At 38.7% G+C, this 72,089-nt stretch overlaps 1 protein-coding gene across 1 annotated transcript; it reads left to right on the top strand.

Annotated features, from left to right (window-relative positions):
* Positions 1-24,381: 24,381 nt before the first annotated feature.
* Positions 24,382-64,204, top strand: lrrc4ca (leucine rich repeat containing 4C, genome duplicate a). Its single transcript, XM_037254909.1, has 4 exons — positions 24,382-24,751; positions 25,132-25,548; positions 53,253-53,327; positions 58,243-64,204. The coding sequence occupies exon 4, from the start codon at positions 58,306-58,308 to the stop codon at positions 60,235-60,237; it is 1,932 nt and encodes a 643-aa protein (XP_037110804.1). The 5' UTR covers positions 24,382-24,751; positions 25,132-25,548; positions 53,253-53,327; positions 58,243-58,305; the 3' UTR covers positions 60,238-64,204.
* The last annotated feature ends 7,885 nt before the right edge of the window (positions 64,205-72,089 follow it).

Here is a 72,089-nt window from a genome sequence, read left to right as displayed (position 1 = left end):
CCATGCACTTCAATCAATCATTTCAACCACTTAAAATGTGGGCGTTCCCTAAAAAATCTGGCCCTGTGCCCCTGGCGGTGGCATTCTCCCATTAATTTAGGCACTAATCTTCCTCATTCCAGAGAAAGGAGCATGGTCTTGAGCAGGTATTTTCAAATTGATCAGAATTTAGATATTTATCTTCTCTGAGTATTGTTGGTCAGCGACTTTAGCTTTCTATGCTTTGCTTCTGAATGTTGTTCTGTTAGGTGTTGTGTCTTTACTTGTTTGAACCTCATTGAGTTGCCTTGTGTTTGAAATGTGCTATATAAATCTAGTTGCCTTGTCTTGTCTTGAAATGGCGGTCCACTGTCCGGGTTTGGACCAAGGTCAATTGCTGTTAAACACAGATAAAGTACCAGTGCCCACCGTCGTGTACCCTTGTTTTCTTTCACGTCAACCTCCGTCACACACAGTGTCCACAGGTATTTTATTTTATATGTTGGTATTTATTTTATATTTATTTTACATGTGACTGGTTGTTCGTTTCTGTATGTACCCTGCGACTGCCTAGCGACCAGTTCAGGGTGTAGTCTGCCTCTCGCCCAATGTCAGCTGGGATAGGCTCCAGCACCCTGCGGCCCCGTATATGGTAAGCCGTGTTGAAAATGAATAGATAAATGAAATGGGTAGGACTAGTGATACGGTGAATGTCATAGCAAATAACATTTTGCTCACAGATTAATACTCTCACAGAGTATATACTTAGACCAGTTTTTGCTTCATCCTTTACTTCTCAGATGAAAATAAACAATGTAATGCTATTAGGAAAAATTGCTGACTGAGTGAAAAGGAAACAAAATAAAACCTTGGGGGACTGAAAACTCTAAGACTAACTTCCACTCTCCCCAGCCCCATTTCTCTTTCAGTTAAAAACAAGCCAAAGGGAGATGGTACGAAAAGTTGCTTCTGTTGAATGCACTATGCCTTTATTGCTTCCAGTAACTCTGTCTCTGTAAGTCAGTCACACTGACTTCAACCCTAATGGAGAAAACAAAAGTCGAGCAAAAATGGTAGTGGGTAGATGGAGGTTGAGAGTTGATGAGCACTGGATCCTTGACTGGTTTGAATGAAGGAGGGATGAGAGGTGTATGGATGTCGTATAAGGCAACTAACTGTACGGCAGGACTAAGTAGCTGCAAAAGACATGTTAAAATATAATCTAGTATTGACCCGTCTTCTCTGAACAAAGGATGCTAACAATCTTCCATCTAGTCTATTAAGCCTGTCCATAAGTAAGAAGACCCACATTTTTGGAGCAAGTTACCATGGAGACAGATGCCCTGTTATGACTTGTCACACTCATTCTGGCCTGCTGTTAGACAGTCACATTTGTTTTGCTTAGCCTGTGCTTATCAAGCAAACCTTCTTCATTTACCATCTTGATGAGCCACATTACTATCTACACATTTGAATCTGTCTTTATAAGGCTTATGTATATTTTTTGTGGGTATAATGTTAAATTCCATTCAATGAAATTAAGTGCCACAGGTAGATGCCTACGGGGAAGTGGCTCACAGGACCTTTCCCGGTCGGTCAATGCAAAATGTTCACATGGGATCAGTTTCACTTTGCTCGTTGCCACCTAACACCCCTAGAAACATAGCAGTAAGAAAGTACGTGGTGGGTGGATTCATCCAATATTTATAATATTGATACTATTACTACATAATTAGCTGCGAGTTGTGGCTAATATAGATACTTGGTTGTTTGTATTTAAAAAAAAAAAAAAAAATCACACAAAAAAATCCCAAGTTTCATTGCATGCCATTTGTACTCAAGCATCTTAAGTGTTCAGTTTCATTTGTGATCCAGGGTGTACAGGAGGTCTCTCCCATTGACATTTTTGTTCTTAATGGTGCTACTGTGTCAAGGGGGCTTTACAGATAGCCACATTAACATTGTTTATGAGATCATCAATAGCATCAACATTAGAAGAAAAGTATCCAAGAACTGTGGGTAATATTTTAGACAGCATAGTATTAGTGCAAGCATTAATATAACAGCTGCTACAGAGTTGTTGTGCTTGGATCGATGGCAGTGGGCCAAGACCTCACATTTTGAGAAGGAGTGGCCAAATATAACGGTGGAATACCATTACCATAAAATTGGAGGCTGTGATGTGATTGTTGGTCCCATGATTACGGGTTGTTTGAAGTATGTATTACATGCATGTAGCCAAAAGTATATATTTTTTGTCTGAAATGCAGTGGAAGGCTCAGGTGTTGAGTTCATACGAACATTAAAATCCTTCATGCTTAACATACAGTATTACTGTATGTGTATGGCTTACCATATCAGCAACAAATTGAAAGAACTACTCTAAAAAGCCAATGGGGGCCACAGTGGCAGTACATCACTGCAAGGTAATAAATTGGCAGTGGTGTGGGATTGTATAACGCCAACCTCAAATGATTTGAAGTCATCTTTGAATCTGGTACTATTGTTTAGATTAAATTCAGAGATGAGAGTAATGCAACCACCGTCATGAAATAAGTGTACATGTGCCCTCACACAGTACTGTACACTAGCTGCATACACAGTCTGTGACAGAGGCCTGTGGAAGAAAAAAAACAAAAAAAACGACACTGACAACACACGTATTTTAATTTTATTTCTAGCAATTGAACTTTGAATTGACTTTGTCTGCATCTGAACCGGGGTCTGCCATTTGACATAGTGGTAGATCATGTAAATAACCTCACCTTGTTGGGTTGGTGACGTAATGCCCAAAAAGTCCTGAAATGAGAGCTGTTGGAAGAAAGTTGTTACCAACCGCCAATCGTTGAATGGTTTAGTCTATCTGCGATCACTTACAGTTGGATTTGACAGCCATCAAGGACTTTTCCAATGCTACAGTCATTCTTAAAGATAGTGGGGACATGCCAGTATGTACTCGTGTCTACTTCAAAAACATACATGCATTAAGGTCCTTGTCAACCCCATTTTGAGATAAGCTGCCATGGTCTCCTAATACGTCTCACCTTGCGAGTTAAGCTCGACTGCAATTCTGAAGCAAGCCAAAATCCTAATTAAAAAGGTATGGCTTGAGTGATGAAAACTGTTCATAAGGTCTCCACTCCTCTGGAGTAAATTTCCAAGCAGTCTCCAAGAGAAAGCTAGCAAAATTAGTTAAGACCCCGGGCCATGTGAGAAGAGAGCAGAGTCATAAAAACATGAACAAGTGGACTCAAAACAGCTTCCTTATGACAATGGCCTTCATAATTACAAACATGGAGGCTTTTTAGGGAATGGTAAAATACTATGGAATACCTCTTCATTAATCATAATTTAAATTGCATTAACCTGTTTTACCGACCTATAATTGTATATTTGAAAATCTTAAATTTATGTTTGTTTATTGATAAAACACACCTTGATTCTACCATTCCTTATATGTAACGCCAACCACTATGGCCATGCAAATGGTAACACTAAGTCAAGGGGGGAAAACACACTTCATAACCTTCCTGGCTGGACTCTACTTACTATCTGAACGTATATTCACACAACTTAGAGGAAACCAGGTGTCAGTTTGCAGGAAAGAATGTTAAGTTGTGGGTATGCTGCCAACACAAATACCCTTGCAGAGTTACTGTGGTCATTGGATCTTTTAAAGTGTATATTGATGATGCATGTTAGTCAAGTCAACAATTCTCTGGCTAAGACACCATTTGATGCTCCCTGACCCGGAATGAGAAAAAGGAAGTTAATTTATTCTTTTCCAGTATTTTCACTCTTGTAATCATGTGTTGACTACTTTAATGAATGCAAAACGTTGACCTCCACTCTTTAATTACTGGCCAATCCATCGGCAAAACTCACATGGCTGATTGGAGCAATGTACTAAATGGCATTTAGCTACCGTATGTGACTTAATTGATTGCAACTGTCGCACAATTTTGCAAGACATTCAATAAACAATCACATAAGCATAGGTTTTAATCTTTACGTTGCGACCCCTTTTGCCTGATTAATGCCTTCATCATGGTTTGCTGACACACCAGGTTACATTTAATCATTTGCTGCACGGACCATTTCACAATTCACCATATTTAATCCTTCTTCATTGAAGGTTTTGATGCAATTTACATGGTTAGTTATGTTTTTTTCATGCCAACAATAATACGACATGTATTTACAACATCTTGCTGCACGGTACGGCTATGTGTTCAGGTTTATGTGTGTCATGAAAACCTTGGTTGTGACCATTTATGTTAGTTAGCGTGATGTCACAATTCATCTGACCATGAAAAGTGTTGAAGCATCTACTTAACCTAGCATAAAGACTGTTACACTTGAACCTGGCACAGGGGCACATAGGTGATTTTGACAGCGATAGTGTACTGGCTGGGTTGGAATTGAGGCTGCAGAGAATGAGATGCCACCAGCAGATTTACACGCCTCCACTGGCTCACCGCACATCATTAAAACCAGAGGCCGCATGGAGTGGCTTCATCTCTGTCCCAGCCCACACAGGCTACACTGGGCCCCACACACTGATTTATTTCAGCTGTCTTTCACAACGGCAGTGAGAGCACGATAGAGAGAGCGAGAGAGAGTGAGAGAGAGAGAGAGCGAGAGAGAGGGAGAGAGAGGGAGAGAGAGAAATATATTCAATTTATTGAGTGAGGAAATAGGAAATAGACGAGTTTAATAGACGAGTTTAACTCATGAATTTCATTTCGGGTGGAAACAGCACTTTCATATGATGTTTGGTATTGACTTTGATAATTCATTGACTTGTAAATGAACCCAAACATGGAGAAAAATGCAAAAAATAATCAAATGAGGATCCTAACAAATTATATTTATGAAGAACACCATTAGGTAAGCAATATTTAGACTGTTAAGATAGCACTTCTTATCTAATGCTCTTAGTCTGGAAGACAAGGTGCACCATTTCCAGTAACGGAAATTGCAGACTTAGCGTTCATACTATTGATGATTTTTCACCAATGGACATGACATAAAGTAATTACACATACTGGTAACACTAACGCTGACAATGAAGTGAACTTGTTTCTTGTTACTAAATTGACACACATAGCCTAACGACATTTATAATCGGGTACAAACACACTACCAGCTGAGTCAATTTTTATTAGTTATCACATAACTGTCAGGGGGTCAAATTATCCCATAGCAAATATTTAATTCTAGCAGCGGACCAAGCTAATTGTAGCTCAGTGCTGTTACTTAGATTTAACTGATTGAGCTCATTTAGCATCTTGGATGGAATGCAGTAGCAAGAACAGCCAGGTAGCAGCTACTGGCCAGCTGGCAAAGCTTTTGAGGCAAGGCATGTGGTTTCTGATGAATGAAAGTTATGGTTTTTTTTGCAGGCAATAAAGCCAAAGACCCTAAAAAGAAAATTCTGACTTTCTTCATACTTGGAAAGATGTATACAAAAAAAGTAGAGTGTAGTAAATACATAAAGAACAACACTGTGATAAGGAAGAGAGAGATTTTATTTTATTTCATTTGTATTATATTTCTTCAATTTGACTTTAAATAAATGAGAGTTGCTGCACTAGCTGCATCTATTGTGTATGCTTAACTGTAACCCATTAACTGTATTTCTCAAGGTAATGTAAAATGTGTTTGAAACGATATTTAATTGTTTTTGCATCAGATGCAGTTGGGTTATTTTCAGAGTTTAAAAATGTATAACTGGTATAGGGTATTATAAACCTTTTGGAGGAGGTCTCTACTATTTACATAATTTGCTATTCACAGCAGCGTTTTGAGTCCTGATCGTCCAAAATAACAAGGGTTGACTGTATTGTTGTTGTCATGACAACTTTTATTTGCTTCTTCTTCACAATTGTTTATAAGTAACAGGAGTAAGCAATGCCCAGACTGACTTGTTTCTGATGACCCCAGGATTGCTGCGAGATATAGTTGCATGACCTGCGATGACCTCTGGTATCCTCTCAGTTGCACATACCTGAAATACCTCAACAGAGAAGCATTTGGGAATCATTCAAAATAAACAAGCCAAATCACCTGGCTCCTCTGGATTTGGAATCCCTCTACTTTGAGTAATTGATCGATGATAAACGTGAGCCCAGCCACCCTACGAAGGAAGCTCATTTAAGCAGCTGAACTTCTCATACCCTAAAAATTGTGACTAAATTACTGAGGATCCATCAGACAGTTTAAATTAATCATCCTTCAAGGTTTGCCAAACTAAGACTGAGGCCCGGCACAGCTCACTCATGACTGCTGGACGACATATCTGCTTACACACTAAAATTGTGTAAATTCAATACATTTTCCTACGGTGTACATCTGTTAAGCTGGGCAACAAGAAATCATGAATTAACATTATATTTGGATGTAGTGCAAACAAACATTAGAAATAACTTAAAACTGTAAAACACACTCTCTCCTGTTGAATTGAATTTGAATGGCTGAGGTGCTGACACAGGCCTCCTAATATGCTTGTTTGTTTGTACTATCTGATCAAAGAGAGACGAGTCAGCATGAGTCTGAGAAAATCTTTGAAAGGCTGGCCCCACTTTACTGGTTGCAATGTTCAACTCATTTCCCTTTCTGCTCATTGCTTTCTCTGGCCCACACACTGCCGATGCCAGCATTTGTATTTCTGTAGTATCTTTTTTCATCGAGGATAAATTATTAGGATAACATTTTGAACGTCTGTGAAATGCTCACCAAGATAATGTACAGTAATTTATAATGTGTTGTAGTTTGAAGGCCAGCATTAACGCTCACAAATGTGGGTTTCCTGCTGGGGATTGTTTATTGTCTTGTCAACACTTCCCATCTTGTACTTGTTCAGCAAGGCTAACCACAGTTCTGCTGTTTCTACACTGACTGTGCATACAGCTGACAAATGACTTTTTTCCCCATCGGACTTCTTGTGACATTTTGTACTAGGTAATATTACTCACAGGAAAGTTTCCTCTACAGTCTCAGCTATTTAACCAGCCCTTTTGGCCCTTACTTTCTTTTTCACTTCATCGCATCACAGTACTGATTGGAGACTAGTGTTTATGTTAAATTTCAAATGACTGAAGCATTTCATTAGGTACTGAACAAAATGTGCATGCAGTGGGAATAACAATAAAACACGTGTACAAACAAAACTCACTCTTTGTCACATGAATTGTCATTAGTGAGGCTATGCAGTCGCAAGTTCGATCTCTCCATCCATTTCCTATACTGCTTGTCCGGTTCAGGGTTGCAGGAAGCTGGAGCCTATTCCAGATGACTTCAGGCAAAAGGCAGACAAGACTATATCTTGGATTAGTTGCCTGTCAGTCACAACTGGAATGAAAACAGACAAGAATTCACACTCGCCTTCACACTCGTCATACTCCACTGACAAGGAACTGAAAGTTTTTACAGATATATCTGCATGGATTTTGTACTGTACCTCTGCAAAACGATCATCTGAAAGTATCAATTTTTGTTTTTTTTACACTTTACTAATATATATATATTTTTTTTTTAACGTGGACTTTGGGGTCTAAAATTTGGGAATTGCGTTAACCCCAAAAGTGCATTGTACAGTAAAGTTTTGCTTTTTTTAGACATACATGTTTTTCAGCAGCCGAAGAGTCCTTTGTTACGTTAATTTAGGCCAGGCATGCTGTTGGGCAGCCGAAGGGGTCCGTTTGCTTCGGACACATCGAAGTCTGTTAACATTTTATTAAAAGAGAAGAAAAAGGCAGATGTCAATATCAGGCAGGCTGAATATGTTATTTTGATGCCTTGTGAATTGGATGGAAGAGAGAATAAAGCAGACACTTATTCTACTACTGTGTCCAGCCACACCCTTTGACTTATAAGTGACTCTGTGGATGAGGTGCTTCTGCGAACTTCCCCCTTTCTGAAACAAAAACAATCTTAGCTATCGTAACAGTTGTATTATATTTTGTATTCATGATTATATTCATTCTGTGGTGAGTAAAACATGTTTTTTCAAGACTTCGTTGCTTCCAACCTATCCACCCATGCATAGAAGAATTGTATCAGCTCCAGCTGTCTCACTCCTGTACACTTCTCTACACAGACACTCCGACAGGCCCCTTCAGCATTAATTACTTTGGTCATTAATCAGACCAGCACATAGCTGTTTTATCCCCCCCTAATTCAGTTTTCTGGAATGGGGCAACAATGTTAACTGGATTTGATTGGACACTGGTATGATGCAGCACACGGAACCATCTTAAGGTAATGAGTGGTAGTCACAATGTTTTTTCAGCTAAGAACTTTTGGATTTTTCACAGCACTAAAATGAAAGTCCTCACCGCAATAAAATTATTGTACTTGCAATAATTTTATGGAGGATTCAAGGAAACAATAGATGGTTAAGGGTAATTCTTAAAGTGAACCCAAACCCAACATGTCTAAACTGTTATTTAAAATATATATATATATATACGTATATATATTCTTTACTATCTGTTGATATGATTAAATCTACAAAGTGTTTACAGAAAGAATAAAAATGAAACATTGCCTCTGCATCTGTCTACATGCTTATAGGGGCAGACATTTTTAGGTTTTTCACTGGTGCAAGAGTGCAACTTTGCAAAAATGCATTCACCAATTCTGTCTTATAATCCAACTTTATTTACAAATAAAACATACAGCGCTACTAAATAGTTTGCATCGAATGCAACATTGTTATTGCTGTCAGGCAGAATCCTCGCATCTCCAAAATCACTACTTTTCACAAATGAAAAAAATGCCCTCTTGCTTGAGTCACCACACGTGGTTCAATTTGGCATTCTACCCTAAACGATTGCCATCATACACATTGCACACTACCATTGTCACAACACCATCCCAAAATCATGTTAAATCACTATTTTAAAACACAACACAATTGCTCATTTATTATGCTGATTGATTAAAATGGTGAAATACGGCACAAGCTGTGTACATCAGTCTAAGCTCACACTGGCTTGACGTCTTCCTCCTTAACAGTTGTTTTCGTCTTGGCGCTGTGAGTGATGTAACATGAAACGATGAACTGAACAGGCTCTCTCATTAGTGGAAATCAATCTGCAGCACTAACCTTTGTGGCTGACAGGGTTTCTCAATCCATTGTTAACAAAACTAACTTACTCAGACTTTCTAATGTACGTAACTCTTTTTACTTCTTATTGTCTTAAAAAAAAAACACATCCAGACAGAAGAGATGGGGTATTAAAACACTTCTCAGAAAGTGGAGAGTCAATTGTTTACTATTTTTAACATTTTAAATTGGTTAGTAATGCAGAAAAATAACAGATGGTGTGGGGACAGACCAATAGTGCAGCACCTGCAAAACCAATCACTCTCTGCAATCTGTTAGCATAAACAGTTCGAGGACATCACTGTGGCACCAGACAATGCTTTTCTTTCAATCTGCAGCTTCCACCCAACATGCTGCCACCCTTAGGTTGATTAGCTATTTTTGTTTAATTCTTATTCCAAAAATGCAACATTAATTAGAAAACCATGCTTTTGACTGGTTCCACCATATACAATGTCTTTATGATTGAGAATTATAATTGATTTCCTCTTTAAATTCCTATGAAAGACTTCATCTGAAGTGTTTTTATATTGAAGCTCTGAAATTGACAGCAAATATCTATCTCAGCTACCAAACAGAACGGCAACTCCCTCCGGCCACTTCCAATGCAGTAGTTTCATCTTATTTTGTCTGTTTGTGAGATTAGAATTTACATTGCCGTAGTATGTCTTTTTTCTGTTCAAGTTCATCTTGTGTAAAAGCCCTTCAGCCAGTTACATTTTACAGCAATGGACCAAATCCATTTGGTGAATTAGGACTAAACAAAAACATCCAGTGGGTTGGAAAGAAGAACTCACCAACCTTGGAGTACATGTGATACGGGTATTGAAACCACTGTGCTTTATCAATTTCTGCTTTTGTTATGTTTTGAACAAAAATACGTATATAGAAATAACTGTCAGTGTCGCAATTATGGGGAGGCACCCCCAAAATGAGTTATTATAATCCTCAAATGTGTACTCAAACAAACAGTTATTGACAGGGTACTATAGGCAATGGTCATCCAAATATGGGCGCAGTCCGAGGCTTATCTGCGGCCTACAGTTACTAAAAAAGACTGCAGCAGTTGGAATTTGGGCAATAAATGTCACAATGCACAATGAGTAATTTAACGATCAGTAAAGACCCGCCCAAGAGCAGTGAGTCAAAGCAGATGAAAAATAAGATATCACTATTGTCATGCAAAACATAACCACTTAACCTCGTAAATAAGATGGATCTTTGTTCCAACTCATTGTTCTGGACACTAATTGTATATCTGGCTGACCTTGACAGTTGAGACTGGGATCAGATGAGTTCCCCACAAGAGTAAAAGATTCATAGTGGACCAGATGCCTGTCTCGCTCCCGGAAGAGAGTGATCCAATTTGGATGTCACAAACCTCAAAGATCAGAACTTGCAGTGAACAGGAAATAACAGAACACTGAGAAATACTGGTCAGGTAACAGCATTGTAGCATTTGGTGATACGTGATTTGATAACAGCATTATAATCCATTACGGCGCTGGATCTGGGTACTAAGTGCACTGATGTTGAGGTGAAAAGGATGAGGGACCTGAATGGCTTCGATCTTGTTAAAAGGTACAAGATTAAAGCAGCTTGGGAATGCAAAATGATGCTCTTATTGAGACAGTCATTGAAATAAGAAGCTATGATGATGTGGGAATGGATGATACCTAAATGCATTACAAAATGGAAGACAGCAAACCAACAAACTGAGCAAAGCAGCTTGATTTGGTAGTGCGCATGCTCCAGTAAAAAGCATTGTGACAACTTAAGATCCCAAAAAATACTTCAGTAATACTACAGTTGAGTGACACCCATTGGAATGTGTGTATACATGGTGGTAGTTTTAAAGCTGTGATACAAAATCAAAATGCTGTAATTATATTCAAACAAATTATTACAAATGAGTCTTAATTTAATGTCAAAAGGAAAGACGCGTAAGTTGAAATCTATGTAAACAATTTAATAAGCGAAGGGACATTAGATGAATTAATTTGAAATTAGTCAGACACAGCACTGTGCTGATTCATTCAACTCCTGAATGCCTATCTTAGTTGCTTTATATTTCTTAATTTTGGAAGGTTGCAGTTTCACTTTAAATGGTATAGGAAAATAAAAAAATACAGAGCGGAACAATCAGCCAAACCCACATGCACGCCGCCACTGAGCTTAAAATTTAAAGCAATGACAAATAAATAGTACTACAATTGACAATACACTGAAAAGGAGTCTGTTAGATTTACATTAAAAAAGTATAGACAATGCACGCATTAAAAATATTTGGGTTTGTCTAAAAAAAAAAAAAACAGAAGTCGGTGTATGGGCGTGCCTCAGTGTTAAAGTGGTTGACTTCCAACCCAGAGGTTTAGTGTTCAATCCAAGTGTCCTTTAGCAAGGCACTGAACCCCCAGTTGCTCCTGATGGCATGTCATTAATAGGTGAATGAGGAAGCATTGTGAAGTGCTTTGAGTACCTAAGGTAAAAAGCGCTATACAAGTGCAGCCCATTTACTATTGGGGCACCAATATGGTGCCAATGGTGCCATATTTGCTAGGGCCAGCACAAGATTGTGTTTCCAAAGACTGTTCGAGACCTCATCATTTTATTTGAGGTTTATTTTCGTGTTTTATTTAATCTAAACTGAATCAAACGACAGCACAACTTGTTTGCGAGTGGACTAATACCTTACTTTTCAAGTGATTTCTGTCTGCTTGTTTGATGTACACCAGGGTTGAAACTTGACACTTGTTCAAACTGAATACCACAGTTACAGAAAGTTGTAGTCGTAGTAGGAGGGGAGGCGGAGGAGTATTATGACCTTGAATATACTTAGTATTTGTGTGTATACAAAAATAACCTGTTTGTTCTGATTGTTTTCTGTCCTGTCTATTGTATCACTTTGAAGGATTGGTCATGTTTCATCCAAATCTGCAATTGCAAACAAGCACTCATTACAATTACAGTAGCCTCATCTCACTGTAATGAAATACACAAAATGTTTTACTTTTCACTTTACCTAGCATTCTATTTTTCCATTTTGCTAGAAGTAATTATTAATCACCTCCACTCTACTGGCTCCTGTAAGTGATATCTTGATCCATATTACACATTTTAATGCTTCACTTCAGGCATGGGACATAAGTGTGACAATGAAGCAGATTACTTTGGGGAAAATCTATTGTTTAAATAAATTGCAGCAGCTCAAATGAGTTTTGTCCGGTTTTCATTGGGTCAAATATGGAATTGCTTAACTAGACGAAAACAACCCAAATGTCACGACAAACACAACAGCAATACATCACACCCCCACACCTCAAGGAGAGACATTGTGTTCACCATTCAGGGGTCAACATTTCCACGAGTATGCAGACATGCATTTTGTTATAGTTTGAATTTTACTGAAGACACAGCTTAATTTTTCTAAAATACATTTGGCGCGTAATAACACGTTTATTTGATAATTAATAAATAGCTATAACATTCTTTCTTTTGTAAAGATAACCGGCACAGGGACTGATGTGAACAAAATAATGAGAAAAAAAGGATAGTACACCAACCTGAGAACCGCTGACAATTTATTACAAACATTTACAATCTTTACATTGAATTAAAATTTGTTCCATTAATTGAATTTCTCTTCCTTCAACATCCAGTGCATAGATGTGGATGTTAGATTTTTTTTTTTTTGTCTATTCAGATTTTAATCTGTACAAGCACACAAATCCAATTTATCTGTCCAGTGCTTTCTGAATGAGTCGTGCTGGCAGACATGACTTAAACTACTATACCAACAGAGTTCAAATTTGAAACCGTTATTCATGACTTCTGTTGCATGATGCTGCCAGTGTGTGTGACACGCCGTCCACTGCTGTCAACATGTCTTTTTTGTTTGTTTGTTTCTGTCATTTTTATGAACAAAGTCAACGGGAGGCAAAAGTACAATGGCCAAATGCTGCTGGATATTGGTTTCTCGGACAAGATTTCTGCTGAGTTTAACCATGATGGACATATGAACCCCTTCCACTCGCTCCTGTCAAACATCCCAGCAATCTTCGCTGTGCACCAGTCCGGGCCCCTTGAAGAAAGTATCACAGATTCCAGAGTAAACACACAAGCCTGCTGCTAAGGCTGAAGATCAGGTTGAAAGGTGTCATTAAATCTCTTACGAAGCAAATGGAAGCATTTTGTGTAATGGGTCATGGTGTCCTGATTCTTTTGCCAAATAACATCCAATTAGCAAACACGGTTTTGGTTCGTGTCACCACGACATGCTGTATCAATTTTTGTTTACTGCACGAATGTGCCCTGACAGACTTACTTAATATTTCGTAAGCCAAATTTAAGAGCTCAAATTGCAAATGGAAAAAACATCAATAACGGAAATCCATTTAGCATCTCTGGTGAGAAAATAAGATGGCCTTACAGTTTCTGCTGTTAACATCACCAGCGACTGTGACTAAAAAAGAACATCATTGTACCTCATATGTGATTATATATTCAATATTTCTATGCTTGTAAGTCAAAATAGAATTAAACACTTTTAAGTTTCAAAGCTGAGGAGCTCCTACAGGCAACATTGAGTGTGTCATTATGATTGGGTTAACTTGATTTTGAGTTTTAATTATATGTTTTATTATGTTAATATTCAGTATATTAACTACTTTATATAAAGTTTAATAACCTTATTTTTTCAATAGAGACTGCGCAGTATGCCAGAGTGTAAACTTGACCTGGAAGAGACAGCGATGAATGACACTACAACAGAAGCCTCCTGTGACAGATCGATGGCAGAATGTGACTTTTGTCAGTGTAGGCGTACTGAAATCAACCGGCAGTTGGAAGAGAACTGAACCCTGAAGTGTGAGCTTGAGCAGAGGAAAATGGATGAGTTCTTGAAGTATGACCCTGTTAAAATGAAATACTACATTGGATATCTATGTGTGTGTGTGCGCGTGTGTGTGCGTGTGGCATAGTATACAGTCATAACAGATTTTTTTGGGGACAATTTAAAACCCTGGTCAGCCATCCACGACAATCATTGCCTGCCGTGTTTACTCGTCTCCTTGCATCATATTGTTGTTGTCATGCTCGTGCCATTTTGTCCCTGATGGCCAGAAACATGTTTGTTGTGGCCGCCGGAAACAGAATGTAAACAGCATTGGACCGTCGGATGAGCCACTGTGGGGCATTCATTTGGCAATGACAAAATAAGTAATGACAACTATTTAGCCCTGTGTAGTAAATTAAGAATAAGAAAAGTGGGTTTTAATAGATTTAGTTGATATCCATATTCTGTCAGCCCTCTGACATTCAACTGATACAGTACAGTATATGTAGGCTGGTTTCATTTTTTCTTCTTCAAAACTTGGTTTTCTTTTATTCTCAACCATTCTCGCGTTCAACATCTAATTTTAGTAACATATTTGGACTGTTCAATCAATTAAAGGACAAAAAAGCTAACTTTTTTAAATGTTAATGGTATTTTATTGCGATGAGGGGAGGGAGAGTTCATTGTTTCCAAAGACCTTTTTGGAATGACTTTTTGGAAGGAAAATGAAATTCATATTTTAATGCACAATCAACATTCAATGCCAGTTTGAAATGTTTACTTAGTTTGAGTTTGAATTAAACATATCTAAAATCCTGGCAGGCACAATTTGCTCTTTGCAAAGATGAGATTAAATGTATCTTCATAATTCATGGTTTCTATTCTGTCATCTTGCCATAATGTGTTGATATACTCAACTTTTGTAGGGGTAAAAACACGGGACATTTCAACTGCAGGATAAACCTTTGCCATTAAAATAAAACAAACTCTGAACACTTTTTGATCCATGAAGCGTTACACATACAAATGTGGTAAATACTATATACACAAACCACTGAAGTGTAGATCAGAGCCATCAAAACGATGCACTTGGGGTGGAAATGCTTCCCCTGATGTACCCCCACCATACACTAACTTAAAGCTTGCAGCTTTTCATCCATTCATGAAAAGGTAACTGTTGGCGTGGAGCCTGCAAGCATCAAAGTAACATTGTTTTGATTTGTCTTCAGTCTGATATGTTTGAACACTTACTGAAATGTCTGTTGAGACACATAAACCGATTATTGTGATTGTTTCAAAAACTGCAATTTTGACATTTTTGACTGGATGTAAACATGGTCAATGGTAGCGTTGATTGGAATGACACCAATGTGTGCCAAGCATAAAAATGTGTCCCGGTGTGTGCCGAGCATAAAAACGTGTACTGCTTGTTAAGTGTCACAAAAAATAGAAGTTCACCAAATGATCAGAAATAACGAACAAAAAATTACCAAGTTTTTAAATACCATATTGTGATGGCATTAAAGTTGCATAATTATGAGCCATACGGGGATTCTTTTATATGCAACAAACAATGAAGACACTTTTTCCACAGGACTACAACCCAATGACTTTGATTAATCATTCTCATTGGAATTATGTCACATGTCCTTTATTCGCTCTTTTTGTGTGCAGACAGAACAGATGGTATTTGGGACTAACGTGTTCTCATTAGGGGTTCCAAAATCTAAATATCTGAAAGGGAAAATGAGAAAAAGGAGGAAGCAGGGTAACATTTATTTTGGCATGGATCTGCTCTCTGACCTTCTGTCCAGTTTGCTTGTTGATGGGCAGCAACAAAGATAGAGCAGTGGGAAATTCTGACTGTTGCCAAAGAAGAATGCTCCTGGAATGATCTGAAGTCACTGACTTGTGGCTTTCATCTTTTTTGACAAAAGAAAAATGTCAACACTACCCATTTGGGTATGCAGTTCATGTAAATTCATAATAATGACATCTGCCTTTCATGCTTTAAAGTAACGGGCAACTCCAATTGTGGAATGTATTCTTTTACTGCATTTCTCTGGGAGTTGACTGCTAAGATGTCTCTTATTGTCTTAAAACGTTTTGACCTCGCGGAGGAAGCGTTTTTAGTGTCAGTCAAAGAGATTCACTTGAACAGTATGGAGCACCACATCAGGACCTTTTCTGTCATTCCAAATGCCTATTGAACTTTATATTAAACTTTAGTCAGCCAGTAAAGGCAATGTAACTGATACTATAATGTTAGACTTTAATTTAGGCATAATGGGAACGTCAAAAATTATTGCCACAAGCTTAAGTCAAACCTTTAGCGCATTAAAAATGCTGACCAGAAATCATGCCTGCAGACAACAACCATGATAGTAATAATAATAGTAGTTACAGTATTTTCCGGACTATAAGTCGCTCCGGAGTACAAGTCACATAAAATGTGCGTAAACCTCAGCTCTAGCGATTCGATTAATTTCCGTGACCAATTTAAAAGCGTTAGATAATAAGAAGTCGGACTATTTGATCTTTATGACTGCTTTATTACAGTGTAACGGATAGCTAGCATCATGTTTGATTTGGAAAGGGGGATGTTTGAACCTCATCCACACAGTCACTCACAAATCAAAGAGCGTGGCCGGACACAGTAGTAGAATAAGTGGCTGCTTTGTTCTCTCTTCCATCCAATTCACAAAACATCAAAATGAATTACTCAGTCTGCCTGATATTGTCATCTGCGTTTTGCTTCTCCTTTGATAAAATGTCAATAGACTTCGATGTGTGTGGAGTAAACGGACCCCTTCGGCTTCCCAACAACATTCCTGACCTAAATTAACGTTAACAAAGGACAGAGGTGCCTAAAAACATGCTTTTCTTAAATAAAAAACAAGACTTTCTCTACAACGTGCTTTTGGGGTTCACACGATTCCCAAATTCTGGACCCCAAAGACCACGTAAAATCGAGATTTAGGTGTATTGTGCTTTTTGTTTTTGATTAATGTTGGGGGATTAACATACATGGCAACAAGGAAATATGATGACTTTCTTGATTTGACTCAAAAATTACAGATCAGAAGACTGAGTCCTCAGTTGGCAATAGCTAAATATTTACTTAATTATCAGAAGCGCCAACATCAAAATTAACAAATCGGCTTGCTTTGTAGATTTGTCACCAAAGCAAGCCTTTAATCAAACCAAATTTCCCGAGTGCTTAAACGCCTAATCTTAATCATGTTTTCTTCATAATGGGATTTTGTTTGGATGATACAGATAGATTTGGATATAATGATTTGGCTGTATAAAGAACAATTTATTTAATCTGGAATGTGTGAGGATAATGGAGTATACACACAGAAAAATATTGCACCTACAAAGGAAGGACAGTGCCCAGATTCAAACCTCCAACCTTGGAACTGTGAGGGTGTGCTAATTATTTCACTACTGTAACACCTTCAACACAGTGATAAACAAATGTATATCTAATGACAAGTGACACATTTTAACAAGTTATGAACAAATCTGGAAACAAGCATAAGAACTGCTACATTCCAGGAAAACACCCTGATGGATGGATGGATGGATGGATGGATGGATGGATGGATGGATGGATGGATGGATGGATGGATGGATGGATGGATGGATGGATGGATGGATGGATGGATGGACGGACGGACGAATGGATGGATGACTTCTGGTCATAAAAATAAGTGCAGAAACGAAAGATGTGTTTATATTGTTGGTGAATATAACAAAAAGCGTTTTGACAGGAAACAATCTTCTGCTGGGGTACACAGGATGTTTGCTCAAATGTGACGTTAGATAGATAGAACGTTTGAAAATCACCCACCTCTGTCACGCAGTTGAGCATTTGACAATGCTCACTGAGCAATCCACAACTGCCCTTTGAACATGGTGGCAGCATCTCATTTCAAACTCTGTAGTCACCAAGCCAACATCGCCAAAGAGAAAAAGCATTTAAAAGCTCCATTGGTTGGTTCATTATATTGTTGGTTTAAAGTATTCATATAATATGTATTATTACTTTAAGATCAGGGGATGTTTGAGAATAATTGTCAATAATTGTCCATTTTTGCACATGTTGAATGCACTGAATGTTGTCAGCCACCTTAATGTTGTACAGAGGCCGAGATCTACTGGAGTCAAATTCCTTGTTTGGCATGCTCAAACTTGGCAAATAAAATATTGATTGATTGATTGATTGATTGATTGATTGATTGATTGATTGATTACTGACTTAAACCAAAGTCCTAAAGTAATGGAAAACTCATGAGAATCATCTGTAACAGTAATCTTTTTGTACTAATCATTTTAGATAGGACTGCTGATATTGTGGAGCTTTTTTTTTTATCTTAGATGATTTAGGCTCTTGTTCAGCTCTCAAAAGCCCCCCACTTTCACTCATGACTGAGATAAGTGATTTCACAGGTTTACTGAGGCACTGGCAGATTTAAAAAAAAAAAAAACATTCTGTGAAAAAACGCCCTTACAAAACCTGTTTTGTTGACTTACATTTTGTCGGCAAAATAATTTCGATGCTAAAGCGCTTAAGTACATACCTTTTGATCTGAAACTTGTTGGTTTACTGTGCAAGCCTTTTTTTCTAATCAAATTGCTCTCTAAACTTTGAATGTAATCTTAATATCAGAATGGTAAATGGTCAAAATGACTGTTTCATATTTGATACGTAGATATATTTTAATATGGGTAGACTATATTTCCATGTAAACATGGCTAATGATTGCATGAACATATATTCCGAATTTGTTGCGGAAGAAAATACTTCTTTTTGGGAAAGTGCGACAGGTATCAAACTAAAAATAACTGCAAAAACAATAACAAGAAAAAAAACAATGAAGTTAATTAGTTCAAACATTAATCTTTTCTTTGTACTGAATTCAAATGAATATATGAAAAATATTTGAAAACCATTGTATTCAGTTTTTATCCAGTATGTTGTAAACAACTTTCAGACTTTTTTGAAATGGGGGTTTGTTTGTATCTCCCACCCCTAGTACTTTAAAAGAGCAATGGCTTTCTGACGATGAGACAAAACCCTTTATTTAGCAATAGGAAGAAACCTCTAAGCAAATGGAAAAAAATAATAGGGACGGCATAGTGGTCGACTGGTGAGCAGGCCCGCCTCACAGTGCAGAGGTTGCGTGCTCTATTTTGGCTCTGGGCTTCCTGTGCACAGTATGCATGTTTTCTCAGTCCGTGGGTTTCCTGCGGGCACTCCGGTTTCCTCCCACATGCATGGTAAGCCTATTGACCCCTCCAAATTGCCTGTAGATGTGAGTGTGAATGTTTGTTTTTCTATGTGTGCCCTGCGATTCGCTGACGACCAGTTCAGGGTGTCCCCTGCCTACTGCCCGAACTCATCTGGGACAGAACCAGCACGCCCGCAACCCTAGTGAGAAAAAGTGGTTCAGAAAATGGATGATAATAATAAAGCCAGTATATACAAAACACAAGAGTGTAGATTTGTAAGATAAATTGCGTTTCAGCATTTCCTTTACTGACATTGGGGGACAAAATATAATTCCAAAGGTTCCTGTACAAGTTGACCTAGTAAGAAGAAAAGTGGTTTGTGAATGTGCAAAAACTGTGCTGTAGTCTGCAGGTACATTTGCTGTTTTAAAAAGGTCTCCGAAAAGTCACCGTTCAATGTATCAGACATCATGAAAATAATTTTTAAAAAAACGTCTCAGGGTCCATGACACCAAGAGCCATGATGTTTATGATGAAATAGCAGGCAAGACCTTTGTCTCTTAATGGTCTCAAATATTTTCCTGTACTTCTAACCAGGCTGTGTGTGTGTGTGTGTCTTATGTAATTTTTGCCTGTCCTACAAGAATTAAAATTTTATTAATCCAGAGATATTATTTTGTTGTATATTCTTTTTATATTAATTTGCATATATGATTGTCCCGTGGCATGTTGTATGGTATATATTAATCTCCTTCTTTATTATTGTAGGAAAAAGAAATACAACCCTAGAAGTTCACGGTATGGGAAAATTACATATCGCACCCATATACCGCAATCAGACTGCCTCACAATATATTTTACAATTTACCTCTCAGTTAGAAAAATCATAATAGAAACATTTATTTAAAAAAAAAAAAGATCACAACATATTTTTGTCTTTTTCAATATTTAACAAGCATAAAAAGCAAAAGGAGAGAACCCTAGACATATTGGGGCTCTGATGGAATACATGGCCAGAACAGGGAAAAGGCCCGCAGCTACTATGTTTCCTCAACTCCTGCACCTGACTATACTTTAATTTTATTGGCTCCGAACTATGCATGGTAACAGCAGAGATGAGATGTTTTTTACTGTCCCAAACAACGTCATGAATAATGCATGATGTTCCAATAAACAACACACATTATTAATTTATTCATAGTCTCTGTATAGAAGAACAGCTTCGGTGCTATAGTTCAGAAGTCATCCATCCATCCATCTAAAACTTATTGTTAATCAGATTGCAGATAAACTGGAGGCTGTCCCAGCTGACAAGAGATGGGGCACACCCTGGACTGGACGCCAGACAATCGCAGAGCACATATAAAGAAATGTCAATTTAATTTAGAGTCTTCAATGAACCTATCATGCATGTTATGGGAATGTAAGTGGAATCAAAAATACCTGGAGGAAAACCACACACGCACAACGAGAACACATTGCTCAGACGAAGGCCAGAACCCGGATTTGAACCCCCAACCTTAGGACTGTGAGTTGGCTGTATGAGTCGTTTTTCATCATGCTACCTGTTCAGAAGTTCGATATAATTATAAATATAATAATTCAATAGGTGTCAGAGTTCAGATTGTGTACCAATCCTCTACAAAAACAGAAGTTATGGTTCATGAGGTAGACTGAGAAGCAGAGCCATGAATTTGACCTCATGTTCGCTCAGTTGGTGCATTTGGAGGCTTTTGTTCTCTGAATAATGGCATTTAGCAAATCCCTACACTGAAATGCAGACATGCCGATTAAAGCGCAGCCCAGAAAGGTTGAATGATTTTTTATTTATTTTTGTTCTTTTTCCTCAACCCAAAATTTAGCCAGTCAAATGCGGACTCAGAATAAAGCTCAGTGGTCTTTCACAAAGTCAGTTGAATTCTTCAATAATAAACTGCCATGGGTCTTCTACCCCAAGGTTAAGTGAAAATAATATTTTAGGAATATTGTCTGAATCTAATGCTAATGTTATGCAAACCTGGAATAGTAAATAAACGGACCAGTCTTTTCTAAAAGAGTGTTGCTGCTAACTACAATTGTTCTTTGTCATGATCAGATCAGTGATGTTGGTTGCAACTCTGTGATGGCAATTAACACTCGGTTAATGCAAGCAGAGATCTCAAAAAGGTTACTCAAGCTAGCGGTCAGGACACCACTCGCTACGAAGGCCTACTTCAAAATAACAGCTTACTAAGGCTCTTGAAATTAGCCTATGCTTTGGTGGTGTGTTACATTGTGATTATATTTGCAGCTTCCTTCTTCTTTGACATGTCTAAATGACAGGGGCTCATGTGAAGTCCAGTTCCACCTCAAAAAGTCCTGGTATTCTTGAGGCTAAAATTTAAAAGTGCCGGTACGCTCTGTGCCGCTGCCTACTGGCACACTTGAATCACTGGCAAACAACACTGTGAGGAAAACTAGATTGGACTCCAACAATTTGGAAATAATAATTTTTTTATGTTCATGAATTTGGTAATTGGAGGCAAATTGATTGCTTAAAAAATCATGTAAAAAGACTGGAACATCATATGCATTTTGTTCAAACATTCTTCCTTCTGGCAATGTGTTTTTCTTTATTTTAGCTATAACACCATTTTGGCAGAGTAAACAAGCAATTTTGAGTAGCTTGAGTCGAGTGGGATACACACAGTATTCCTTCTGCTTGAAAACCACGTGGCATACCCAACACGATTATTACATTATCTAATTCCATCCCAACACATGTATTATTCAGGCTCTGACAACATAATACTCAGAGGAAAAGGAAGAGATCTGCATGAGTTGAGTCATTTCTGAAAGCCACAGTGATGCGTTTTCTTCATTCTGTCAAAACATCACAATTTCAGTGATATCAACATCTAATTTTCGCAGAGCATGGTGTAATATATATGTAATATATATGTAATAAATATATATATATATATATAGAATTTAAAAGTTGGATGCAGCCTTGTGTTTGAAATCACATTGTTAAAGTCATTTCTTTGTTGTGTGTGCTGAGAGTATAACTGATAATCTATGCTGAAGCATGACCTTAAATAAGGGTCTTGCACTTACCACTTCAGAAATAACTGCCCCCAAGAGACTTCTATGTCTCGTACTTTAAAAAACAAGGTCACGGGGCTTACAGTACTTTACAGTCCTCTAAGGGCGTAAACATCAGCAGAAAGTTGTGTCATACAAGCTGAGGACCTCTTTATTAACACATTTTATTTGCAAATGTATTTGTGAATCGGCTGATTAACAGATTAGATGCACTTAAACTGTGATTAAACTGATTGATTTGTGCAATAATAATTGAGGATCCCGAAGCATCACTTTACACTTAAGTGTTTCCACCAGCGAAGATACTGTGGTCTCAAAAGCCACAAGATGAAGGGTGGTATTCACATGAATGGCTCCCATGTTGCTCATAACACCAAAATCAGGAAAATTGGTCACGAGAAATCCGCATCTTATGATTAAAATGGCTTACTTTAACCGGGACCCCACTCTGCATTGTAGCCAAGGGTAGAATCAAATCCAAGTCAGTTATTGTTCTGTCATATAAAATATTATCCGGTGGCCATTAGTGGCTTCCTGAAGTTGAACCGACGTTCTCTCTGGGGAAAATGGCTTTCATTTGTTGCCACGTCTCACAAGAGAGAAGCGAATAGCAGAAATGTCATAATTCGGGAAATAAACATTTAAAACTAATTAGCTGCACCCTCAAAATTGCTGGGTTAAAAATTCGGTTGTTTTAGAAAAACAAAAATGGGGGGGGGGGTAATTTTGTACAAAAATGTTTTGTTTTTTTTAAGCAAAACAACCCTGGAAGTTGTTCCTGAGTCTGTCCAATGTTTGACCAAAACTGCATTCTTTTTGACTTAGCAGTTTTAAGTGTGGCTAATTTAGGATTCACATCTACTTGACTTACTATGTTAAGAGGCACCCACTTCCGGGTAACGTTCACGTTCCATTGGAACATAGTGTTTCCTTTCCTCTCTTTGTTAATAAAGAAATACTAATAGCTATACATAAAAAATGAGGATGAAAATGAAGAAGGTAAATACAAAAACAAAAAAATACACAATTTATTTTGAGGACACACGCTAGACAAAGGAGCGTGTTTCCAAAAACGGAAACCCCTATCTTAGTGTGCTGAAACAGACCAAAGGACGGCTTAAGGTTAGTCGGCACTTGACCTAGATAGGGACAAATAGACGGGCAGACAAAAAACATTTCTGCCCTCCTCAGTCTGTCCTTTTGAACGTTCTCTACCCTCATTCTTTGTCCACAAAATGGTCATTCGTCCTGGATGGACCGCTTCATCCCTTGGACGGAATGCTTACCTCTGCTAATATTATGTGACTTGTACTGCCATAGAGTAAAGTGATCAGGGCTACAGTCACATACCAGGATACGATAACAAACACAACACCCCCCCCTCCAGCCCCATAACAATGTAATTGACTTTTATTGCTTTTTATTTCGTATTGAGCATTTTGCGAATGAGGGGCCATCTGCCACCGGGAACAATCCATTAAGGATTGGGGCAGGTCCAAGATTTTTCAAAAACTTTTTTCAGCCTTTATTTACATGAATGACGTGTGTTCCGAATTGGGGGAGATCAACAGCATCCATGTGGTTGGGTTTATTTTGAGTTTGTTTGTTTGTTTGTTTGTCTATTGTACCAGTATTGCGAGTCATACTACTTACTAGTTAATCTTGATGCCTTATAGTCAATGTATTTGGATGTAATGAGTCAAGTGGAGTCACCATAACACAGGAAAATCACAGCCATGTTTAGATCAAGGTCCCTGAGCGAAATGGATGCTGTAGAAAACCCCATTAGTTTTTGACAGTGCTTTGTATCTGTTGCTCTGTGTCCCGAGGCATTTCCAAATTTAAATATGCAGTATTAATCTGAGATCTCCGCAAGTAAAACGTATTATGTCCTTTGCACAAAGAGCCCGGGGCACAAGCTCACTGCGAGTGGGTTCGGTAGGTGGCAGTCGTGTCCTTTTTGCCAGACACATTAGCGGTCCAATCTGCCATACTTAGAGCAAACCTCTTTTCTCCCTTGCTGTCTCCGACCCTGGTGCACCCCCCCCCCCCCCCCTTTTATAAAAATATATTTTTGACACAGCATAAAAGCCAACAATAAATAAAATTTTGCAGAAAATGCTTCAAAACTAAGTATGCCTCTTGCGGAGCTGCGCAAGTTAAAGTGAGCAACACGTCTACTCAGAAGAGAAACATCTTGCTGCTCCGCTCCTGATTCAGCAGCAGTGACTGAGGGAGTACTTTGTCAGTGGGAGGTAACCCACATAACTGCTTATCAATTCTACGCCCGTCCACTGTGCTGCACCGTCCGGAACACGCTCTGAGATGCTGCTCCACATCACGGTTTCATGCAAGCCTCCATGCTCGGACTGCAAACCGGATCTTGTGGCACAAGCCCGAAGCGATTGCAGCCAAGGGTGGAGGAGAAGGACGGATAGAGGGACACTTGAATGAGAAGCTCTCAGTTTTATCCCTCCCCGCGTGTGGATCGCCTGAGTGGTTAGGTGAGACTTGATTTTGAGAGATTTACGCACGCGTGCCGCAGAAGTGAAGGGGTGACTCGATCGGGTTCAGTCTGCTGAATGCACAGAGGGGAGAAGAGTATTTAATATTTCAGAGCAACAAAAATTCACACGGAATGTTAGAGGCTGTAAAATGTGGAGACTTTTTTGCGCATCCACAAATCTTGAGGGGACAAGACAAACTCTAAAGCTACACTGAGCTGTGCAATCAAATCTATTGAAATTCGGTGGGATATCGACGGCTAAAAGTAAAAGAGCCTTAGTGAGAATTGACATTTACAAATAGGAGGATATTTTTAAAATATGCCATCTATGGACGCTGATCTGCGTTGAATGGGGTTTTCTTTCTTTCTTTTTTTCAGGATACATCATTCTGGAAGGTGAACCACCTATCACATGGGGAGCTTTATCCATATCAGATCTTGTGCATTTACCGAACTGAAGAATAACAAGTGTGCAACTCAGGAGAAGCGCGGGGCATTAATGAGTCGAGCAGTTGCAGCAATGGCACTTGTGGGTCCTTCAACGCAAAGAGCGTCGTGGAAAAAGGCAATATCGGATTTATCACCAAAAATTTGAGAGTTATTTCCACATCTGGACTGATGGATGGAATGTTTGTTGCTCTAAGAGTGCTGCTAAATAGCCTCGGATTGTACAACCTCGCCTGAGAATTGCGGACTTTTTTTTTTTCTCCATTAATGCAGTTTTTTGTGCTTTGACCAAAAGGCGGATCGATCTCGTAAAGCCTCATCCAGCATGATCGCTGTCTACATGAACAAGTAAGCTTGATTGTGTGCGTGTGTGTGCATGCGTGCGTGTGCGTGCGCACGCGCGTGTGTGTGTGTGCCAGCGTGTGGGCGCGCGTGTGTTATTAGTGTGCATTTGCCTACGTCCCTCTGCCTGTCTCATGCCTCACTATACATCGGCAAATTCTATTAGACATGTCACAGTTGTTAACGGTGTAAAGGAAATGTTATAGCGCCTAAACATCAGACTTTTGCAACAAGGCGTTCTTTATGGTCTGAGACGATATGTGATCAATCTTTAGGGGAGCACTGATTTGACAGATGCGAAAAGCTGCACCGCGCTCCTATAAGTCTTGCTGCTTTTCATTCCGCTCCCGAGAGCTTTAGACTCAAGCTCACGTGGGGTGCAGGGAAAAAAAACGTGGTTTTGCTTTATGGAGAAGTATACAACATTAAGAATCATAGGCACCACCATGGAATTGTTCACTGCACCACGTTGTACACCCCCTGAATGCAAAGTAGGCAACAGCTATTTATTCATCACGCAATCAATCTGCACCAAGACAAATTCATTAGAGTGTGTAGTATAGCGGTGTTTTTGTGACTTAGAAATACAATTTGAAAATACTATTTTGTTTGGATTTCAAAAAAGGCAGCGCTGTTATCACATGACTGGTTGCCTTAATCGTCAGACATCGCCTGTCATGTCGTATTCTCCTGGCATGGCCTGGATCTACACAGAAGGCACTTGTTCTTTGCTTCCATAGCTCGGTCCTTGTGGCGGAGCTGTCCCATTTTGAGGTGCTGAAATAGAAAGCGGTCTTTCGTTTCTTGCAGCAGCATACATTATATGGCGGTATGATTTAAGATGCATGCCTTCATTGGTCAGTTGTTGCTTCCGAATCTTATTTCACCAGTTTAATCTATCAAACGCGGCTGTGCATCTGGCAGAGTGGGGCCCTAAATGTGTAATTAGATAAGTTTATTTTATTTTATTTAAATTCGTCTTTTGGGTGTAATATATTACTTGTTTGATTGTACATGCACTACTACTCACTTCTACCCCCACCCCCCCAGGTGATTCTGCGTATGTCTATCATTATCAGTAAACCATACACCATTGCTGGTGGTAAATACATAAATGGGGATAGCTGTCACATTTCACATAAAAAATGAATCTCATTCACTGTGTGAGAAATATAGAGAGTATCTGTCACCCGCTCAAAGAAAAACTTTGGGTGATGGGATAATATCACTTTGATATGTATTAGAATGGTGATTTTGCTGTTTTTAAGCAATGAGGTCACAACCGTAATTCCTCCCCACACACTCACTAGTTTGCAGTTAGTAAAGTGTTGCAGGATGATTCATTGTGGTTCAAAGACAGATGATTCATTTTTCCAAATTGTAGGCCAACATACAAAATGGACGTCCTTTATTGTCAATGAAAACATATTAACTACTTTAAAAAGTACAGGTAATCGTGTTATTTTATTATTAGATTAGTGGTATGTTACCCCTCCATAGTAGTTGAGCAGTTCAGAGACCAAAAGCGTCTTCCTGCTGTTCACATCAAGACAGTGTTCCTCAGGCATGTGTTTTGAGTCCTATTTATCTAGTTGTTGCTGTCTGATTCATCTATTGAAAATTGTTCCAGTTAGGAAATTAATGAAGTTGCAAATAAGGAGCATAGTAATGAGAATCCGAGGTCATGACATATTCTACTGTATACACATGTTCGCTCTTGTCATTTATTTCCCACTTTAGCCTGTGGCCTGGTTCAAATCGAGGCCAGCACTTTGGGTCATATAATGAAATGATCATTTCTCAAATCGGATTAATCTCTACAAAGCCCATCTTCGAACACCATTAACATTCATTCCTTTCACTGATAGGGACTTGTTTCTATAATAGAGCTACTGCTATATTTCCTATATTCTATACTCATGAACTGCCTCAAGAGGGTTCATTTAATGACAATAGTGCAATGGCATAGATATATTTTCTGTTCCCCATCTTTTTTCTTGAGGACAAGCGGATCAGTTTGTCAGGGTTGAATGCTGGGAGGAGCTGGGAGCTCCAATGCATGCCGTAGAAAAAATGAATAAGGTGTGGACATGGACAGGATAACAGGATAGGATTGAAAATGCAAGTGCTTTAAACTGATGACAGGGCTGGACAAATGGATCAATACATATCCAGCATGTGCCATAGGAGTTTATTACTATACCATGTTTCACATTCCCAACCATAAAATAAAATTGCAGTAACAACATGATTGGCACATTCATTTTTTTTGTAAACTCATATTTGTATTTAAATGATAAGGCTGTGTAGTTTTCCTAATATTTCTAAAAGTGCAAACAAATCATTCACCAAACTTAGGTTTAGAGTCTAAATTGATTAGTGATTAGACAATTTATGGACCCTTTTTTGAGTTTGTAAAAAATTTTGGGGGGCATGACAAACATCTAGCACGCTCACTTGAAAACACAGGTTAGCATATTTCAACGGAGTATTTACTAAGGAGTCGACGCAAAAACTGTCAATTGAGTGAATATGTGAATAAACTCATTCCTCACTATTGTAAATGTTAAAGTATAACAATTTGAGTGATTACGTCATATGTTGACAAGTGACAGAAGACGAGGATGTACCGCGGACTTCACAAAATCAAAATTAGTGTGCTTATAGTTTTTAACAAGTTGAGGTGGACAATAGAAGGCATGAGCATATGAATTTTGATTGCGATCGCTTGTAATTTTCAAACATTTACTGACACTAAAGTTGTTACAGCTCATAGTCAGAGAGGCAAGCAGACACTGCTCCCACTTGCTCCGATACCTTGACAAGGCAGAATTAGCTTCCGACGTCTAAACGGTCAAGATTAGCAGAACGATTCCAGCTTCTTACCAGCTAAACGTGGGGCTCTGTCGCAACCTTAAATCTCTGAGCCCACCGCCGACTGCGTAAGCCTGCCACCGCCGGTGAGGCATCCAGGAAAACCTCCCGACCGCGTCACCCAATCAGCCACGCAGCGAAGATGCTCCCTGCCCTCTCCGTTGCGGCTGCCTCCCCTCCATCCAGCCGGAGCAGGAGATGCAGCGGTGTATGTCGTGCTACCCCGGTCAGACGGCCCATGTGCATCAATTACAGAAAACTAACTACGAGACTAGCACTCACCTATGAAGCCAATCATGCAAATAAAACCCATTCTATTATTTCATACTATTCATATTGCGTCATGTGTAAGAGGCAGCTGATGTGATTGTGATAAAAGCTCACCTAAATGGATGACAGCTGCACTTCATTGAAAAGAGTGTTGTAGTCAGATTTGTAAATGTTGTTGATCAGTTTATTGTCACCATAAAATCACAAAGACACTCACATCTGAATTTAGCAGTGTATCAAGAAATGATTTTACATTGGAATGAAAAAAGAAGTTACGTCACTGAGCAAGATACTGAACTTGCTCCAGAAGCTGCATCATAAATGTGAATTCTGCGTAAAGCGCTTTGTGGGCCTTAACAGATGGAAAAGCTCTAGACATGTGAAAGACCATTTACCACTGCATAATTAAAATCTCCAGCAACCAGAAGAAAGCAAGAGACTTCACCAACCTGACACAGATGGACACGATCGGTATCTGCTGTCGCCCCACTCATTAGTCATCCTCTCCAGTGTGTCTGTCTGAATGTCGTGTCCGAGGGAAGAACAGCTGAGCAGGGGGACAGCGGCAGAACATTCCACAAGTCGATGGATTAATCAATTGGTGTTCCAGCTCACCCAATCCATTTTAGACAATAATCTGGTCGACATCATAAAAGTGCTATTCTGTCATTATAGAGGCCAGGGATCACTTGTTCTTTTGTAGTCTTACCTCCTCCTCTCGGACGACACTCATCATGAGAGCATGAGTGGATTAATTGGAATATACTGCAGATGGGTTTTAACTCGGTAGCCTTAAGAATGAGAAGCTTGCTTGTGTGTTTTGCTTTTTTGACACAATGTACGTATCTTTGAAGGCGAAATGGAAATTTGAAAATCAAACAAACAACCAGAAAACTCATTTTGTTCGCTTTTTTCATTAATTCAGTCAAGGGCAGTGACCAAAATATGAATGTATAATTTTTTACTATTCATCTCTTTGTTTGAATCAAATAAATTTGTACCTTCCCCTCCAATGCCAGTTTCTCTCTCTTGGCACCGCAGGAATGTCACACAAGGCTAAAATGGAATGGCAGCACCCGAGATAGGACTAATGTGGTGACTCTGATAATGCATTTGCATGAGTTCCCCATGAATGCTCAAACACTCACCCAAACACACTCGTGAAGAGATGTGTATACAAATGCTCTGTGCATTTTCATTGCCTTTGGGGCCTTTGGGCGTTTCGTGTTTAAAGTGCTACTGGCTCAGGTCCACACATTATTTCCTGCTGCTTATTTGGTGGTTGAATTGCAAGTGAAATGGTCAAGAGCTACTTTGTGGTGCTTCCCATTACTTCCCAGATATATTAAAGTAAGACATTTACATTCCTAAAAGAAGAAAAGCAAGCAAACAGAGTGGGAGGGGAAGTCCCAAAAGCTGTCTCTATGCCCCTGTCATCTACAATATAATTTACAGACAGGTGGAATTTGGCTAAACAAATTTCAACTGATTTTGGTATTTGCACTATATTAGAGCGATGAGTAGTGTATGCCAACATATTCCCAGATGCTCTTCAAAATGAACGTTGTCGGCGGACACCAGCAATGGGCATCAATCGTTTGCTTTTACTTATTTCCAAATATTCATTCTGCATATTACATTTAATTTTATTCCACTTTCCAGGAGTAGGATTGAGGGTAATTGAATCCCAAGAATCATATAAGGATCTATTTTTGTGACCAGTGCAAGTGTGATAAATCTGTGCGGTGTCAATCTAGGCAAAAGCAGGCTAAACTTTGTATTTGAAATTTTGGAAATTGCTGCAGTTTAAAATGTCAATTTGTTGCTATTGTTGGTCTGAACACTGTTGACTTGACTTGCTACTAATAGAAGCATTTTCAAATTCTATTGGTATTTTTGAATGTCCATGAACACAGCTATAGATAGATAATGTATGGATTGATGAATGCATAATGAATGGATACTGTTGGTAGATAGGTAAGGTCAACATCTCCAAGTATTGTATTATATTACCACATGCTCATTACTAAAAAAGAACTGATGATGTAAGTACATGATCATCAAAATTAATTTGCTGGATTTAATGTTTTGCCACAGGGCTTGTGCATGTGAAAGCTGAAATACTGTTTGCTCTCCTTATGTGTTGGCTTCTGCATACTCATGGGTGCAGATTGAATTAGAGTCGAAGATCTGAACCTTAATCTAAACAAATTAATCTATACTTTATTAAAAAGCGCACTTTGATTTTTTGAGAAAATTAAATGCTTTTATGTGCACCTTATGGTGCGGAAAGTACGGTACACGTTTATCTGCATGTTTATCTGCGCATTTGTCAGTGTCTTGATGGCTTTTGCTCAATACCCACTCACCATGTTAGTCTATGACCCTAATGCGTCACTCATCCTGGCACCTGCATGTAGGCAAGGCTGCCCTACAAAGATAGTTTTGATCTGACATGGATCGACTTTCACGTGATTTAATTCAAGTTGTCTCTATGGTGGCAGTCTGTTCTCACCACTCAGGTCAAGGCCCTGTGTCAGGAGCTATCAGTTTGCCGCAATACTAAATGTGGGGGAGCGAGAAAAGAAATACGCCTGAGTGTAACACTAGTCGCCTCGACATATTAGAGCATCTTGCTCCGTATTTGTAGACAGTCTTGATTTTTGTGTTGATGCAAGCCTTGTTCATCGTGTTTGGGAATTTGGCGAATGGCTCTGTGCCATGATGAGCATCACGGTGGACCAAGGGAGCTTTCTTTGACACACCTATGGCGCACCGGACAATTTAAAAACTAGACTAAACATTATACCTGCTGGAAGCAGGTCCATGTTGTGGAACAGGTGCGGTAATGTGATTTTTTTTTTTTTAACCACTAAACTTGAGGATATCAAATATTCTTTTTTAGTGTATTCAACTCATTACTCGTCATGCACTACAATTTTGTAGATCTAGAATTCAACATCTTTATTTGGGGACTTTTATCACCCACACACAGAATACTATTGGTTTGCTTTCTATGTGGAGACATAGCACCATTTACAGGTAATCTGTCAGCAGTGCAACAAGAATTAATGCTCAACAAACCTTTGCCCTTCTTTTCAAACTTGCAGCTGTGTGTCAGAGGATGCTCTTTGTCATGAATGAAAGGGCTGCATTTGATTAATTGTGCTGCAAGTAGTCAAGCGAAAGAACAGAGATGTAGGCAATCATGTTTGATGACAATAGTGTGCGCGTGTGTGTGAGAATATGGATGTGTGTGTTTGTGTGTGAGCATTTGTGTGTTGGTGTGTGTGTGCGTGCATGTGCCCCATGGCTAGCTCTATGCAGTCTGTGGCAGACTCTTCAGCATTTAGCTGCAACCTGTCTGTCATTAAAAAAAAAATAGAACATACTACTCAAACACGTATTTTGTTTCGCTGAATACATTACCAAGATGTGAACTTTTAGCATATAGATATTTTGTTTAATTTGTTTATCCAACACATGACTGTTAATGTGTTTTATAGCATATTAGTGATTTTTTTCTTTTCTTTTTTTTTCTTTTTTTTTTTTTTTTTTTTTACAAAGGATATGTAAAAGAGTAAATCTCGGTAGGCACTCTTCAACTTTAACTTCGACTGAAAATTCATTCCAACAATATATTCAACACAATCAAATGAGGAATGAACACATAATTAAAAATTAACATTAATATGAGTTCATTTTACTTTGTCAAATGAGCTATTCCCTTGGTGGCCTGGATTCTTCATCAAAACAAATGTTCTGCCAGAAAAGCAAAGAAATAATATAAATAATAGAAGTAATAGAAATAATAACAAATTCTAAATTCCACTGTCAGATTTTATTTTCTGCTTGTTTTTACTTGTACTTCTACAATGCAAGATTGGTGTTCAGCAGCATTTTCACATTTGTAATGCTGCCTGTATATAGTAAGCTCTCCCAACCATTGTGAAAGTGACACACGCACTGTTTGTATTTCTCAATGTGTGTGTATTTAGAAATTCAGTCTGACAGCCCAAGTCTACTTTGACAGATTGAGTCTTATGATAGATATTTCTATTTCTTTGAATTTACCAATATTTTGTTGTCGATTCCGTTCAAATTCCCCGTCCGCTCACAACCCTTGTATTCCTTCCACCTTGTCCTGCTTGATGCTCTGGTGCCCCATGTCCCCAGTCAGAGCAGCGAGACCACGATCTGGTCACTACCAAAGTGTGGCACCCTTAATAACCAAACGGCTCATTGCAGCTTTGAATATCTGAACAGTTGGAGTGTAGTAGAGTGTGCTAAGAATGCCTTTCCAAACAATCTATACTTTATGAGCATACTCAATATCCGATTGATACACATGAGAGTATTACTGTAGAGATACCGTGCAGAAGCAATACTTCTATCACAACAGCCTATTGTACTCTATAACCAATTTCTCCTGTGTAATTTATTTATGATGATTGCAGGTTCAGGCAAAAAAAAAAGATTTCCTGCTAATAATTTCATATTGCCGCTGAGAACAAGATGAAAATACTATGTTTTTTTTTTAATGAACTGGGCTCGGTGCACTGACTCATCTGATTCATCCATCCGATGCATAAACAGCATCAAAGAAAGCACCTTTCCCTCTGCACGGGATTGGCGTGACTTTATCTATTTATTTTATTTATGTTGATGTCTATCACTCAGCCTTTAGATTTATTCCTGACGATCCATGTGGCGCCCATCATTGTATCCCATTCGAGAAATTGGGCTCGCTGTCAACCTACATTTTGTTTATTGTCACTGTGTGCCTAAAACATTCTCCAGACAACAGTACTAGATAACTTTACATCATCCTTCAATTGAGAGAAGGCTCTCTGGGTGAATCTGAACCTGCTTGTTGTCTATATAAATGTAAAAGAGGTTCAAGTGACCTTCAGGGTAAAAACGCTCCCTAGTGATTGGAAGAACGTAGAAACCTCAGATCAGATAGTGAGAAGGTGTCACTATTCTGCCTTACTATAACTGAGGTGCCCTTTGGCAAGGCGATTTTATTATCTCATTATTATATTGATATATACTGTCCTCGGGTTTCATATGCTAATGAGATCTTGAACTCAAAGTGACTTCTTAAATAGGCAATGAAATGCAAATGTCTGAGAAAATAAGCTCTGATAACTGTATTACCCTGAATGCAGCACAATTCTTATACTATGGAGACCACGCGCACGTACGTACGTATGAACAGCCCCTAACACACACGCACCTCTTAGGTTCAAACAATCTTCAGCGTTCAGAGTATGGAAAGATACATGGGCACCAAATTACACATGACCTTTGAATATGGCCGACCACAGCAACATAAATTGAACATGGATTGATGGATTTTTACCAATCTAAATAAGAAAACATCCAATATGGAAGGCGACATTTGACCTTTATGTCTAATCACACCAAAGGACAATTTGGGTGATAATTGGTCTCTATCTGTGATTGTGTGGTTTGATCATGTCCTGCTCTGGAGTCTGTTCCAGTGATATACTGATTATGTATTGCGACAAGGGAGCATTCCGGTGTTTGTGTTGACTGCTAATTGGGCTCCAGTGTAAAGACTGTGTCATATTAATGACCCAGATCCAACTCTTGGTAATATTCATGAAGTGTGCTGCATTACCTTTTCTCTGTGGACCTGCACAATACAGAGCTTTATAAGTGTGTTTATTGTATGTGTGGAACAATCGTTTCTATTGTGATGTGTAAAGGTGTGGGTGGAAAAAAGATAATCACTGCATGTACGTAGGTCTCATCTTCACTTCAACCTAGTGTGTCTCTGATAAGTGGGTAGAGTGTTTGCTGTCCATGATGTAGGTGTCCTATTCTGTGAGTGATGTATAAAAAGTTGAGCTTGTGTTATTTACATCAACTGACAACAGCACTACGTCAATTGTCTCTATTTTGTCATATTACATTACGAAAGAGACATGAATTCTTCAAATCAGCCACTCTGTGTCATGATTAACAGCTGTAGTGTGTGTGTGTGTGTGTGTGTGTGTGCGTGCGTGTGTGTGTGCGCGCGTGCATGTCCGCATGCGTATGTCAGTTTAACTTAAGAGGGTCTTCTGTATCTAATAAAACAGGTGGTATTCATTAGCATGCTCTCGAGGGATTCCTGCATTCTACCAAGTCTTATCACACCCCAAACACAGTACTTCTCCTCTCTGAGGCTATATTCATTTTATTTATGGTTGTGATGCAATGTAGGGTGTTGTCATTGAAGGAGGTCAAATGAATGCAGTGTCCCTTGTGTCGGAAAATGCATGGCCTAAACCTCTTAAGGAGCCAGTACATAGTCAACTTTATGCCTTTCCTTTATTTATGATTTGACATTATGGATTAATTAGAATACATACTTTGTACCAAGAAGTAAATGTGCCAGATTTTGCTATATAGCCTTGTTTTTAATCTGCATATGACATATTTGACTTCATCTAGCGCTGGTCCTCAGTGCTGTTTAATGGGAGAATTTTACTTTTCATTATTTAGTTTCTCCTAACCTTGTTGATTGATAGGAAAGACACTTTAGTTGCCATTCATTGTGATTATGAGAAATTAATTCCCACCTCCCTTCTTGTCATCTCCTTTCCTCATTTTTTAGAACAATCAAACAAAACATTATTACACTTTTGGAAGACTTTTTAAATACCTCTTTTCCCTGATTGGGATTTAGCTTTGAACCTTGTTGGCTAATTGAGTTTTCTTGTACAAAGCAAAATGATGCATAAGTAATTAGAAGTGTTTTCCAAAGACAAATTAGATTTTAATGAAGAATGAAAGTGGTTTTGGGGACTCTTTGGCTTACTGTAGTGATTCAGCACAGTAAGCAGGTAGCGTACATTCATTTTAGTCATTTAGGAATGGCAACTATCAATCTGTATAATGAATTGCACAAGTCCCATTTTTCAGTGCAAGTGCAGAAAGTATATCCATCTGTGTCAAATATGCAAATAGAATTGGATGATCAAAAAGAGAGCAACCACTTTTTGTTTCCTTCCTCCCAAAAGAGTCTGTGATCCCTGTCCTGAGAGACAAGACAATAGAGAATTTTGTCATATTGAGGAGAACAGATTCAGTAGTTTATTGGAGATTTTCTGTGCTTTGTGAGAGGAGGATGAGGGCACAATTTGTCACGAGAATGCTGCGCCATTTTCGGTCCCATTTATTACAACATCAAACGGATCAGATAATTTGCAATTGCAGCCTCTGCAAAATGCACTGTAATCCAAATTAATTGGAGCACTGCTGAAATATGATCATTGGTCAGTCTTCATTGTTTCCTTACATCATATGTAACGATATTAAACAATTTAACAATTAAATGTAACTGTATATTCACATTTGCAAAGTTACATTAATTTGAAATTACACATTTTATTCATCTCTACCTGTTGTGCTTAAAAACTGGGATGTCAGTTGCACTTAAAATCTAATGTTGGTGACTATTCTGGGTCTGATTAGTTCTGGATAGCCTTAACGTGCTGTTTTACATCATAGGGGACTCTTTGAACCATTCTTTGTCTGGTCGCATATGTAAGACATTTGCTATGAATGACACTGCCAGGAGCATAAAGCTCCAAACAACTCAGGTCCTAATATCACTGCACCACACAAACCCTTCCACCACAATAATGTGATCGCTCAGAGATGACATTATGTCATGTAATGGTGCATTTATTGTCTGTGAATACTACTTTTGCTATCATTATGTGATCATGAAAGTAGCTTAACTATTGAAAAGAACTTTGATGCTACTTAGTTAAACCAGTTGTGTCACTTTTGCTTTTACTGCTGTTTTTGGTTACGTATGGAGCACAGCACAAGAACTCATTGTCTTTTTTTAAAACTATTAAGCATCACGCAACCAGTTGCCAGCCTTGCGATAGCATTTCCATAACTTGACAATTGATGCCTGCAAGGATTTCTGGTAGATGATTTGCTACAGATAGTTATATATCCGACCTTAACTAATGTATATCGGGTGGTATGTTTGTCATCCCCAACTTTAGTGTTTTCCTGCTTATATGTGCTGTATATTTGATTAATATGAGATGAATACATTTTAATATTATAGTGTTAGATTTTTCTTTTTATCCTTGTTAATATTCCAGGCACTGTGAAATTAATCACACAAAGCAGTAAAGCAGTGAGGGGCAAAGAAGAGTAATTGTTGTTGAAAATGGAAGGTACATTAATTTTAATTTAAGCACTGATGCAGTGCACCCTAGATCACCTTTGTAGAATCAGGACAGCATGTAATAAAGTGGCAATGAACAAACGAATGAATAGAACTTGCTATAGGCACATTATTTTCAATTTCATGCCACTGTAAAATTTCACCACCACCTTGAGCATGTTTTGTTCTGTTTTAAATTTCTTATGTGGTATTTGTGGTCACTGCAGCTTTTGGTGTCAGATATACTGGGGAGCAGCGAGTATATACGTGTGAAGAATTTGAAATGTAAAAAACATTGGATAAAATAAAGTGCAATACATTTTTCTTAGTGCTGTATGATTATGATTCTTATGATATTTGGTGCATTTTAAGAGAGTAAAATATATCTAGAAATTTCCCTAAGGCAAAATAATGCAATTATTTTGAATCATCTCATAAAACCTTTTATTTTTTTTGTATCAAACTTTATTCACTTTTTTTTTTTTTTTCCAAATCCTCTTAAGTGCTTTCTAATGAATTACCATCATCATTATTATTATTATCATTATTGTTGTCAATATTATTATTATTAGTAGCAGTAGTAAAAGAAGTATTTTTTTATGTGGTGTTTTATTTTCGGTTTATATTGTGTGGTAAGTGCAGAGCAGAGAGAAATTGCGAAAGAATCTGTCTTATAATCTTCTATGGTTGCGCTGCTGTATTTTTGCAAAATGTTCACATCTGAAATCTCCCCTAATTTACTCAACGGGTCATGGTCTCTCAAATTCTCACCACTATTCTATGTTCTATATATCTGTCTTCTTCAAAACCAACATGCTTTATGGAACTGGGAATTATGAAATTTCAGCACCCAAGTGCCTCATGTAAGGGGAAAGAAAGCTAAAACAATATGCTGCTGCTCAAACATTATGCACGCAAACAGGCCAGGCTCAGAGGCTGAGCTTCTGGAAAAAGCAAAGCACAGCAGTGCTATTGTTATCACACAGGGGGAGATTAGCGTTGATGGCTGTATGTGAGCTACCAGGCTTGGCTGGTGTTCTGTGTCGGATGCTAACCCAGCCCACCCCTGCTGTCACTGGTGCCATGTCACAATTAGCCAGAATAGCTGTGGGCATGAGTTCTCACCCTGGTGGCAAATGTACTCTATCCTTCTCGAATCACACAGATATCACCACTCTGGAGATCATTGCCAGCATAATGAATACTGCCCCAGTTTTCACCTTTCAGATTATATTCTGTGCCAGAATCGGGAGTAATAGCCTGCATTGTTCTTTGCTCTAATTTCTGAGGCTCACAGTAGACACAGTCATCCCAAAGTGAATCATCCATATAAGGTAATTTATGGCTTTTGCTATCAAAACATACACAATGAGGCAGGGTGTGCTCTTTTCTTTTCTTGTCTTTCTTTATTTTTTTAAGTTATTCTAATGCATTGTCGTTTGTTCATCCATCCATCTATTTTCTGAACCGCTTCTCCTCACAATGGGTGTGCTGGAATCTATCCCAGCCGACTTCTGGTAGTACCTGAACCGGTTGCCAGCCAATCGCAGGGCACACAGAGACTAACAACCATTCACACTTGCACCTAGGGACAATTTGGAGTGCTCAATCGGCCTACCAAGCATGTTTTTGGGATGTGGGAGGGAACCGGTGTGCCCGGAGAAAGCCCATGCGGGCACGGGGAGAACATGCAAACTCCACACAAGGAGGGCCGGAGATGGAATCGAACCCGCACCCTCCTCCAATGTGAGGCGGACGTGCTAACCAGTTGCCTTTTGTTGTTTTTTGTAATTAAAAATATTGACAAAAATGATCAGTTTGAACACTGAACACGGTTAGATGTGCAAAGATAGACAAGAGTCTCCATGGAACACAACAGTGTCCTCTTTGCCCTTCCCTCTCTTGTCCGCAGTCATCCTCTGCAATCTTTCTCTCTGTCTATATTAGGCACTTCTGGGTTAATCATTCCTAGAGGACACCAGTATTAAAAAGTGACACACATTCTTTCTAGTGTAGACACATCAATACATCACAGACAACATAATATCTTGAAGACCAATTGTGAAACTCTGATATCAACGTGTTTTGTTTCAGACTCCTCTGAAATCCTTTCACTTGACCTTATTCCCCATTTGTTCCCCATTTGCCCCTCCCTTCACTTTGGAATGAACGCACACGACTCTCTGATGTTCACATTATTATTTAACATTTCTTCACCTTTGCCAACATCCTTGCTCCCCATTTTGCTCTACTGAGTCATGAGCCCCGTGGGAGGCGGGTGCTCTAATTCATTTGTTTGCATACGGGAAAAATGTCCAGCTCTGATGGATGGCTCTGGCTCATGCGCTCGCCTCTGTAGCCCAGGGTTTACAATGGAATTTGCTTAGAGTCTCTCAAAGGACTGCATCCTCAAATAGAGAGGGATAAATAAAACACCCACACACACATGCTGTACACACTGTTGACTGACATGTAATTTTCTCTTTACAATCACATGTATGCACATGTACTACACATCAGATAGATACACACATCTACTGTACATGCAAAAATCACATATGCTCACACTGGGCCTAAACATGAAGAAATTCACTCTATAGCAATTTAAGCCACATTATATATTCACTGACTGATTGTGTGATGTTAGAGTAGTCACCATTAAAGTCTTCAAATGTCCTCACACAAAATCCATTAATTGCATAGTCCAATTGATGTCCAAATTAGTCTGAATCGTGAGGTTTTTAATTAGTGAGGATGCAAACAGCTATGTGACGTGACTGCTAACATTAAGTCATGCTCTCTATTGCACTCCTCATCTCACCAACATTAACATGCACACACACGCGCTTATGAGGACTCTACAAACATAATAATAATAAAATGGCTGCCAGCTGAACATGTTTTTCAGTTAGAAGCTGAAGCTCAACAATTTGTCTGCCAGATTTTAGTCAGAAATGTGTGAGGGTTTCCAAGAATTTGAGGACTAGTTCCTTTACGAACGCTAACATTGTGTGTGTGTGTGTGTGTGTGTGTGTGCATGCGTGTGTGTACGTGTGTGTACATGTGTGTGTCAGTGTCTTGTCTATCAGTTGAAAGTTTGAGAAGAAATGTGTGCCATGTATGTTTTGTCCACTCAGAAAAAATCGAACATTCCATTAGCTATTGAAAAAAAAAACCTCACATTGCAAGCTGTAAAGATCGTGCCATTGCAAAAGATGGCACTGTTACTTCTAACTGTAAAGCCTTTTTTTACTACTGAGAACAATAGAGCAAAAGTAACAAGGGAGTGATGATGATGGGCCAATAAAGTCATTCGCGATCAAAGTGAAACCTCCAATATTTCAGTGTTTACTAATGGTTGTACAAGTATTATTGATTTTACCATTGTAATATTAAAATTTAGAGAGCTGTAAAACGCTCTTTAGATACATTACATCATATACCGTATTTTCCAGATTATAAACTGCTACTTTTTGCACAAGCTTTGAACTCTGCGGCTGGCGTATCTATGGATTTGTCGTGATTTTTGTGGTGTATAATACACATATAATACACTGTGATGTATAATACTTATACACTCATTAGTAAAAAGGACTGCTGTTGTGTGGCACCGTTTTGCTGGGCGAAGGGATATGTGACCAGACATACGGTCACTGGGGGAAAGAGTGGTGTGTTGATCACATGTCCGTCTGCCAAGCAAATAGTGGTGCACAACTGACACAAACAAGAGACAGAACGAGATCAAGACGGACATTACTGAAGAAAGGAAGTTTTTATAGACAAACCTTCATTATGGGGGACAAAAGAGATGCATATGATGGCGCTTTTAAGTTAAAGGCAGTCGATTTGGCTAGCTGCTGCATGTACTGTAGAGGTTTCCTCCAGCCACTAGAGGGAACTGGGCTATTGTTGATGACATCTTGTTGCGTCACCCTTTTTTATTTTTAGCATTTGTTTTCCTGTCATCTCTGGAGCTTTACATGAAGCTCGTATCACATTACCAACTTTACCCCTGTAATGTGGTCCCATTTTATTTATTATTATAGTTGTGTGTTGCTAGTGTTCCCTGCACATTAGTCTGCTTTTAGTGTAAAACTCAAAGTGTCGTACTTTCCGGACTATAAACCGCAACTTTTTGTACAAGCTTTCAACCTTGTGGCTTATAGTACAGTACGATTTAGCTATGGATTTTTCATGATTTTTATGATATTTTAAGAGGATTTGTTTTGTTAATACTGGGACTATAAATGAGGATATTTCATTTAAAACACTAGCGGCTATGGTCCGGTGAGGCTTATATATGAACAAAACAGGATTCCCCTAATTCTAGCTGGTGCAGAATTCAGGTGTGGTTTATAGTCCTGAAATTACGGTATGTTCAAAGTGTAATATCAAATGTCCATACATTTTTCCTCAACAGCTAACTTATTATACTGAAAAAATAGTTTTTAAGTATCTGTGTACTTGAGCATTTAGACCTGAATAAGAGACTTTCTAGACACGCACTAGAAGTGAGAAGGCATCACCAGCTGTCACATATTGATGGTGTGTTGGTGGCATACCAGCTTTGATTGTACAGCTTGTAGCACTGAACGCTTCAGCCTCATCTGTTATAGGATAAGTGTTCCAGATCAAACCAAAACAACATCCTATCTCCTGAGCAAATTTGAAACAAAGGTGCATCTGCTTTGAGATGTGATTTATCCTTCTGCTTGCCAAATTAAATGCACAGGCCTTTGAGACAGTTCTGCATCTGTAACACTGGCAAGGCCAAGACATCTGTGACTCTGTGGGGTGAACGGCAGGCACGTGGCAGGGGACATGTATTTTCGTGGTTCATTTCACCCCTGCTCCCTCTGTCCGTCTTCCTCTCCCTCTGCGGTCATGATTCATTCTGAGGCAGAAATGCAAAGCTTTAGTTTGAACGCGATAAGCCAGGAAGAACCAATACCATTTTGAGAGAGACCATTCACACACATTTTTTTAACATATATTAACTCATTATTATATAAAGTAATGAGAAGCAAGACCCCAATGATTCGCCACAACTGAGAGGGGATGTATGTCTAACAATAATCCTCAGCCTTTTTAATAAACAACCAATCCAAATGAGTACATCGTGAGCATCAACGTAAAACAAAATGCAAAATTTGTGTGGAATATATGAAACTATAAAGCAAGTAATTCATAAGAGGTTTGATGCGTCCCTTTTTTTTTTATGTCTGGCATAACTGTGCCCCAAAGCAAAAAACGCTATCCATAAATGCATGATTCAATGAGTTTGGTGTGGAAGATTTTGGGACTGTTCCTGTTATGTAATCACCGGTTGTTCAAATACCTCATCCCTTCCTGAGAGTTTCTTGTTCAGTGTTCTGTGACCTGCAAACAACATTTCTTGGCATTTTGAATTGAAATGGAATTGGATGTATTTCCATTTTCCTATACCTGACACTCCTTAATAATTCATCTTAATCAGTCATATGTTTATCTACATATGAGTTAAATATCAACTCTACCTTTAGTACCCTCACGGATGGAGCGTAACCACAAGGAGAGTTCCGCATACAGTGTCCTAGTGGTTACAATGGCTGCCTCACAGGCAGGAGATTTTTTTGTGTTTTTGTGGGGTTTTTTTTGTTTGTTTTTTTACAAATACAAGGGGTTCAAGTATGTGGTTTAAAAAAGGGTTATCATTCAAACAACAGACTTTTTACAAATAAAGGCTTATGCATTAAAGATCTATGTTTGAATACCTGAACGGCGCTCTGGAGAGAAAGCTTGTTCTTTCTGTGCTAGTTTGAGTTCTCCAAATTGCTCTCAAAATAGAGAGGTAAGGTAGATTGAACACTCCAAACTGCCTACAGTTTGAATGTAAACGTGAATGGTATTTTTTTGCTATGCGTTGGTACCCAGCAATTGACCTTTAGTCCAGAGTGTGCCACCCTCTCATTTTAGTCCTGACCCCAATGAGGACAAGCAGCACTTTTCGAAGTATATAACAGTTGTGTGATATGAGGGAAACCACAGAGAAATCAAAAGCTCTTTTTTTTTTTTTAATTCATGATTCAAAGTTAATTTATTAATTTTTGGTTCTAAGACTACATTTATGTTCTCAAAACATGCCTGCAGGCTTTTACATGTTATACGGCTCTGTTGTGAATTAAAACATACTGCGGCAGGAAATGTGAGTGTGGAAAAATAAGTGAATAAGTCTTGGCATTCTATCCACAGTAGCTGCATATTTTGGGGCAGCAGTCAAACTGTAATCTGTTTTTGAAAAGAATAAATAGAACTGTAGAATTTTATTCATGTAAAATTTCGCCATGCCAACTGGCCTGGCAGTGCTCTCTGAGAATAAAATAGAGGCAAATCACAGCTGCTGTCTCACATTTCACATTCCACTTGGTGTATCGCTCAAAGACACACAGCTATAAAATCCACATGGGGGTACACTACATGCTTAGATGTCCTGTTTAATCTCTTTCCTATTTGTAACCCACAGAGTTCAGCCACTTACACAGTATGGAAACCTACTGTTATTGAGTGTTTAATCGGGTTGATGTCATAAGTTTGAAGAGTAATTGTTTAATGACAATGTTCTGGAAACTTAGATGCACCGTTCTGCATGGTCCCCTATTGCACTATCCACTTTTATTACAACACAAACCATTTTAATACCTTATTTTTGAGAATATCAGGAGTGTAATTTTATTCCACTTATTATAATTCTTTTAGACTTAAATTTATTCTTCGTGGAACTAAACACTGCTTTTAACTCTGGTTATTGCTCAAGGGTAATATGGTGCAATATATTCCACGCTACTTTTTTTCCTATTGCCATTGCAGTGGATGTTTTGTCGAATGTGATGGCATCAAGCCAGCTCATGTTAAATCTATAAGTACTGTGAGCTGGAGTATATTGGTTCTGTTTTTATTAATTTGTAATGAAACTTTATTGCTATTTCATTACGATTTTTAAAATTTATTTATCGTGTAATTCCATTTGGGATAGAGGGACAAAAATAAAGTGCACTTTAGAGTCTAATTAATGCTGGCCTCGCTGCAGTTCTGCATCCTCAGCAGCTCTACGCCTTAGCCGAAGGTGGGAAATGCCATGCGGAGGGAGATATATGTCAAGGGGAAAGTGTAAGGAGAAGGAGGACAAAAGAGGCAAAAGCCTAAAGACCAACAAGATGGTTTTCATCTGGGGTGGAGGGAAAATGTTTTTTTTGTTGTTTTGTTTTTACATGTGTTTTGAGTTGGTCACTTTTGTTTCTATTAAAATAATATCATGTACAATAATGCAGTGTTTCCCAACCTTTTTTCATTCACGGCACACCTTTTCATTGGAAAAAATCTCGAGGCACAACACCCAAAAAAATCTGTTAAGTGTTACACCAGCTTCTATATTAAAACCCGTTATATTACAACAAAAGTTGTAAAGTTCTATTCCTACAGATGTATGAAGAGTTGAATAATTGAATATAAATAAATACTAAATATTCTTTAAAATGTATATCTTTTTAAAATAAAAGTGACAGTTTTTGAAAAAAGGTTTTCGACAGTGTAAGGAAGGTCACTTTTAAAGTCGCTCTGCTGTTCTGACAGCGGCTGAGTGGCTATCACAGTTGAGATGTCTCAACTTGACTGTGTATTTTATGTTGGTGAAAAAAAGTGGCTGACCAGGCCTTGCGCGAACTGACCAGTGGTTTGGCGATCCTGTTTACAATGCGCTCCGTAATTAATCTTGGACAATTTCCCACGGTACAGCTGCGGCGCACTAGTTGGGAAACAATAATGAATAGTGCTTCCATATAACCCTACAGAATTAATTATGCAAATGATTTATCGCCTTTACTCACACATTCTCCCAAATAATGTAATGTCATTACTTCTCTTGCATTTTGTTTTTTAGAAAAACATGGCAGTTGTAAACTGTAGGGTATTGGGAGCCAGGTAAGAATTTCTAGAGGAATGCTGTCACTCAAGAGTGCGTCATTGCAGCAACACTGTCATCTTAATTGTGCTTTTGCTGGGAACATGAACCGAGACGAGTCTAAGATCGTTCCCAAGGCTTTCTCCACTGGAAGTATAAGAAGCCACATTATATACTTTCTGCAGCAATCTTTATTTTTAGTATCTTGACTTTTTACAGCTCTGGGGAACCTCCCAAATGGCCTGAATGTAAGGATGTATTTGACATCCGTGTTCATTAAGAGAAATTGGGAGGAGAAAGGCACGTTTCCATGAGCTCCCATGACGACACAAGTGCGCCCCGACAGGCCACAGAGATGTAGCTTTGCAAAGCTTATGTAGCATCATTCTCGTCCACCTAATAATTCACTCAGGTCCTGGTGGAGTAAAGGTGTCAGACAAGACATTACACAGCTGTTTCATCCCCAACGCAAGGCAAGGAATGATGAAAGGAAAACACCAGAGGGGAAGGACAAGTGACTTTTTTTTAAAATAACTGGAGTATGGTGGGGATTCTATTAATGAAGAGGACTGGGATAAGAAGCTGTACTTCCCACACAGCAAAAGGCAATCCTTGGAGGAGCCCAAGGAACCACTCGCCTTGACTGCGTGTGGAGAGAACCAAGGAGGGCTCTGCCGACCACAAATGTATGAAGCGGAAGAAGACTGACTGAAAGGAAAGCAAAGATGGCATCGGGAATGAGCTCTCTGTCTTTCTTCTCCTCTTCTCCCAGTGAGACAGTGGCAGTTCTCTGGTGAAGATCAGAAAGGTGTGAGATAGAAAGTGGGGGGGGAGACAGTAGCCCCCGGAGAAAAGATCTCCAGTCATGAATTCCACTGGGACTCCCTCTATCAGTGCTCACTTTCCATCATACGTTAAAAAATAAATAACCTCTTCAGTCAGCCTCCTTTGAGAAGTCAGCTTTTCCCAGGGGCAGGGTTCACTTTCCATGTAGTTATCGCTCTGCCGTCCCTGCTCATGGCGCCTTTTTCACACTCTGACATGTTATATTCATGAGTTCTATGGATATAATTCATCCATATTGTATTGTATCCTTATTGCGCTTGTAGGCTGCATTAACACTTGTAGTGGTTTGACCCAGACCAAAGTTAAAAATATGCAAACACGGTAGGCTATCAGATTCTCCTTTGAGATGAAATTTATCACCAAGCTGAGACTGATACGTATCATAAGTTATTACAAAACAAGGCTAAGATGTAAAAAATGGTTACAGGATGGATGGATGGATGGATGGATGGATGGATGGATGGATGGATGGATGGATGGATGGATGGATGGATGTTTTTAGCAGCTAAAGTAAGGCAAGCACATAGGCTACCAATAAACCAGTAAATCGTATTATGATCATATTTTATTATTTCTAAAATATTATCCTGGTCACTTATCACACATTGCTATGTGTTCTTCCCGGATTTGCACGAAAAGGTCAGGATTTATTTTCTTAAATGTTAAAACCATTCAATATTTACAATCACAAATCCCCGATTGTGTTGTCAGCACTGAGTTTGGCCGAAGTGATTGTGGTCTGAAATGACAGTTAGAATGCAACCTGTAACTTGTGCTGTTGCATAATGAGTCACTCAACACAATCAAAACAACAATGAAACTTGTTTTCCTACTCTTTCTTCCTCTTTGTATTTTGGCAGTCTGTATGACTTATGGGCACACGCCGCTTCTCACAAGTCAGTCTTGGTACTACACCAGATTCCCGGTTTGTGGGAGGAGCCTCAGAATTATTAATGGAGAGATCATTTTGTGTGTGCTGTGCTGTGTTGCTGTCATCTCGAATACACTGCATACTTTAAGCATTCTAAGAACACGCATGCTGTCTTTCTGCTCTTAATGTATCGGGGTCACTCACATTTTAAAAATTGGGATGTTTAAACCCAATTTAGGATATCACAAAATAGTTCGAAAACTGTATTTAAATAGTGTAATTACCCATATCTTAGGTCTCAGTGCTTGTTTGGTGTGCTACTTATTTGAATGATGGATTTTCCACTTGATCAAATGAGAGAGTCATTGCACTCAATTACATTCATACAGCGTTTGAGTTCAAGACAAGAATTCATAATTTAATTTAATAACGTTCTATCCTCCTGAGACCCAGCAATTCATTTTTGTCCTCTATTGAGGACATATGTTTTTGGATTTTTTTGGTCCGTATCTCTGAAGGCATACATGGCACAGCGTTCGTTCCTGTTGGCCCTTACAGCTTTTCACATTTGCCATAACCGAGTCCCGATGTCCTCTCAAAAGGACAAATTGTAAAACATAAATAAAAACATGTTTCAACATTTTTGTTTTACTGTAGTAATTGTTTTTCACCCCTAAGAATTATGTGGCGTAAAAAAACACACGTGCTAACCAGTGCTCCACACATGCCCTTACATTCACATCTTCAACCGATTTAAAATTTCCAGGTAAACATTTATAATTTTGGACTGAGCTGTGCTGCAACATTTAGAGGCATTTTGACTGACACAGAGGCTAATTTTAGTTATCTTAACAAATTATCAAAACTAAAATTATCTTAACACAAGGGCAATAATATAGCAATCATCTTGTTCCCTTTATTTTTCCTGAAATCACCCATCATTTGTTTACTTTATGCGTCACTCTCCCTCAGCCTGTGTTTGAGAAATTCCTGGCCACTTATCCAGGACGAGGAAGCCTTTCTATGTAATCCCAGGCTTTCATGCTAAAAACTAAACAGAGGAAAGAACATCTTGATCGGGTACGCCTGGTTCTGATTGTCTTTTGTAAATCAAATTAGTAATACGCCTTCAATTCAGTAGGAATACATTCAAAAGAACACGTTTTATAAAAAATGACACTCTTTTTTGTTTTTCTTTTTTTTCGTCACTCACACACATTCACACCGTCATATGTGGGAATCAAACTCACGGTGTCGGCACACATGGCAAGCAATTTTACCCCTACACCATCAGCCACTCCCCACTCTCTTCCTTTAGAATGCATTAATCAGACTATCAATTTAGCACTTTTTCTGGTACAATGTCAGCATTTCAATCAATTTATACTCCAGGAGTCAGTCATGAAAGGTTCGGCTAAGTAATACCATTGCTGCAAAAATAAACTTACTCATGAGCTCTTGCATAGAGCCGATTTGGAATTGAGTGGCAACACTCACCCTACTGAAAGGTAGCGGTTGCCTGGTGAGTGCAATGATTGCTTTTGTGGGGCTGGATGGATGGAGACTCTACATAGGCTCCAATGGTGCTGTTTGATGTGAAATAATGCTTAAATGCAATATCTGAACTTCTTTCATCCTAAAATGGGATGCCCTAAAAGGCCTACTGTAAATTATGTTACTTTCTCACATGTCTTATAATGTTTGGTTTTAATAGCTGCACAGAGGAAACAGCTAAAGCCATTTGTTCAAAAAAGCCACTCAATCGCCGCTGAGAGTCTCAGAAACCCATCGGCAAGTAAACCAAATGTGGGATAGCTAAACAACTAGTGTGCACTCCATGAACAGAGGTTTTGACGTAATTCCAGAAAAAATGTTAGATTTCTCATATATACCGCTTCATGCATTGAGTTTGAGGTAAGAAATAGCAAAAATACAGATTATGCAGGCCACCTCCCCAAGGTATAGGTAGAGGAAACATTGGATTCAGTGTGTGATGTTGCTCAGCACTTTTATTTGGAAGAGGATGCGCATAATTGTCTCAGTAAATGTGTGAAGTTCTACCTTCAACCCGAGGTCTTGCCCTGCAGTCTTTTTTTGTTTTATTTTTTTGTTTTGTATTTTTACTTCATTGCTTTGAATCAGCACCATTTTTTCTCTTATGGCCTAATTTATAACTGCCACATATTCACAAACAGTAGCACATTACACTACTTTTCCAATATCTGGTGACCTTGAAAAGTAACCCAGTGAAATTACTGATTATGGTCTCAATGGAAAAAAAATCTAATATTGATCAACGAAAAAAAGAGAGGTGCTTGAGCACCTTGGAGCATCCATGTGTATACGTGGACCTAAATGTATTTTTTATGTAAAATTATTATTAAAAAAGATTATAATCACTTCTGATGTACGTATATAGTGAGTATTCTGTTAATCACAATTTGATAGATTCTCTTTGTTAACAGTGATAGAAAGACCCCATAGTGGGTAAGATTTCTTTAGTAAACAGGGCACACACTAGCAAGAGCACATGACATACACAAGAGTCACTGCCTCACACGTTGGCTTGAATGGAGGCTATTGAGCTTTCCAATTCAGTGACAGCTCAAGCATGCCCTTTGCCAAACCACCAGCAGACATTTTCCAGTGCTCTTATTTTTTTCATCTCCACCCTTGAACGGTATCACATTTTGAAGATATCAGTTTGTGCTCTGTGTGATTAAATATAGCATCTGTGCTGTGTTTTGTGAGCAAATGTGGCCACATCGTGGTTGGAATATTAGGTTGCTGGACCAAAGAGAAGGTGGCGTTCAGGGTTGTGGGATGGGTTTGGGTATTGTGTTTTGTGCATTATGTATTTACAGTATATTATATGTATTTATCATTTTTATGTTGTTGCAACATTGTGTTTCAAAATATATACGGACAAGAAGTAACTGGGGTCACATACTAGAGCTGCTATAGGACCCAAAGGCAACATGAATACTGGTATAAATTGTAAGTACTGAAAAATTGTAACAGGGTGATCTCGGACCACACTGGCCAAAAGTCGCTCTTTATCGTCAAGTTACATCATTAATATTGCTGCGCTTGAGTAAGATGAAGAAATTCCTGTATTTCTGTTTCCTAAAGATTCCTTCATTTCATAAATTATATACATTGCTTTTTTGTTCTTTTGAAACTCAGCAGACAGTCTAATTTTGTTCAATATTATTATATTGTTATTATTCTTATACTTTAATTTGTTTTGGCTTTTTTTAATTCAGTTAGTTTTAATTTCCTTTTAGAGCTGTTTGTTGGTCTTTATCTTTTTCAAAATGTTTTCGTTTCAAATTCATTTAAAGAAATGTTCGTTAACAAATTTATTTTGTCTTTTTTTTTTTACTCTATCAACTAACTAATATTTCCAACTGAAATATTTTCAAAGGCTCTTCAAATGTGTTTGCGTATCACACACACACATACTGAGTCTCATTTTCAGGGGTTGAATAGTACATATTTGTCCAAGTGACAGAGTTGAAACCATTTTAAGTAACTGGAATAAAAGCCATTTGCAGTCAATGAGTGGATGAAGTCCAGAGATGACAGACATAATCAATTCGACTTTCCTTCTTGAAAATCCTATGACAGGCTCTCTGTAGAGCCACTTCAGTTGCTGTGTTTTTGTCCTTTTGTCTTCCAATTCATGCAATTGGCTTGGTCATTGGAGAATACTCTATTGAATTTTTTTGCTTTCATAAAGTCTTGGCAAAGAGGACTGAGAACACCTCTTCAAACAGTTGCAATCTGCCTGAGATTGGATGTTGTTCACAATTGACCAATTGTAGCAGTTTGTTTCACGGCGAACAAAGCATGGCAAGTGTGAACACAGTACCTGTTTAAAATGTGCCTCCACAGTTTTTTCTTGCACTGTTGGCACTAATTTTAATTTGTATTCTCCTTTGGTCCCACTTGAAGGATTTATTTTCTCAGCATCACCTCACATTTGCTCTTTTAATGTTATACCCCACTATACATTTTACACCCCATCCCCCAAAGAATGTGTCTCAACTTCCTCTGTGGAACTGGAGCGATTTTTAGTTATCAGTGATTCGTATTACATATTCTTATCGGCTTAGCGTGTTAATCCTCCTGTATCTCAGTGGAAGTATGGCAAGCCTTCAGAGGCATTTTTCAGAGGCTTTTGCCAGTCTTGAAAATGACAGACATTTCGTGAAATAAATTGAATATTGGTCGTTTTCTCTTTTACATGCTTACTCTGCAGTGTATGCCTTCCATCTTATGCACCTCTTTGTAAAACTGCTTTTTAGCAGACATTTTGCTGATGGAACTCATTTTGACTCCTCTGAATATTTGTGGCCTCATTGATAGCTTGTTCACCACCTGTTTATCTTCACTTTGCGTGCTTAAGGCAGAAAAGGTGCCTAGTAACACACTTTTTGGCTGATTACTAGGGAGGCTCTCACTTTTCTACTCGTACAACGGCTCCAAACATACATTCAGTCATACCAGTGGCAGGCATGTAAATTAAAATTTTATCAGACATATAAAAAACATAATGTAGGCTACTAGTAGCCTACTTGATTGTTTGAGTTCACTTCCGATTGTTGGGCAGGCACTAAAAAGGTATAACTAATTTCAAGACATTCGAGTAGTTTTCAGAATACTTTCCTCTAATGGTCTGGCTTTGCTAGAAATTTTGGAAAATTGTTATTTGTCTGCAGTTTGTGGAAGGCCACACTCCACACTTGAAGCAGCGTCACTCCGAATGGATTTATAGTCATGTTTTGTTTCATCCAAGATGACTACTAAAAATCTGGCAACAGTTACACTGGTTAAGTACCATATTACGGTGACATATTTGTGGCTACAAGGCTGGCTATCGGGACTGTGATTATTGACAGTACAAACACAGGACGAAGATTATTGACAGTAAAAACACACAGAAATGCGCACACGCACTCTCTCAGATGCTCTATCTGTGGGAGATGAATAAAGTGCGCCACAAAAGTAGTATGTCAAAGTCAAAGTCTGCTTTATTGTCAATTTCTTCACATGTCAAGACATACAAAGAGATTGAAAATGCGTTTCCTACTATCCCACGGTGGACATATTACACCCAATTGGTCCACAGACAAATAAAACATTCAAGTAAACAATACAAAAAAGTAAAAATAAGAAGGCACATACAATGAATAAATAAGAGCAACTTGGTTGAAATGGTGCAATTGTGCCTACAGCAGACAGTCAGTATAATAGCGCAAAAGTACAAGTGGAGTAGTGCAAGTGTATTAACAAATGTAGCATATTAGAATTTCATAATTAATAGAGTTGATTTTGCTATGTACTAATTTGACTCAGTCACACCTCATGCAAATAATATAATTGGAGTAATGAAATTGCTTTCTTTGATCCACATAATTGTTTTCAGTCTTAATTCTTGCACTGAAGCCAATTAATTTGTTTTATCTAGTCGCCATTGTCTTACTTTGGCTCATTTATTATAAAATAGGAAAAGAAACACAGTGTGCATTCACGTTGTGTTAAAGAATAAAATCATTGGATTTCATGCATCTTTTTAAACTCATTGATTTATCTCAGCGCTTTTATTGCAAAATAGTGAAGTATTTGTGCCGTCATATTTTTGACATCTTACATTCTTTGGACTTGGTCACTCTTGACTTAGTGAGTCAGCTTGGCAGGAACCTTCAAGCAGATACAGATGGATTTACCATTAGATCATGACAAATTACAGTCACAACTGAGCTGATTTCAGCACTTACGACTCCTTTGGGACACTGTGCTCCCTACATGAGAACACCACTTAGTCCACCCCGAACCAGAGATCTCATTTGAACGAGTGACTGTGCATCCAATTGATTCTGCCTTGCATACATTTCTGCTCATTTCTAGCAGGTGATGTAGTCTGACCTGCAGGTCCAAATTTAAGGGTTGTAGCACATAAGACACTGACATCAGACTTGATTTTTGTTGGACTATTTGTCTAGAAAGAGGCACCATCTCATCGAATAAATGGGATATAAAGACATCTGACTGCTTGAGAGAATCTGTTTCTTTTGACTGTCCGTTTTATGCATAGGCTATAATATTGTTCGCACTGATGCAGCTAGCCATAGTTGCAGTATTTTTTCATATCTAAAGAGCCCAATTGAGAATGGCAAATTAGAGACAGAGACTGGTTTGATAGTGATATTTTGTATTTCAAATCCACGCTTGGTATAAAATGTAATCAAAGTATCACATTGAGTGACATCCCCTTAACGTTAATCTTGCTGTCAAAGCAGCAGCTCTGTTTATGACAGGGACGTGGTCATTGGATCAAATAATAATTAGATGGCAATTATTTGTTTCTCTGCTGTTTGTGGTCTACATATACGTAGTATATCTACACATTATGTGTGTGTATGTGGTATGTACATTATACATGTATGTATATATCATATAGAATTATAGACATCAGCAGATCATGCATAGAAACATGTTGACAGAAAAACAAATTACTACATGACACTGACTATTTGAAGATCGTGAAGAGATTTTTTATTACATCCTTTACAGCTTGGCTGTTTAAAAAAAAAAATAGAACCAAGCTTTCAACACAGTACATTATTCATATTGTACTCCACAGAAAATAAAAGCACAGTATGTTGAAGATGTGGTAACTTTTATTTTTCCTCCTTCAATTTCAGGGCCAGTATTATGTTGGATTGGGGGTTTTAAATGAGAATGACCAGAAGACCACTGAACTGTAATTGACTTGGCAGGTAAGAACTCACTCTTTGTGTGAGACGCAATACACTTGATGTGATGAAAGGGACTCAACCAGTGTTCCACTGGCCAATTGGCATTGAGAAAGAGAGAAGAGTAATAAACTCAAGAACGTAGATTTTGGCTTTGCTTTGCATGATTTTCCCATTTCATCCGGATTCTCTCTACTAAGTGTTTTGTTTAGTTATTTTTACCACGCAATGTCTGCAACACTCCACAACACTAGGTGGCAACACACTACCGCTCAGCTTCCACTGCCAAAGGACATTTCCAGTTGACCTATTACATCATGTCAAAACATGGTAACTGTGAATGGCCGGCAGGAATAAAATGAATGTTTCCGCTTTCCTCATCACGTGCATCCTTTCCGTTTTACTAACATGCTCTTTCCTGTTACGTAAAATGTGTGTAATTTCTTGTGTCATCGGAGCTTCAGCATCCTATTATTGGGTCATTGGGGACAGCAGTCTCTGAAGCACTATCAGAAGCTTTTTCCTCCATTTATAACCCTAAATGATAATAATTTCACCATTAAACTGTATTGTTAATATGTATATTTCAATATTGACAATTAGTTTGGATTTCTGGGCTCATGCCTGCAACCTCCTTTCGCTCTATATTTTTGGCACCGTACAAGTAGTACACATAAATATGATAAAGGTGCAAAATGTAAAAAAATGATGATGACTTTGCAAGACAATTCATTTCTGCCTCTACCCTTGAATTTCACTGGCACAGCAAGAGTGTGTTTTTAAAGGCATCGCCAGTTTTGTGACTGAGTCAAACTGTGCCTGAATCCAACAAATGTGTTTTTATGAAGACATCCCATAATGTCTTGAATCAAAAAATGCCTCCTAAATTTATTATGAACTAAAAATTCAGAAGACCATGAAAATGCAGCATGTGCCACAGTATGCCAAAATACACCAAAGCTGATTCAACAAACTACTGACATTGAGGTCCCAACTAAGAACGGCTAACATAAGTTTGTGATTTGTCTTCGATACAAACATGTAATTTTAGTGTGATTTCAGTAATTTAGTTTAGGTTATATCCATAGCTGAATTTGGTAAGAACAGGATACAAGATGGACTGGTTGTTCGCCAATCTGGCAAACCATTGACACCTACATTGAACCCTTTAGGAAATTTACATTCTACAATGAACTAAATATGCACGTTTTTTTTTAAATGTAGGAGGAAACCATATAAGCATCTGGAGAAGATGTAAACTGTACACAGGAGAGCTTGAAATGACAATCAATCCCAGGACCTTATGACTGTCAGGTGTATTGTATGATAACATAATTCATTGCCAGAGTTGATCAACTTTGCCATAGTTACTAATCAACAACAATGCCAGCCTCTTATGTGAAGACAACATACTACGTTTGAACATACTTGTATGTTCCTTTCTTCTCGGCTTCTAGTGAACACTAAAATCCGAGAGCCAGCATAGAATAAAGGAGTCAATCGCTGCAAGAATAAAACCAAGTTATAAACCCAAAAGCAAGACATCCCTGATTTAAAATGATATATTTGGTGGTGTGAGCATTAACACAGGATTTAGCAATATTATTCAGTAGAAAGACCACTGTCAGACTCTGATGTTTCAACAGATCTCCGGAGACTACTCATACAGCTTCAGAAGAATGAGCTGACCTCACTTTGCTGATGCATATTTAAATTACTTACAAAACCACAGAAAAACACTGAAGCAAATGTCAAACGTGCAATGTGAGGTTGAACAAACCAGAAATAAGTTTGTCTTGCAAATTCGGCTCTCATAATTTATTCAAATGAAACCAACCTTATCATACATGAGAATGAAGTTCTTAAAGTAGGCAAGTAAAATAAATGAAATGAAATGCCAGTGATGACGTGTAACTGCTCAATTTATCCCAATTTAAAATTTTCATTTAAATCAAATCTGAAATACTACTGTTTAGTTCTGTACCACACACTTAGCATTTTGCTTGCGTTTTTCATTTTGAGATGTGAAGTTTCAGTCTCTACTCTACTCTCACTTTCTAAAAGATGAGCTTGATGCAGGTTGAGTGCTTGACAAAGAAACATCACAGGAATAAAGTTTTCACAACACAAAATATTATAACAGATGATAGATAATGCCAGGGACAATTCAAAGTCATTCATGTCTCTCATTAACATTCTTTTTGTCAGCATTGTACTGGGTCACAATTTGTCGAAATCATTGCCGGGTTACAATTGTGTTGCGCTATGTCATCTAATTACAGCCACATCAACTGTAGCCATGGTTAAGAGATGCTTCCATACTATGAGGGGGTCCTCCATTTTTGTCTAATCAGAGTCTGGCAACCTTTCATACATAAAGAGCCGCTGTCTCATAGAAGGAAAAAAAGTCACTGGGAGCCATAAACTCTTTTGATAAGTGCAGATAACCCTGCATACATCTTATTTTTGATTGTTGGTTTTTTTACCTGATGCTATGAAGCATTTATGAAACCTATGAGCTACTACAAAAAAAAATAAAAAATCTGTTTGTATCAAAAGCATTCTAAATCCTGAAAAAAAATATGCTTGGTTGAGGCTTACTTTCAAAGAAGATAGTCATTGTCGATTTGTATTCATGAAATGAAAGTCAAACTTGAATTATCCCTCTGCAGCAAACAAATGATACCGTCTGCATTACCATTAGGTCACGAGGGCCGTAAGACATCTTCACAATCACAAGATTGTAAATGATCATTTGTATATCGTTTGTATTTAAAGTTCATGTCGGTTGGAGGAGTAAATGTTCTCTTTTCTTGAGATTTTTTTTTTCCTCGACATAGTCATGGTGGGCAGCACAGTGCAATTCCGGTCCCATCTTTCTTGTGTGGAATCTGCTTGTTCTCCCAGTGCCTGTGCGGGTTTTCCCCAGGTGCGCCTGTTTCCTCCGACATTCCAAAGACATCCGATAGGCCAAGTGACCACTCCAAATTGTCCCTAGGTGTGAGTGTGACTGCGAATGGTTGTTCATCTGTGTATGCCCTGCTGGCTGGCGACCAATCCTGGGTGCCCCCCGCCTACTGCCCGAAGTCAACTAGGATAGGCTCCAGCATGCCCGCGACCCTCATGAGGATTAGCGGCTTGGATGATGAATAATTGAATGACTCCTTATTTGCTGTATTTGCCAAAGTCTAAGAGAGCCACAGCAGAAGGATCAAAGAGCCACATGAAGCTCTGGAGCTGTAAGTTGCAGACCCCTAAATGGACACCATTTTAGAGAATGATTCTCCCTATTTTAGTGAAATCCAATACTATGACTCAAATCATGAGTAATGCAACAGCCATTGTAAAAAATATTATTGATTGAGAACTACAGCTCTGTGCCTTGAATTAGCCATGCAACATTTATATGGGAAAGGGAATGTGCAAACGGTGTTTGATATGGTGCGTATCACTACTCCGCACGAACCCATCAAGCAGGTTTTAGTTTATATTTAGAGCTGTTGGAAGAATGGAGGCATGATCATGAAGTGACCTGATTTGATTTTTATCTCATTAATCTCTTCCTCTCTGTCCTCACTCTTTTTCTTTCAAGTGTAGAACACTGGCCAACCTTCCCCTATAATATATGCCTCTCATTCTATACTCTTCCATCATTGTGTCTCCTGCATATCATGCAGGATAAAAACAATAAGTCACTCTCATATAGTAATAAACATCATCAGCCAAGGCTAATTTTCCTCATGTTCTTGTGCCATAAAAATCAGCCTAAGAAAACTAAATGGATTCAATGAAAGAGAACAAAAAAAAAGGTATAATACATAAAGCCTCTTGTGAGGTGGTGGCCTCATCTGAAAAACCTGAATGTAGAAAGAAGTTAACATGTCTGGCATATTGTCGCCAGTGAGGGATCCAGGGAACAAAATTCCTTTTCAAATGTGCTGGAATTGCTTTATTTTGCAGTAGACTGAAAATAAGCACAGATATGAGAAAGCATTTATATTGACATTTGGATCTGATGCACAACCCAGAACAGAGCACATATGAGTTTAATCCACTTGTTTGTCATATGAACAAAAGTATTACATCATGGCCTGGGTCTGTCTAATTTCACAGATTATTGAAACCAAAAAAAATACATCTTAATTTCCCACTGCATGATCAAATGACAATAGCAGTATGGACACTGGTTCATTTGTCTGAAATAATAATTCTCTCTATCAGCCCCATTCCTTTTTGTTTCGGCCACTTGTACTTTTGACAGGCGAAGAGAAATTGTCATATTCTGTGAAATATATATATTCCGTCATGCAAAATGAAAACTTTAATCAAATCCCTAAAATTGTCTTAGTAAACCTGGCATGTCCTAATTGCTTTGTAATAGTGCCACCTCCTCTGGTACTTTAATTTGGACGTTTTGATTTATCGCTGTCGTTTCAAATAGGAATTTGTGGTTACAAAAGAGCCTCTATTAGTCACATTAATTATTACTTTTTCTTTGAAAATATTTGTCGACTTTCGTCTAGTAAACCTGCCTTTTATATATGCCTTAGATACTAGTTTTAAAAATATTGTTTGAAAAGTGTAAATAAGTACATACAAATACACTACTGCCAATTACACTCAGGCACACATATTTGTTTTAATCTATCTATCACTCCCATTAGGAGCACTATATTTGCATATCTGTAGTTGAGTTGCCTTCTCCTTGTTCAGGTCACTGAAGCCTCTAATATCAAATCCAAATGATAGTCCAAATGTTGGTTGCTGCTCTGCTCCTTTCTTAATCTCATATACTCCATAAGAGAGTCAATGCGATTGTGCTGTACCACCAAATACTGATATACACTATGATGATTGCAGTTTATTTTGATTCTTTATGATTTTAAAAAGACCTGTGCATCATCTAACACATATTGTCTCGTGTCTAATCTCATTCCAGCTGTCCCCGATCCTCTTTCCAACAAGTGGAGGACCAGTCAATGAATTATGATTGTTAAACAAGATGACCTCCTCTCAGCAGCAGCAGATGATGCGAGGTCCTAGGTGGAACCGGGCCTTGTCCAACCCTTTTTTTGTGCTGCTCCTGGCCCTACAGCTTTTGGTGGTTGCGGGTCTGGTTCGTGCTCAGACGTGCCCTTCTGTCTGCTCCTGTAGTAATCAATTCAGCAAAGTCATCTGCACACGGAGGGGGCTACGAGAGGTCCCTGATGGCATTTCTACCAACACACGCTACCTGAATCTCCAAGAAAACCTCATCCAGGTCATTAAAGTGGACAGCTTCAAGCACCTAAGACATTTGGAGATCCTACAGCTGAGTAAAAATCACATACGCAAAATTGAGCTTGGAGCCTTCAATGGACTTGCTAGCCTCAATACCCTGGAGCTTTTTGATAATCGCCTCACCACCATCCCAAATGGGGCATTTGAATACCTGTCCAAACTAAAGGAGCTATGGCTGAGGAATAATCCCATTGAGAGTATTCCTTCCTATGCCTTCAACAGGGTGCCCTCATTACGACGGCTGGACCTTGGGGAGCTTAAAAGGCTATCCTACATATCTGAGGGAGCCTTTGAAGGGCTGAGCAATCTTCGCTACTTAAATCTGGGAATGTGCAATCTGAAGGAAATTCCCAACCTTATTCCCCTGGTGAAGCTGGATGAGCTGGAGATGTCAGGGAACCAGCTGTCTGTGGTCCGGCCTGGCTCTTTTAAGGGGCTCATTCATCTCCAGAAGCTATGGATGATGCATGCCCAAATCCAGACTATAGAGAGAAACTCATTTGATGATCTCCAGTCATTAGTGGAGCTAAATTTAGCCCACAACAACCTTACACTCTTGCCCCATGATCTGTTCACTCCTTTGCATCATCTGGAGAGAGTGCATTTGCACCACAACCCTTGGAATTGTAACTGTGACATCCTCTGGCTTAGTTGGTGGCTCAAGGAGATGGTACCAGCAAACACCAGCTGCTGCGCCCGTTGCAGCTCCCCAGCTCCCCATAAAGGGCGCTACATTGGTGAGCTTGACCAAAACTACTTTCACTGTTATGCTCCTGTTATTGTGGAGCCCCCAGCTGACCTAAATGTGACAGAGGGGAGCGCTGCAGAGTTGAAATGTCGAGCCAGCTCTTTGACTTCTGTGAGCTGGATTACACCCAATGGTTCCATCATGACGCACGGTGCATACAAGATTAGAATCTCAGTGCTGAATGATGGCACTCTGAACTTCACCAACGTTACCATGCAAGACACTGGGACATACACGTGCATGGTCAGTAATTCAGCCGGTAACACAACAGCGTCCGCCACACTCAATGTGTCCTCAACTGAAAACAGCAGCTTCAGTTACTTTACCACAGTGACCGTAGAGACGATAGAAACGCCACATAATGAAGGTTTCACCACAATTGTGCAACAGAAGGGAGGCCCCACTCCCTCGGCTCATACATGGAAGTCGGTTTCAGCCACTTCTTCAACTACCACAGTGCAGACCCCTGTCTCTACCCGTGCCACAGAGAAGACCTACACAATCCCTGTCACTGAATTTGGTGGCGAAGGCTCCCTCAATGGTTTGGATGAGGTCATGAAGACAACCAAGATCATAATCGGCTGTTTTGTTGCAATTACGCTCATGGCAGCTGTCATGCTGATCATCTTCTACAAAATGCGTAAACAGCACCACCAGCAGAATCACCACGTGCCCACGCGCACTATTGAGATCATTAATGTGGACGAGGACTGCGTTACAGGAGGACCCGGCATGGAGGGCCACCTGACTTTGCCTCCTCTTGAACATGAGCACCTAAACCATTACAACGCCTACAAAACAGCATACAACCATGCCTCCACTATCAACTCCATACACAGCTCAGCGCATGAACCTTTGTTAATCCGGGCAAACTCAAAAGACAATGTACAAGAGACCCAAATCTGAACATTATTTTCTCAAATAATGGAATGACAGCAAGACTCAAACATGAATGAACCACCGTGTGTTCGACCAATCAGTGCTTGGTGATGTTCATTTAGGGATTTTGGTAATTAGGGTATGTCTGTTACAAGAAGTGTCTTTAAAGAAGTTATTTATTTAAAAACAAAGACTATTGTTAAATCAAGGGAAAACATTTATTTTTTCCTTCAACATTTAATTTTTGTCCCGCACCCTGCCCCTCCCCTCATTATATTGGTTGATTCATGTTTCGTAGATTATGCCTAGCGACAATAGGTCCAAAAGAAATGAAACAAGAAGACTGTTTTTGGTAAACTGTCAACTTTGTTTTCCCAAACAATCGAGAGCACACGGCATTTCTCTCCAACTGTGGAGTAAGTGGTAAAGTATTTTCTGAACGGTCAATGACTGCATGACATAAATATTAAGCAACCGCTTATTTCAAGGTGTTAAGCAGAATTGTCAGTAATATTTGATCAGACTGTGACATATGAGCAATATGTCCCACATTTTCCTATTGGAAACAAAAATACCGTTGAGGATTAAGAATGACATGTAGCTGTGATGAATATTTTATTTTTTCTCTCCACTTATCCCATGCGTTTAATTTGCAGAAGAAGAATCTTATACTCAAATTCCCAGCTTCCAAATGACCACCCAGATCTCAAACGCAAGGCAAAATGGAAGAAAACTGTCAAGAAAGTGAACTGAAACATTTACAATATGTCATCCTTATTCATACTGATACCCGTGATTTTCTTTCCGTATGTTTCCAAGCTTCCTAAGCTACCCTTTTAAAGCATGTACCCCTTATCTCATCTACAGGGCTGTAGGACTGCATGCTCGCAGGTAGACTGGTGAGCTTAAACCCTTTATACAGCTGTCTCAGCACATTGCCTGTAATCCGCGTACCACATTTCCACATGGGCAGTGCCTGGCAGCTCCTCATACACACCCTATTCCTGCCAGCCACACAACTTGGCCCTGTGCAGCCGGTTTTGTGGCTAAATGTGGGGAAACGGGCACCACCCAGATGTTTATGCTACACCTGCCTTACTCCCACGGCTCCATTTACATTTTAATTGACCAGTTTGGCCCAAGGGCACAATTGTGCAAAGGACCCTTTTCAGGAAAGCGTTCCCAAAAGCCCATCATGAAAAATAATGCCAAGCAACATAACTTGAGGGGCTCGGTGGGCAATCGGGAAAGCCCAACACTTTTCAAGTGTATTCAACTTAGAATTGTGTATGGTTTCCCACCTTGCCAACCTCCTACCTCCCAAATAATGATAATGAAAGATGCAGCGAGATCACTGTACTAATATTGCCATTCTTAAACTTTAGTCAAACGACACAAGTGTACAAGTGTATTAACAGCCCAGGTGTTGAAGAATATTGCAGCGTTTGTGATGTATTTTGAGAAAAAAAAACCTCTGTTTTTAAAACAAAAAATGTGTCCATTGGCTTTTATTTTTTATTGTACTGTTTTATATAAAATATATTTTACTGTTATTTAAGAAACACATGGCTTTGCAAATCTGTTTAACCTACACTATACTGACAAGCAGAGATAGTCATGTCATACAGTGGCCCAAACAGGTGTCCAGCAAATGTTTGTGAAAAACTGATGCTTACCCGAAAATATTATCATAGTTAATTTTATTAATAGTTTAAACAATAGGTATAGCACAAACTATATTCCCAAAACACTTAAATAATTGTTCAAATGCTGACAGACATCTTCAAACATTGTTATACTTTTCCAAACACAATAAACAGCTTACAGCTAAGCATGCACAAAGACTATGTAGAGTCCCTGACCAGATGTCAATAATTATAAGATGGTGAATTATTAGAGCCTGCGATTGGCTGGCAACAAGTTCAGGGTGTACCCCGCCTACCACCCAAAGATTGCTGGGATAGGCTCTGGCATGCCCGCATTTCTCATGAGAATAAGGGTTCAGACGATGAAAGAATGAATGAATGAATGAATGATTATAGCGGTGAAAATTTGACTGCACGGGAGTTACTGCACATTGATAGTGCCAACAAAGGATGCTTCAGGGGCTGCGTTTTTTATGTTAAAGTCTTGATGTTGTTGCTGTTATTGCTACAGTGATTGGCACTTTGGTGTATATTGACCCAAAACTGCTGGATTCACTTAGTGAGAACAGAAACTGGTGGTGGGAGATAAACTGCTGTTACGCCCTCCACTGGATTCAGTGCCACAGTCAGTCTCTCTTGTGAGCCAGTGTTGACATGGGCGCTTCATCTTTTCTTTGCAGTTCAGCTGTCAATCACAGATTTTACAATTGTAGATCAGGTGAGAGAGTGTTTGCAGGTGGAACTTCAGCACAGCTTTGGTTGAGTATTTTGGCATGTTTATGAATAAGATTAACCAGTTGTTATCTCATGATAAAAAAACTTCATTACAATAAATATCGTACATGCTGTACACAGTAATTTCAAATGACATCAGTCATAAATTAGGACCCCCTCAGACACACACACACACGCACACACACACACACACACACACACACACACACAACAGACTTCTAACGGACAGCTACTTTAGTTTTTGACAGTAACCATTTTTTCAATTTATGAGACACTTAAATACAATATAAATACCATGTATGTAGACCATATAGTCTAGTAGACTGTGGAAAGTAGTTTTCTCTCTTGTTTTTTTGGTCACTTAACAATCCACAAAGGATGCCAAACCAAAAATATGCGGGCTCTGCTGTACTGTCTACTGTACTGTACTGTGTACATGATACACCCTGAATCTCTGCTTGTTTTGTTTGTTTGTTTTTGTGGAGTTTTCATTTTAACATTGGTCTATGTCTTTGGTCTTTCCTGCATTCACATTTGAGCTGAAGTGACCCATTTTGCACCAGAGTTCACTCGCAAGGGTACAGCGAGCACTTCTTGAAGCGGTCATGGTCTGCTTGTTTGGTTCACACCAGGGTTCCAATGATAGAGATTACACACCCGCAGTCAAATCAGTGGCGTCAGACTTAACATAGCCTAACTTGTGTACAATAACTCTTATTGAAATCACATCATTTTTATTTAGAACATTTTTACATTAAAAAAAAAAAAACATTCTCACCTCAATGGTACTTCTGAAGACGAATAATTTTCTTTCCCCCTCCAGGATTATGAAACATCAATATAGAATATGAGCACTTTGAGGTGCACAAGATAGTGAGTCTACCCAGCATGCCCACTGTTTGTATCAATATTGTATCGGCTACTAATATTAAGTTGGCAGTGCTTAAAAGAAACCGTCATACATGTGTGCTGCACGTAAAACAAATGTCATACATGACTAATTAATTGATATAGGTCCACACTCCATAGACAATTAAAATTTTATCCTATATCGTGCTCTGTGCTGGCCACACAATTGTGTTCTGTGGTGGCCACACAATAATCATGAAATTGCATTAATAATTCTCTTTACTAGTTAATTTATTTGATGCTCCGGTTCTACTCATTTTACACACAAGTCTGTTACTCCAATTTTGTCTTTATTTGCAGTTTTGTTGTATGGAAATTTAAATGGTGAAATAATCGCATTTTAGTCAAGCTCCCTGATGTGTGTAAAATATTGAAATATTTCTGTTTTGACATAAGCAATTTTTGAGACAAAATGCAGTTGTAGTTGTAGATTTATACAAACATAAATTTTTAAGACTGCATCATTTAAAATAATCAATAACAGGTGTTTTTTTGTTGTGGCTGTTTGTTTTTGTTCAGATTTGTTTTTACTTGTACCAACCAGCCGTCTAAAAAAGCAATGTGCTGTAAAAGACTAAGAGATTGATTTTCATGTAAGAATTGTTACACGACCTTTAAGAAGATATGGAGATTGATTATAGAGACCAGAGTTTGTAGTACATACACAAAATATGGTTAAAATAAACTCTTGTTGTTTTTTTGTACTTGCCTGCAGTTTGTCTTGTTTTCCATCACAAATTAACGAAAACATTTTTTAGAATGTTACAGATTTACGTTAAAACCTGAAATGAGTGGTCTTCCAATCAGGGGTTATGATGCAGAAAAATACAGATCATTCATTAATGATTTTATCTGATGCATATTTTGATAGTGGTTACATGGATTAGCTTCACATTTTTTAATTTTACTGCTCCTCACTGGTCACGATTATTTTAATAATTGATTAATCTGTAAGCGGTTCTGAAAATGAATGATTTAAAAAAAAAACATGCAATCCAAATGTTCCTCCTTTTATTATACCAAAACAGGGCATGATTTCAGTTCGATAGTTCAGAAAATATATATAAACATATCCAGTATTATGATTACGTAAGTTACTGGTTTAGTCTGTGACACGTGCAGTGTGAAGAAAAAGGAGAGCGGACACACAAGCTGGTCTCAAGTTGGCTACAGGGTGATATTTTTTTGTGATCGGTACAAAAAGGCATTGATATGTGTCAATCAATTACTTTTCTTTGGAAATTGATGGTCAATCGAATGGTGCGCCACTAGTCTAAATGTTAAATTTTTCAAAAATAACATGCATTCTAAAATGTATAACAGTTTTCTGCAGCAATATATTTTCTTGCTGTCCTTAAAGCAGGGATCTCAAACTCCTGGGGGCCACTGTAGGTAGAGTCTGGCGTGAGGCTAGGCCGCATTGTTTTTTTAGGCTCAGATAAAAACTTTTAATGTTATCAAATGTAAGGAGAAAAGTTATTAAAGAGTAATAAATAAATAAATAAATAAATAAACAACATGATAATAATGAAACCAATAATAATACAACAGATATAGAAAACTGAAGAAACCACATATACTAGTTGCTGACTCGAGAAATGTATTATTATTCACAGTCACATGTTGGTATTAACAGTTCTTTAACCTTGGAAGGAACATTGTAATGAACATGGCTTCTGCCTACTTCTTGCTGCTGCTAGAGACCTTCCTCTCGTATAGCTGAGCTAAATTTGGTGAGGGAGGAAGCAGTTGAGACCCTCAGTAGGGCTTGAAGATGCTTATCAGTAAGTCTGGATCTGTACTTGGACTAACTGAAGTTCAGGGGAGAAAAGAGTTTTTGGCACAATATAGTACCGCTGTTTACAAACTTAATTGGTTCCACGATCAGGTTTGTGAGTAGAAATGTTTGTAAGTAGAAGTCATAAATAATGAAATAACTAATGCCTTCAGAAATGCACACTTAATGAGGAATACGGTCACGCACATTTCACTTGGTTAAGGTCTTGGCGGGAGTCACTTGAGGGAACAGTCACAGTTTGTCCATTGGAAATCATTGAAGAGACATTGCTTATGATAATAACAATAAAATAATAATGGGGATCAACCAGCCTCAAAATGTATGTATTTGGACACCCCTACTTAGGTGCACTTCATGCTCTAAAAACCTCTTAAAACAATTTGTCTTTCCATGGCTGACTTAAAAGAGAAAGAAATGAGCAGCCTCCCTAAAGCTAAAGTGCTTTGTTATGTCTGTTTCCTTTCATCAGTCACGAAAATACGCAAATGCAATGCAATGTAAGCTGAATTATATATTTTCAATTGAAATCTGCCGGGGTTCATTTGTCTTATATTTCCCCTGAAGTCTATATATGTGCTTGCCCCTCCACTGCCCATCCAAAAAGAAGGTGCATTTAGTGGTCACAATCTGCTGAAAGGTCGGCCTACTCGCTGGAAGGCTGGTGCAGAGAGCGGCAACGAAGCATGGCCACGTGAGCTGCCGGCGGAAACGGTTGCCTATCCGAAAAGTAGGTGCTTCAAGCGGCCACACTCAACTAGGGTCCACCTCCTCACTGGAAGTCTGGTGCTCCCAATCTTTTCAAGTGCAACGTTTCAATATCCGGGGGTTGTCTCGAAGTTAATAATCCGAAATTGATGCTGGTTAGCACGTCCGCCTCACAATTAAGAGGGTGCGGGTTCGATTCCACCTCCAACCCTCCCTGTGTGGAGTTTGCATGTTCTCCCCGTGCCCGCGTGGGTTTTCTCCGGGCACTCCGGTTTCCTCCCACATCCCAAAAACATGCTTGGGAGGCTAACTGAGCACTCCAAATTGCCCCTAGGTGTGAGTGCAAGTGTGGTTGGTTGTTCGTTTCTGTGTGCCCTGCGATCGGCTGGCAACCGGTTCAGGGTGTCCCCCGCCTACTGCCCGATGACTGCAGGGATAGGCTCCAGCACGCCCGCGACCTCCGTGGGGACAAGCAATATAGAAAATAGATGGATGGATGATGCGCACAGGCCGGCTGATTAGCAGCACAACAATGCACACGACCAAGCTAACTGGCAGCGGGACGTACTCCGCCGCATGGCAGGCAGCCACCTTGGACAGTTCCGGAAAAGAAGCTGGTGACACCTCACTGGCGGCCAGAATCGAGCTTTATCGACGCGAAGAAGGTGCTGCTGGCCCCATGTCTGGCTGAAATCATCACGCTAATTTTGTTGTTTGTATTTTCCCAATTGCTTGCCTTCCTGCCTCCTGTGACATAGACAGACTGATGTGGAAAAAAAAAAAAAAACAGGAAGCGAGCTCCAAAATTGGGTGGATCAGTTTTTCATAAATCTCATCTTCCAAAATGCCTTAAATCACTAAAGATTATTTTAGTGGCGTGAATATTAGTGCTGACATCATTTTTACATATAGATGTTCATCCCTGTGTAGTGTACCTTTAAGATGTGTGCACATGTCACTGACTTATATACAGTACAAGTCACTGACTGAATGAATATATGAACAATTCCACTTATTCACCATTACGAAAATTGAAGCCACTGAGGGAGTGTTACAGAACATAACAATATGAAATCCAGTATTTTTTGTCGGCATTGTTGGTCAATTATTTCTTAGAAATAAATATTCTTCATATGTTGATAGTATGTACATCTCAAACACAAACAGTGCACTTAATGTCACACCTGTCAAACAATGATGTAATTTTGAAATTGCACAACTCTGAGTGGAAAAGATTATCAAAACTAATCTATTCCATTTTGTTAGCCTCTGAATGAGTCATTAGTGTATTGGTAAAACATCTTGTGGCTGAGAATATATCCAAGGCAGATCTCAGCACAATACAGAGTGATTGCACTTTAATCTATCATCGGCTTTCATGATTTACTTGGTGTTGGCCAAATAAACTGAGATGGGGATTCTCGCGTGATTGAGTGATTTTGCACAAAGAAAGCCTACAACAAACACTGAAACCCAAAAGTGATGCTTTTGAGCCAATTTTCAGCAAATAGATGTTTGTTTCAAAAAGCCTGGGATAAGGAATTTAATTACAGGATACTGAGTGATTTATAACATGGTTGTGCTTGATTAAATAATTATTGAATTGGAGCCAATCAATAAACTTGCTTTTCTACTTGGACACAAAACAATGTTTTTCTGTCAATGTAGTTTTTAAGAGCCTTTTTTCCATGGGTGTTGGGTCTTGATGGTTCAATTAACAAATATGTTCAGTATAACTGATACTTTGTCAAACTACTATACTTCACATGATCTCAAACAATGTTCAGGTTTTTTTTTACTTCTGCATTTGATTTTTTTACAGTGTTCTTTGCACAAATTGGTGGTAATTTGAACTGAGTAGCGAGTTGCCAAAAATCGAATGCCGAATTATTAATTAATTATTTTGAGTAACACACACCGGGGCTGGATGGGTTTTAATTTGTGCATTTAAAGATGGTATACTAATTGATTCAAAGATTATTTATTTATTTATTATGGATGGATGATTTTATTTATTTATTTGTTTGTTTATTAAAAGTTATATGTTTCATCCGCCTATCCTCACAAGGGTCCATGTAGCGTTGTGATGCAGGTTGAATATTGCATTCGAAATGAGGTGATTAAATTTGACTTAGCTAAATAGAATTAGTCTATATTAACAGATTTTCTTTCCCCCAAGACATGAACATGTATTTAAATCATTATATTAGACAAATTATTTGTTATTGACAAATGGAAGTGGCAAAACCTAATCAAATCTAAAAATAATTATGATGACTGGACAAAATTATACCTTATTTTCTTTTCCACACCTCACCACCTACAAATCATTTTATCTTACTTTGGAATGCATGATTCTAATGTGAATTGTCAGCTTTGGGCATTCATGCCATCTTCTGAACCCATTAGCCTGAGGATTACTACTTCATCTTCCATCATCTGATAAACTAGTGACAGTATTCTTGACCCCTCTTTTGCTCACTTGGTATCCATGTTGCATCCATGGTATATATGTGATGCACATTCCATGCTTGAGTAGTCTGCGTTAACTAATTTATGTAGCTGATTACCAAACAGCAGTGCTTAATTGTTTGCTGATGTAGTGCAATAGTCATTTGAAACATATTCAAGAGTTTTTATTTGCCATGTTTGAGCGTGCCAAACAAGGAATTTGACTTCGGTAAATCACAGCCTCTGTTCAACATTTAGGTGACTAACAACACTCAGGACATGTGAAAAATGGCAAATATTCTCAAACATCCCCTGATCTTAAACTCCCAAGAGGGCAAGGAAAAACTCAAAACTCCAGCTGCCAGTTTACAATAAATAACAACGTTAATGAGGTTCAGTATGACAATCACTAGCCTGGAAAGGGTCTGTTTCTTTAAATCTTGAAAAATGATCAATTATTATTTTATCATTATCATAATTATTTACATAAATTATTTAATAACATGCTGCATAATGTAGGCCTAACCTTGGAAGCCAATTATTGAGGCTGTTATCCGATATTTATCACAGTTATAACAATCTTTCCAAAACTTGATAAATTTGCTGTCACTATTATCTATTAGGGTTAGGATTCTTATTTGAACCCTCAAAACTGTTTATATCAAATGTTCAATTATGAATAAAGATTGAATCAACATTGCAATGTCGAGGGTACCTGAGTTGATGAATGTGACATTGAAACAACATTGATTTACGATCGGCTATGGTTGATAATTCATTTACTTGACAGCATTGTTGATGAACGATGATTGACAGCAATCCTGCATTTTATTAAAAAGCCATGGATTTATAGTTGAGGGGAAAACAGCATGGGGGAGCCCATTGCCTGGTGAGTAAGATCGAAAATCAGATGCAGGTGATTATGATTGACTGGGAGATAATTGCAAGGAACAACCGGCAGGACCCCTTGATCGAACAACGACCCTGTAAGACGGAGTAATTCGCTGGATTCTATCTAGTCACATGACTTCTGTCACAGGTTTGAATTTAGTTTCTTATCAAGTGGGAAGAATACTGGTCAGACTCGTGGCTACCATATCCAAAATTATCACTGAGCCACTGAGGCCATGCTTCTTGAAGTGCAAATAATCCAGATCTGCATGGTGGTTGGATGACTGTTACAGTTTTCCAGAGAAAGCGAGACATCATTAGGTATGAGCCATCCATCTCTGAAATCATTGAAATATGAGCTGCTTTGTTTAGTCATGGTATCGGTCATCCTTTGCTAACAGAACGCATCATAGAAAGCAAGTCATTGTTTTATTACTGGAGAATTAACCTAGTCAAAAGATTTTTGTCTTTTTTTTTCCAGTCAGATGTGTGATCATTTTTTTATTGTCTGCTTTTGACAGTGTCAATGTCAAGTCTTGTTATGCATGTTATGGTGTGGGTGGCTGTCATGTACCATCACCAGAATCTGAATGTGTGAGCATATGAATAATGCATCGAGTTCTATGAAGCTATATAAATTATATTTATTATTATTATTACTATTATTATCAAGCATGAGAACAATGAACCAAGCATCATATACTATTCATCACATGTGGATTTGTCTGAACAACCACATAAACACCCCATCTCTTTTACTTCAATTGACACATTTGCACAAGATTATAGTTCTATGATGATTGCTATGCTATATGTGCGTGGGTGACCACTGACGGTGCTGTCAGCTGCTGCAGTACTCTGTGTCTGTGTTCCTGTGGATACTGTGATAGCAGGATTCACTGATTGAACATATTTATATATTTGTTTTATAAGTGCAGCTGTCATAGCTTCTTAAATCATTTGTACTGTAACTCATTTGGACAACAGCTTGTTTAAATAAAAATAGACTTGAATCTTCAGTTGAGCAAATGACATGAGTTTATATTGTAATTTACACACTTATTTACTTTTCTGTATCTGTATACCCTTGGCAAATAGTTATTATTGTCATTGTACATTGTTTCTGCGGAAACAATCTCACTAATATAGCTGACAGACAAGAACTCTGAACAATTTCCAAGTCAATCTAATCCAGTTCTTCACAATGATTTTAGTTTTGTTTGTCTATTGTTGTCCTTTACATTTTACAATCCGTAGCTGGGTTTGGTTGGGCAGTGTTGCATTGTTTGAATTTGGACAAATGCAGGTTTGATTCTGGTTACTCGATTCAGTCAGACTGTTCCCCCCCAAAATAGCCTGGGCTTTGCTAAAAGCTCTCATATACTGACGTACTGGACACAAGGGTCTTGTTAAACAAACAACCAAAGAAACAAAAACATGCACCATATAACAGGGTAAAATGATTAAAATATTTTCCATTGGGGGCGGTACGGCGTAGTAGTGGTTAGCATGTCGCCTCACAGTTTAGAGATGCATGGTACTCTGGCCTTCCTGTGTGGTGTTTGCATGTTCACCCCGTGTCTGTGTGGGTTTCTTTCAGGCACTCCGGTTTCCTTCCACATTCCAAATATTTGTATGGTCAGCCGGTTTCTGCCCACATTCCAAAGACATGCATGGTCGGCCAATTGATCAGTCCAAATTGCCCATAGGTGTAAGGGTCAATGGTTGTTCGTCTATGTGTGCCCAGTGTGCCATGTGGCAACCAGTTCAACCTGTACCCCGTCTGCTGCCCTGAGATGGCTGGGATAGACTCAAGTTCACCCACGACCCGTGTGAGGATAAGCAGTTCAGAAAATGGATGGGTGGATGTATTTTCCATGAAATGTCTTTTGCAAGTGCTAGTCTAAATTACATCATTAGCTGGAAAAAAATTCTGCACCTTGTGTCAACAAATTGGAATCTTGTGCTGATAGCTCATAGGAGGGTTCATGGCATTGTCTCAGGAAAACTAATTAACTGATGCATTCCATTTCATCAGTCTCGGGACTCATCCATCACACTCTGACGCAAATACAAAATATAGTACTCATGTAAATTGAAGTCTCACATAGCTCCTGGCTTAGTATAGATCATTTTCATTCACCTATTATAACACAGGTGTCAAACTCAAGGGCCGGGGGCCAGATACGGCCCGCCACATCATTTTACGTGGCCCGCAAAGACAAATTGTGCATCAAATTCGTGTGTCATTACTAGAATTGCAAATTGTCTTCACTTTTAATATCTTTTTTTTTTAAATATCTGACCAGTTTTTACTCGTCTGATTTGAAAACGAGTTATTTGTCCGTTTGTTTTGTAGCCTTTACTCTATATAATATGAGGCGCTCATACATTTATTTGGGTTGACAGTCATAAAGGCCCTCCGAAAGAAGCTATGACTACAAAGTGGCCCGCGAAAAAAAAGAGTTTGACACCCCTGTATTATAACTTCACAGCTCTCTGATATGAGACAGTGGCTTGACCATTGTGAGCCTAAGGTGTTTGACTTAAGATTGTCTTTTTTTTTTTTTTACCTTACTCCTCAAATCAAGGGCACTTTATCAGTTACACTACATGTATGTATAATGCTGTTGCAGTTGCGAGAAAGAGTACGTGAGCCATCTGATTTAATTGGTTGAGAGAGAGCGAGAAAAGATGCAGAACTTATTTGAATCCAGTGTCTTAGACGCTGCCTGTCATGGTCC

The sequence above is a fragment of the Syngnathus acus genome, chromosome 6 (genome assembly GCF_901709675.1).
Source record: "Syngnathus acus chromosome 6, fSynAcu1.2, whole genome shotgun sequence".
NCBI classification, from domain to species: domain Eukaryota; kingdom Metazoa; phylum Chordata; class Actinopteri; order Syngnathiformes; family Syngnathidae; genus Syngnathus; species Syngnathus acus.
This window is presented reverse-complemented; position numbering and strand designations above follow the sequence as displayed.

Excerpts from the sequence above, each read along its gene's own strand:
- lrrc4ca (XM_037254909.1), top strand. The coding sequence starts at position 58,306 with ATGACCTCCTCTCAGCAGCAGCAGATGATGCGAGGTCCTAGGTGGAAC.